Raw genomic sequence first — 72,089 nt, 5'->3', positions numbered from 1 at the left:
TGTGTGCCTGTAGACTATGTGTTAATCCAAGCTAGACAAGGGCAATAAACCATCCAGGGATGCAGAAGATTTCTCTCAAAGCAGGGGGATGAGGTTCTGAGCCTCACATCTGTTGATCCCCAAGTTCTCACCTGATGGGCCCCCTGCGGCTGTGCCTGTCTTAGGTTGTTCCTCCCTTGAGGAATCTTACCCGTCTCTGGCTAACCAGTCATCTTCCAGGGCCATACAGGGAAATGTAAAGTTGGTAAGTGAGAGAGAAGCCATATTGTTTGAAAAGGTTAGCTTTTTACTTCTTTGCAGATTTATGCCCTGTGGCTTCTATGCCCAGCACTTGTCTCGAGGTATCTTTACCACCTGGAGGAATTATGATACTCGGTAAATTCGATATGAGGCACGAATTCTATTTAAGGGTTGTAATTAGGAAGGAAGAAGAAAAGCTATAGAGGTAGCATATGGAAGAAAACATGGGAGGATTGATTATTTCTTTGACATATCTTCTTGTAGAGTACCTTAAGCATGTATAGGTTTTAAACTACTAACTAATTTGTACACACATATTAACATAATAGGAATACGGTGACATAAACATAGCAAATCTATAATTACCAGCCATCTCCAGTGAAGCCAAGAAAACCATTTAGGCACCCTAGGCATTTGTGAAAATTTGTCTATGATATGATGTATATTGTCCAACTATACTTGAACAGTCTGAGAGAAATCAGACAAATTAAAGCAGCCCATTTCTGGGATCTGTTCACCTCCCATATGTCCTTTTAACCGTAGATAGTCTATAGTCATAAGATTTTGGAGTGCTACACCTTGCACCCCTCCCAACTCCTGGTTGAGTTCCAACAGTACAGATCCACTCAAATTCGTTGTCTCACTGTATGCACATGCCAGCCTAGACATCTCCCTCCTCATTCCAATGGCAAGTCCAGGAAACGGTGGGGTGGACGCAGCCACGACCGCAGCATCGCCCGGATCCCTGTTGAGGCTTTTTGATGATCATCCCCCGGCACGAGTCCTCCAGAGAGTGCTGATGCCGGAAGCTCCTCCTCATATCGTATCTTAGTTCATTTTCTGGGTATCCAAGCTAGGCCTTGATCTTCTGCATAGAAACAAACAGACCCTTTGCCCACACTTTGACATGCCCTCTATACCACGGTGCATAACTCATTGGAGGTCAGCACACAGGGACTGCTTTTTTTTTTTTTATTATTAAGAGAAAGGAATATTATCAGAAAAGAGTGCCTCCATAGCTGATCATCTGACACCCTTTAAGTGATCAACATAAAGGATATTTAAAGCATGCGTTGATCTTTGATTTACCAATAGTTTTATCCTATCTTCTGCTGGTTTTTGTAAAATTTCTCATATTTGTCACATGTAAGTGTATTAAAAATCCTTTGGGTTAATCCTTAAGTAGCTTCACTTGGCACATTTAGGCAGCAGTGGTACTGGTAACCATTTAGAAAAGATATCCAATCAATTTTCTCTCTAATTTACAATACCAGATTCTAGACCATATGGTCCTAACACGTTGTCAAGATGAAAGAATCATATCTTACCAAAGTCCAAAGTTTCCTCATTATTGGTAATGGCCTGACACCATCATAAAAGTTAGTATAGTAGGCTTTGTCCTTTTTAAGCCATCACTGTACTTTAAGCTCCTCTGGATGTTTACTACTGGATTGCTTGATAATCTGCTATCTAGCAGTTAGCTAGGCTTCCTCCGTTATCTGGCTAGTTTACAACTAACAAGGCTACCTTCTGCTCATCTTCATTAAAAAAAAACTAGTATTTCATCTCACTCATCAGCAATCTCCAGAGTTTTCATATTTATAAACCTGCCAAAATAACGGCCAATCTCCCTGCATTGGCTCTGTGTTTAGGCGGTTTGCAGACATTATCAGTGAGCCATCAGTCACCATGTCACTCCTCATTCCTAGCTGTTGTGTTCTTTCCAGGTCATATTACCCAGGGCACCTTTAAAATATACAATGGGGAAAAAAGGAGAGTAACATGAGCAGATCTGGTGGATTACAAAGGACCAGAGAAAGTAGACCCTTGATATTCTCCTTACTGTTATCACAAAATATTCTCCTCTAGCCTCTGAATTTATCCCGAAGAAAAAGAGAAAAGAGAAACTTCCTTAGGGTAGGCATAGACCAAAGCTGTCAGTCAGTTCTGGATAGTGAAATCCCTTTAATTAAGGTTTAAACTCTTTGAACTTTTAAACTAAGATGTAAACATTGGAGCAATTCCCTTGGACTAAGAGTGTTTTACCTTCTACTACCCAATAAAAAAATAGCATCATCTCATTGAATAATAGCTAATGATTATGTACCATTTCATTTGATCCAGATAAAAATTTAATAATAAGGACTCAAAACATATTTGAGCCCTTACTAGGACCAGGCATTATTGTGAAGATATGACAATCATCTAAATTCTTTTGGCATCTCTGTGAATTATCACTGTTTCGCAGATGAGGAAACTGAGGTTACAAGAGATTAAATAAACTACTCAAATTCTAAAACAGGACTGTCTAAGTACAAGGCTCAAATCCTTTTAAGCCCCCTCATGGCCCTTCTAGTTTCTGTATAACATGCTTTAAAGAGCAAGAAAGCATAGAATCTGGAGCTGGAGTAAATGGCCCTTATCTGATATATGTTTTTCATATGATGTTCAGTACATTAGCAGGCATTAGTCCTTTGTAGTTTGGGTGCACAGTTGCTCTGAAATCCTTCCTTCCAACTATCAAAATGTTGTTTCAAACACTCCTTATGGGAGACCCAATGGGCACAAGAATGGAAATATTAAACATCTAACTTAGGAATTGGTAAATTTAAAGGTAATTAGGTACATTTGGGGAAAAGTTGGAATGGCAGTCAAACAACTTAGAGTAACAATTCAGTACAGTATACCTGAGGAATCTGAGAAAATGGTTATAAACTGTAGTACAAAACATATTTAGCCTGTCACCCATTTTATCATTCAACAAATAATATTACGTGCCTATTAAATGCAGATCATTAGCTAAGCCTTGGGAAAAATGGATTTTAAAAATAAACATAGGATTAAGTAAGCTAAATAATTGTTTTTTCACTTTTCAAGTGATTTTTTCACTTTTGCCACTGATTTATGTAGAAGTGATGAAATATTGATCAGCACTTGTGAATTTTTAACTAATACCACTTAACCAGGGCTCCTAAATCAACTTTATCAAATTCTATGAAAAAAACGATCTCAATGGTTTTTTAATTGACTCTCCCCACTGATTTAAAATATTACCTTTATTACATACTAAATATCCATATATACTTGGATTTTTCTCTTTTGATCTGTTTATTCCTGTACAAGCCTCACAATTTATAGCTTAATGATTCAACATTTGGTGAGGTTTCATTACTCATATAAGGATCTTTAAAACTTTCTTTTCTTACATATTTTAAATAGTTAAAATTAGGGGTCATTTAATGTATTTCTATGTCCATTTAAAACCATATTTATAATTTATAGTATGCAAGATACTGTCTTAAGACCATAGAGGATATAAAAATGAAAATGGTAGAATTCTTGCTCTCAGGGAGTTAACCTGTTATATGAAAGTTAAAATCTGATTCTAGGAATATGAAAGAGGCAAGCTAGAACAAGCACCAATGTTCCATAGAGTTAAATATTTATTAGCACCTGAAAGGAAAGGAGCGACACATAGCAGCAATTCACCAGAGAGTTCCGCTTTATTAGGGAAAGGTGCTGGGTTATATAGGAAGGGGCATGGGGTGATTGTGGTGTCACTTCTACGGGGCTGGTGTCTGTTGGCTAGGTGCTGGGATTGGGAGGGGGGCGAGAGGTGATTGGGCTTCAGGTGGCACCGGCGGGAACTGAGGAACCTGAAGAGAAGCCGGAAGTTTGCCATCTTACTGGTGGGGACCCTTCATTCCCCCCTTTCTCCTCTATGGGTTTGTGAACGTTGCTTTCTCTCTGACTGCTTCTTGCTGAACAGGGGCGGAGAAGGGAGTGAGGGCTTGAGGACAGGGAGGAAAGGGTTGATAGGACTCCCCACAGTAAGGATGAGTAGATGTGGACTTCTTCAGGTTGGAAATCAATGAAGGTTCTTTGTAACTATAGGTCGAGGACCTGTTGATTCTAATGGTGCTAAGAGGATATGGGTGTCAGGAGCCAGGCGTCTGCAGCCATTGTTTCCAGGAACAGTTTCCAGCGGAGAGAGGGGTCCATCTCAGCGTGTGGTGAGGAGGTCACGTGAGGGTGATGGATCTTCTGTGGCCAGAAGCTGGTAGTTCCTGAGTAAAAACAGGTTGAAAGCTTGATTAGAGATTTTTCTGACTTGGGATTTGGTGAACTTTATTATACAGGGTAAGAAGAGACAGGCGAGAAGAATGATTATTATGGGGCCTGCGATGGGCCAGAGCCAGGTGAGGAGGGGGTTTGTTAGTATTGACGAGAATGGGTTGGAATTGGAAGCAGAGTGGAGACTGGAGGCAAGGTCAGTGAGTTTGGTAATGTCAGTTTCTACAATGCCGGATTCGTTGATGTAATAGCAGCACTCTTGGAGGAAGACGCAGGTGCCGCCCTTCTCGGCTGTAAGCAGATCTAGGGCCCGCTGGTTTTGAAGGGTGACCTTAGCTAGCGAAGTGACCTGTCTTTGGAGAGAGGCTAGGGAATCAGCAGTGGATGTCAGGGCTCCCTCAAATTTGGCGTCAAGATCTCTAACTGCCCATAGAGAGTGACCCAAGGCTTCTCCCAAAAACCCTGCTCCAATGGCTGAGGTGATCTAAGAGATACTGACCATGATGGGAAGGAAAGCAGCTCTTTTTGTGCACGAAGGCAAGGGAGGTTGGGGCTCAAGGAATTCTGCCATGCTGTAAAGTGTAAACTGTGGGATTAGGGTGACGAGAATGCAGGGTGTATCAGAGTTGAGAGGCAGTGAGTTGAAAAGACTGCTATTACACTAAAAGAAGTGTCTCGGTTGCGTAAAAGTCTTAGAGCCGGAGGTAGGGCTGTAGATAGAGAGGCAGTGAAGTGCGCTGGAGGGGGGTGGAGTTGGGCCTACACAGTGGTGGATGGTGAGATTATCTGCATATTCTGGTTCCCATAGGGGTATGTCTGCCAGGGGGCAGAGGGGTTGTCTTTCTGCCTGGAAGGAGTAGTTGGAAATATTAAGGGGCACGGCAGCCAGCAGTGGGCGCTGTAGTGATGCGCACAAGAAACAATTGGCTGTGTTAAGGGTGTGGTTGAGAAAGATGGTGGTGTCCTGAATGAGCTGTAACGAAGAGTAGGAGAAATGGGAAGAGGGGCGGGGATAAGAAGATGAAGAGGCGCAGTCAAGAGTTTGGATAATGACTTTTTCGGAATGTCTGCTATCTGATGCAACTTGAGAGATCTGGGAATGAGAGGGAACATACTTTTGAGAGATATGAAGGGTACTGTGGGGGGGGTCGAGGACCCCCCCCCATAGTAAACTGAGGCTGTGACTCTGGCAGCTCATCGAAAGTCCCAGGGATCTGGGATTGATAAAGAGAATGAGCCATTGGGATATTTCATGAAACGGTTGGAGGAGTAATACTGTGGGTACTGGAAGTTACTCATGTAGTGAATGGCGCAAGACTAGTAGGGACATCTCCTGTAGGTGTCTGGCCATCGCCTGCAATAGGCTTGTTTTTGGTCATAGAGGAAGCAGAGGTAGGCAGAATAAGGGGAGCTGCTAGTGAACACTTGGGTGGAGGGAGGAAAGTGGAGGAATAAAGGCTCAGAGCAGCTTTTCAGAGGGCAGTCTGGTGTGGCAATGAGGGCAGTAACTTTTGTTTGATGCTGTGTGTAAGTCTCTCTGACTTTGAATCGCCATACAAAGGAGGCTGGGGTGGTGGGGAAGACAATAGGAATGAGGAATAAAAGCGAGAGAGCAGTAAAGGAGGAAAAAGTCATGATTCGGGTATGGATGGCAAAGGGGTGAATGGGATTTCGGAGGAAAGAGGACAGTAAGGTCAGGAGTCTGGAGGGAGGGAGAGTCTGTAAACTTTTGTAGGTTAAGAGATCTTTTAGGTGATGTGGGGACAGAATGGTAAGGGACGCCCTGAATTTCAGTTTATGAGCTTCTTTCTGCAAGAGCTGTCTAGTGGCTAATGCTCGTAGGCAGGGGGCCCATCCCTGAACTGTGGGGTCTAACTGCTTGGAGAGATAAGCTACTGGGGCAAAGGATGGGCCATAATATTGGCTTAGGACTTCTAGAGCTTGACTGGACCTCTCATGAATGTATAATGAGAAGGGCTTCGACAAATCAGGGAGATGGAGAGCTGGGGCTTCTACAAGGGCTTGACGGAGCTTAATGAAGGAGTGTCCGGGTGAGGAGGATAATGGTTTTTTAGGGGGGCTCTTGCTGAGGTTGTATAGGGGTCTTGCTAACAGGGAGCAGGGAGAAGTTAGGGATCTATGCTCTAAAATATGTAGCTAGGCTTAGAAAGGAAAGGATTTCTGTCTTGGTTTTGGGAATGGGCAGGTCAGAGAGGAGCTATTTTCTGTCTAAGGTAATGGACTTTCTTTGTTGAGATAGAACGAATCTGAGGTAAGTGACAGAAGGGGAAGAGATTTGAGCTTTGACGGGGGATACTCGGTAACTTCTGGAAGCTAGAAGGTTAAGTAGGGAGGCAGTGTCAAGTTGAGACTGTTCCCACGAGGGACTGCAGAGTAGAAGATTGTCTGTGTATTGTAATAAGGTGGACTCAGAGTGATCATGATGAAACTGTTTGAGGTCCTGAGCTAGGACCTGTCTAAAAATATGGGGACTATCTCGGAAGCTTTGTGGCAAAACTGTCCAAGTGAGTTGTTCAGAATATCTTGTGTATGGGTCTGTCCAGGTGAAGATGAAAAAATCTTGGGAACAGGGTTCTAGAGGGATAGAAAAATGGGTCCTTGAGATGTAGGACTGAGAAGTGGGATGCTGAGGCAGGGATCTGTGATAAAAGGCTGTATGGATTTGGAACTAAGGGATGGATAGGGACAACGGCTATGTTGATGAGGCGAAGGTCTTGGACGAGGCGGAAAGATCCGTTGGTTTTTTTAACAGCTAATATGGGGGTATTAAATGGGGAGTGAGTGGGTCTGAGGTAATTTTTATTTAAGAGATTTTGAATGATGGGTTGGAGGCCTATGATGGCTGAAGTGGTTAGGGCGTATTGGGCCTGACAGATATACTGAGAGGGGTCACGTAATTTGATAGAGGCAGGGGGACAGAGGGCCATGGAGAGGCTTGTAATGTGTTAAACTTTGGGATTTACAGGATGTATGAGGGCGGAACCGGAGCTTTCATTGGGTAGAGGGGGGTCGTCGGCTAAGAGGGCCATCAGAAAGGGAGTACTGGGGGCTGAGGGAGTGGATATAGTTATGGAAACATGGAGGAGGGAAAGGATGTCTCGTCTTAGTAAAGGGATGGGACACTGGGGCATAACCAGGAAGGAGTGGGAGAAAGGTATGGGATTGTCTAGGATTGTGCATAAAAAGGGGGGGGTTTGAATGGGAAAATCTGTTTACCTCCTACCCTGACTATAGGAGTAATGGCTGGCGTGGTAGGGCCCTGGTATTCTCGCAAGACTGAGAATGTGTCTCCTGTATCTAGGAGGAAGGAGATGGGGCAACCGTCTACTGTTAAAGTAACCCTGGGCTCCTGTTTGGTGATGGAAATGGTTGGGCGAGAAGCCCCCGGGCCCCGTCAATCTTCTTCTGCCAGCCCCACTACGGCGGGCTTAGGATGGGGGTTGTTCGTCCAGCCTCCCCTTCGGTTGGTTGGGCAATCAGACCCCCAGTGGCCCTTTTTGTGGCATCTGGGGCATGGGGTGGTAGGAGATCTGGGGGAGGGGCATACCCTTGACCAATGTCCCTCTTTTCCGCACTTGAAACAATCTCCTGGGCGGGGGGGCTTGTTTGTAGAGGGGCGCCCAGGTTGTGGTTTTATCAGCTGGTCCAACATCTGGAAATTGGCCTGATCAGCCTTTTGTTTACCGCATTCTTTCTCCTCCTCCCGGTTATGGAAGACTTTAAAGGCTACTGTTAGGATCTCAGTCCGTGGGGTAGCGGGGCCCTGTTCTAACTTTTTGAGTTTAGCTTTAATGTCGGGGTAGCTTTGAGCTAGGAAGTATGTCATAAGGACATGTCTTCCTTCAGGTGTTTCTGGGTCCAGGCTGGTATACTGTAATAGGGCTTGAGTGAGTCTGTCTAAGAACTCAGAGGGGGTTTCATCTCTCTTTTGAATTATGTCTTGGAGCTTTTGAAAATTGACTATTTACGAGCTGCCTTTTACAGACCTGCTATTAAGCAGGAGGCAAAAATATCTCGAGAGCAGAGACCCATGGCAGTGTTATAATCCCAGTGTGGGTCTTGTTCGGGGACAGCAGTGGGGCCAGGGGGATAGGTGGGGTCAGTCCTGTGGGTTTCGGTAGCGTGCATTTGGGCGAAGTCCCAAACTCGTCTACGCTCTTCAGGGAGGAGAGTATTGGCCAGGAGCATGAAAATGTCATGATGTGTGAGGCTGTAAGACTGGAGGGTCCATTGAAACTCCCTGATGTATGTCGTGGGATCAGTGGAAAAGGAACCTAGGCGTTTCTCTAGTTTGGCTAAATCTCCTAAGGAGAAAAGGATATGAACGTGCACGATGCCTTCGGATCTTGCTACTTCCCAGAGGGGGGCGATAATTTTGGGAGGCCCTTGGGCCCGTGTCTGAGGGGGACTGAAGGTTCCTGGCTCAGTCTGTGGGGGAGTGACGTGGTCTAGCCATGCCTAGTCGAGCAGGTCCTGAAGTGCGGAAGGGGGGCAAAGAAAATAAAATCGGACCCACGTGTCACCAGCTAGCAGCCCAGCTGCTTACTTCTGCCACTCTAGTTGGGCTTGAACTCATGACTCTGAGATTAAGTGTCCCATGCTCTACTAACTGAGCTACAGCAGGGCTCCAGTTAACTGCTTATGGAATGCGTAAACAGATCTGTTCTTTGTTCTCCATTCCTGCCACATCGGCAAGTGGGGGAAGAGCATAGCTAGAAGCAGGGGCGGTGTTTCTACACATCTTCAAGGTTTCCCTATTTTCAGAGTGAGGAGTCTTGGCTCGTCTTCGAGGACAAGATATGTTTTTGTGGGCAGATAACTTCTAAGGACTGCACTGGTTGTTCTCTAGCTTGTGCTTTCCCATGCTGAGTTCAGACATGGGGGAAGGTGCTTTCCCATTCTCCCTACAAACATCTGAGAAGACAAAGGCGGTCCCTAACAGGGGAGAAACAGGTGATGAGGGCAAAAACGGAGGAGGCCCTTGGGACCTAGTTAAAGGGGGGCTGAAAGGCTCAGGCTTAATCTGCGGGGGATGAAAGCGGAGGAGGTGAGATGGGGGAGGAGATGGTGGGGAAGGAAGGGAGAAGGGCTGTTGTAAGAGAAGAACGGGAAGGGATTGAATGGGAGGCTTCTGCGGGGGCAGCGGCTTGCAGGCTAGGAGAACTTGGGAGAGGGCGGGGGGGAGGAGGAGGCGGAAAGCTTCGATATAGGGAATCTCCTTCCATTTTTTCAGGCGCTGGCAGTAGTTAAAAATATCGCGAGTGATGTTAGGATCAAGAGTTCCCCCTGCGGGCCATTGGTTGTTATTGTCTAGGGGGGTATGTCGGCCAATCTTGGGAGCAATATTTACGGAGAAGTTTTGGTTTTATATCAGGCATCAGGGAGAGGGTAGCCAGATGCTTAAGCAGGCATTCAAGAGGTGAACTTTCAGGGAGGGATGAGGAGGCTCCCATGGCTAAGGGACAGAGAAGGAGACAGACAGGGGAAGACGAACGGAGATCTTCGGACTGGAAGCAGACCACAAGGAGACAAAGGGCGTCCCCGATGATCCTTGGTGGTCTGCGGAAACTCGTATACGAGTCGGAATTTCTTAGGAAGTGAGGGTCGTCACCCAGACTTCCGTAAGAAGGCAGAGTGCCGGAGTCACGAGGTACCTAGCGCTAGGCGTTTTCGGCAGACAGAACAGATTTTGGCAGACGGAACAGAAGGAAGAGGGGGCGGGGAAAGGGAGCGTTCTCATCCACAAAGGAGTCACCTCGTTTATGGCTGTTGGAGGCGGGGGGCCTGAGAGTCTGCCGCAGCCGTGAAGGCCTGAGGCAGGTATTTATGGCTGTCAGAGTAGGGGCCTTAGGGTCCGCAGCAGCCGTGAAGGCCTGAGGCGGGGATTTATGGCTGTCGGAGGAGGGGCTTGATGGTCCGTCGCACCCGTGAAGGCCTGAGGCGGGGAGAGTTCCCTCCTCATCCCCGAGCGTCACGGCCTTGCCGGATGATCACGGTCAATGGCACTGCAATAGCTCGGGGAAGAGTGGCCCACTCCGGGGGGGAAAACTTACCTAAAGACCAGAGAGGAGTGGTGAGTGTGATGAGCCAGCGCCGGAAAGAGAGGACGACGGCAAGCTGCTGCTGGTGTCGGGGGGAAGACGGGGCCCAGTTGGGGTGTCCCGTCTCCCCGGTTTCTGCACCAATGAAAGGAAAGGAGCAACACATAGCAGCAATTCACCAGAGAGTTCCGCTTTATTAGGGAAAGGTGCTGCGTTATATAGGAAGGGGCATGAATTGATTGTGGTGTCACTTCTACGGGGCTGTTGGCTGTTGGCTAGATGTTGGGATTGGGAGGGGGGCGAGAGGTGATTGGGCTTCAGGTGGCGCTGGCGTGAACTGTGGACCCTGAAGAGAAGCCGGAAGTTTGCCATCTTACTGGTGGGGACCCTTCTGCACACATATTAAGTTAGATGTTTAATGTGCTCGATGCTGTGGCTTTATAGGCAGCCGGCCCCCTTAATGCTATCTTAAAGTTGCAAAGTGCAGAACAGGTGCAGCTTCAATTTTATGTAGCATCTCTGAAAATCTAGGTGCTTAGAGGCTTTTTCTTCTTCCTTTTTTTTTGGAGGGGGAGCAGAGTAGCAGAGCATGCATGTCCTTGAACATCTGGTATCATAGATATTTTGCCATTTCTGAATTTTCAGTTCATTTTGCACTGACATTAACTTTGATTCTCAAAGTTAATTTTTCATTTTAAGGCTGCTTTCAATTTAGTGGATGATCTGTTAGGCATGTCCATATAATATTGTTTCACAGAATACTTTCTTCTTAAAATTCTTAATGTTATTACTTTGGTAACTAAAGTTAACTCTTGTAATTATAATATTTATAACCAGCACCTCTGGATTTACAGTCAGTGATCATTTCATTCTCATATAAAATGCTCATTATATAACCAGTTATAAACATTTTACTAGTCATTTATGTGTGGCACAATCTTTATGACTTAAATCCGCAATGTGGGTGGCGCGTATTAGAATTTGTTAGGTGTCATAACAGATGTATAAAAGGGAGATGTAAATTTGACCTAGGAAAAATCCAGATAGGCTTTGTACGGGGAGAAATATTTTCTCTTCTCCCCTTCCATGTTTCTTTGGCTGGTCCAATAATTAAATTGGTGTAAGACAGATTAATAGGAGAAAAACAAGCAAAATAATGTATGGGATTCCCCAAATCAAGTCTGGGAGCCCCACAAAGACATGAAACCTCAAAGAGCACAGGTATTTGTGGTTTATAATGTTTTCTGGGCTAAGGAGAGGGGTAGAGTTTGGGGATACAAAGGGAAAGCAGGCCATTCACAGGAAAGCAGAGAAGATGTTTAGAAGACAAAGGTTGTCCTGTTATGCAGATAAGTTTCTTAGGGAAACAGGTGTCTCTAGTAAGGACTCTCTTCCCTAGTGTAAAAGCCTCCTTTCGAATGTAAATTTAGGCAGTGGACAGGGAGATTTTCCTGAATCTCCTGGGTTTTGATTGCTTCAACTCAAAATAATCCTTATGAGAAAATGACGTATTTTGGGGTGGTAAAGTCTATTCCTCTTCAGGTACATGAAGATGATTGCTTGAGTGTTGATCTCTGAATGAGTAGGATTTCAAGAAGCAGGGATAGGAGAAAGATCATTCAGGTGTTGAAGAGACCCAGTGTCATGCTAAATGCAGTAAGGGGGCTAAAACATGTTGGACACTTTATAGGGATGTTACATCTTCATAACTCATCCTCTAGACATGTTGCAAAGTGCTGGACAATTTTAATGATGTGCTGTGAGGATTTGTTCCACAGCCACATTTATGGGCCAGCCTATGGCCTCTGAAGTGGCGAGGTAGGAAAGCATAAACAGAGGACTCTATGGAGCTCAGCAAATACAACTCCTGACTGAGGGCTATTCGTATGTGAGACTGGCAGAGTTTCAGGAGCTAACTAGGCTTAAGCATTTATTTACTGAGTAACATTGTAGGCACTCAGCTAGGCAGTGGAAATGTGGCAATAGACAAGATAGACTGTGGCTTTTGCTCTCTTGAGGCTAATATAGTACAAAAGATAGATACTAAAAAGGTAAATATAGTAATTTCAAGATAACTTACATAGTGATAAATATATTTTTTAAAAAAGAGGGCTGCTGTGTTAAAGGAAGCAATGAAAGGCCTTGCTGGGAACAGTTTTTGGGTAAGATCTGAATGACAAGGAGACATGGAGAGAAATCAGTAGGCAGAAATCGCAAGCAAGGAAGAACAGAATTAGCAGCAGCATAGAGATTAAAAACAGGTAAAGAGGAAAGGGACAGAGAGGTCAACCGCAAACTAACCAGAGGGACTGTTAGGGCCCCAGAGCTGCTGCTTGATTTTTGACTTCTAGGCATAAGTAAATGTATATATCCCATCTGCCACTCTTATTCTGCTGTATGATATATCTATCTATCTATCTATCTATCTATCTATCTATCTATCTATCTATCTATCTATCTATCTGCCACTCTTATTCTGCTGTATGATCTATCTATCTATCTATCTATCTATCTATCTATCTATCTATCTATCTATCTATCTATCTATCTATCTCTATCAATCAATAGTCTTTCCAATCATTCTCCTAATGAGGGGCAACTAGGTTTTGCCAGTTTTTAGCTATTATGAACAGTACTGAAGTGTACATTCTTATGCACACTTTCTGTGTACACGTGGGGAATTTTTCTGCGTACCTGGAATTTAAATTGGTGGGTGATAAAGAATGCCTACTTCACTTTCATTTAATATGGCAATAGTTCTCCACAGCTTTAAAAAAAAATAATTTACCTTATCACTGGTAATGTATATTTGACATTATCATAATTCAAAAATATTCCAATCTAATTTATATAAAATAGTTGTTTTAATTTGCATTGCTTTATTTTCATAGGCTTACTGGCTGTTCGGATTTCCTCTTCTGGGAATTGATATTCTTTGCCCATTTTTCTATCTGGTGGTTTGGCTTTCTCACTGATTGTATTCTGAATGCAAATCCTTTTTTGATCAGGGTTATTGCAATGATCTTTTTCTATGGTTTGTCATTTAACTTCTTGAAGTTTTATATTTTAATGTTTTCAAACTTATCTGTCCTTTTCCATCATGGTGTGGGCTATATGAGTCTTGTTTAGGAAATCCTCCCTTAATTTGCAATCATAGAGATCTGATCCTGTATTTTTGTATTCATTTTTTCATTCATTCATTTGCATTATCACATAACTACTACAGCAATGGAGTATGTTGATTGCCAAAGATATAAATATGAACTAAAGCCCATAGTTTACTTTAGGATCCACTCTTTGTGTTGGTAGGATTCTCTGGGTTTTCATAAACCCATAATGTCATGTATCCACCATTACAGTAACGTGCAGCATAGTTTCACTGATGTAAAAATGCTATGCCTCATCTATTCATCCTTTTTCTTTCTGCCCAAACCCCAGGTAACTACTGATCTTTTTACTGTCTCTATTGTTCAGCCTTTTCCATAATGTCATGCAGTTGGAATCATATTACATGTAACCTTTTCAGATTGGCTGCTTTTACTTAACAATATACATTCAAGGTTCCTCCATGTTTCTTCATGGATGGGTCCCTGATTTCTTTTTATTACTAATTAAGTTTATTATATCATGTACCACAGTTTTTTGTTTTTTTAATCCACTCAACTATGGAGGGACATCTTGGTTACTTGCAAGTTTTGGCCATTATGAATAAATGTGCTATAAACATTTCTGTGCAGTTTTTTGTGTGGATGTATGTTTTCATTTTCAACTCATTTGGGTAGTCAAGGAGCATGATTACTGGTTTGCATGGTAAGACTGTGCTTAGCTTTCTAAGAATCTGCCAGACTGTCTTTCATGGTGGCTGAATTTACATGAATTCATTTTGTAGTCTTTCAAATTTGCTGTACCATTTTGCATGAATTCATGAATTTGCAGGAATTCACCCACCAGTGACAAATGAGAGTTCCTGTTTCTTCCCATCTTTATCAGTATCTGGTTTGCCCATATTTTGGATTTTAGTCATTCTCATAGGTGTGTGCAGTGCTATCTTGTTTTCAGTTGCAATTTCATAATACATATGACATTGAACATATTTTTATGCTTGTTTGTTATCTGTATATTCTTGGTGAGGTGTCTTTTCTGATTATTTGCCCATTTTTAAATTGGGTATGTCTTCCTATCATAAAGTTTTAAGAGTTCTTTGTGTATTTTGGATACAAGTGTTTTTATCGGATACATATTTTCCAAATATTTTTTCCCAGTCTGTGGTTTGGCTTTCATTCTCTTAACAGTGTTTTTCATGAAGCAGAACATTTTAATTTTAATGAAGTCCAACTCACCAAATTTTTTTTTTTTCATGGATTGTGCTTTTGGTGTTGTATCTAAAAAGTTACTGCCAAACCCCAGCACCCAGATTTTCTCCTATATTTTCTCTTAAGAATTTTATATGTTTTACATTTAGGTCTGTGGTCCATTTTGAGTTAATTTTGTGAAAAGTGTAAGGTCTGTGTCTGGATTTGTGTCTTTTTATATATGGATATCAAGTTTCAGCACCTTTATAGAAAAGATGATCTTTTCTCCATTGAATTGCCTTTGCTACTTTTTGAAAGACCAAATTACTATATTTGTGTGAATCTATGTCTGCTTTCTATTCTGTTCTATTGATTTATTTGCCTCTTCTTTGCCAATACTGCACTGTTTTCATTACTGTGGCTTTATAGTAAGTCTTGAAGTTGGGTAGTGTCTGTCTTCTGATTTTGTTGTTCTTAGTACTGTCTGGGCTATTTTGGGCCTTTTCCCTCTCCATATAAACTTTAGGATTAGTTTGTCAAAATCCATACAATAACTTTCTGTTATTTGTTTTGGATTTGCATTGAATGTATAGATCAAGTTGATAAGAACTAACATTTTCTACATAAAGTTTTGCTTGTAACACTGAGGTCTTTAAATTTTCTAGAACTTTTACACATAATGAGGAGGGATCAAAAATTTTCCCATACGAGTAATGATTGTTCCAGTACCATTTATTGAGTAGCCCATCCTTTCTTCATTAATTTTTATTGCCACCTTCATCATATTCAAAGTTCTCATATGTGTAGGTCTTTTTCTGGAATCGCTGTTTCGTTCTTCTGATCCATTTGCCCATTCCTAAACTTTATAGTAATACCTGGTAGGATGGGTTTTCCCAAATTAGTTTCTAACCCTACCCCCTCCCCCTGTCCCCCACAAAATAATAGCAGCTTTTATTGGACCCTAAGATTCTATATGAATTTTAATGTTAATTTAATAAGTTCTGGGAAAAACCCTGTTGAGATTTTAAATCTAATTGCATTATAGTTATTGGTTAGTTCAGTGAAAACTGAGATCTTTCTAACGAGTATCTTCTCTTATTTATGAATATGGTTCACTTCTCCATTAATATAATTTCATCCATAAAGTTCTTGTACCTATTTTGTTAGTTTTATTCTTAGGTAGCTAATATTTTTTCCTAATTTTTATTGGATACTTTTTTTAAAATTACAAATTTGTGCCGTTCCTGGGATGAGTTTTTTTATAATTTGCTATTAAATCATTTTATAGTTCAAAATAGTTTTAAAATTCTTAAACTGTCAACTGTTTAATAAAAAAATACATACAAATTACACACAAATACAAGATACTATCTGAAATGTGAAAGTATTGATTATTTCTCCCCAAATTGGAAGGAACGCATAGGGTTTCTAGTTGTACCATGATTTAAACAAAAATATAAGCCTAAGTCTGGAAAATGCTGAATCGACTTCCTTGGTATATCATAAAAATATATTTTCTTTTCCCTCTTTATAGTGTATGAAGTTTACTGTTTGTTGATAGTCATCTATTTTGTGACTGATAAAGGTAAGTAGGTTCATTCTCAACGAAAATGTAAACTTATCCTAAGGAGGTAATTTAAGCTTTGAATGATTAAATTACCACTAACAAACATATACACCACATACTGGGTGCTGCAGGCAAGACAGATTGTGGTCAAATTTCGGCTTATTCTCCCAATAAGTTACTTGCGGATTATCCAGTTAACAGTATTCCCTTAACAGGGAAATAGCTACTGTAAGACTTTGAGACCAGAAGTTTAAAGGTAGCCATTTTAAGGTCCACTCAGGGATACCCTGAAACAGGCAAGGAGGAACTCGAGTATTGGGCCCCAGCTAGTTTTTTCTCCTTCCCTTTCATCTTCATTCTGGACTATAACCTGTTTTTCGGGGCTTTTAGTAATTCTCAGTATAGTTAAACATCTGCCCTTAAAAATAAATCTTTTAAGTACTGTCGTTGTCTAAATACCTTAATTAAGTTTGCCCCAAATGCCATCATCTCAGTATAAAGCTAATGGGATTTTAGTGGCCCACCAACTACGTGGCGATCCAGTTAATCCAGTTTGGCCAGAGTCAGGCCAAGTTCAGAGACTGATCCAGGGGTTATTTCAGGACGTGTCCCTTGCTTCGCATAAAAACTCAGCCCTACCTCAGACCCAGACCCCAAGGCCCTCCTATTTAGGTGAGCTTTCCACGCCTTTCGGATCTCGGCAGGCTCAGGCTCATTCCGGAGGAGGAGCCCACGTTGTCCGCACTAGCAGCACTCAGGGCAGAGTGTCGGGTAACGCGGAGACGCCGCGCGGGGCACGCCGGGGGACCGGCCCATTGTGTTGGGGACTAGAAACTGGGCCGCGGCCCCTGACGCAGGCGGAGACCCCGCCCCGCGCGTGACGCCAGCGTCAGGCCAGTCCCGGCATGCCCCGCGGCCGCCGGCGGTCGGGCGCAGACGAAAGGAATTTTCCCGGTGAACATCCACGGCTCAGTTAGCTGCTGTCCAGACGTGGGTCGGCGAGGGTGCCGCCTGCAGCCGTTCTCCTAACGCTCGCCCATCGGTTTTAGCGCCCCCCAGCCCTCCCGCGAGGGCGCCCCGGGACGGAAGGGTCCACCAGCCTGTCGGCGCCCGCCGCTCTCGTGGTCGCCGTCGCCGTCGTCGTCGTGGTAGTCTCCGCCGTCGCCTGGGCCATGGCCAATTACATCCACGTCCCGCCCGGCTCCCCGGAGGTGCCCAAGCTGGACGTCACGGTTCAGGATCAGGAGGAGCAGCGCTGCCGGGAGGGGGCCCTGAGCCTCCTGCAGCACCTGCGGCCGCACTGGGACCCTCAGGAGGTGACTCTGCAGGTAACGCCCATACCTCGGCCCGGGTGGGGGGCTCTCACGATCCTTTCTATTCCCCGCTGACCCGGGGGACCAACGGGAACGTCTGCTCCCTCGGTCCTTGGGGAAGTGACCCTCTTTCCTCCATCACCCCCTAGGAAGGTCACTCCCCCTTCCTTCACAATTGCTTATTGAGGTTGTCCTGAGGGCATATTTTCTCTTTCTAGAAGCGGCCACGTACGTGACGCACCCGTTCCTCTTGCCCTTCCTCCCACTCTATCCATTCTAATTGCAAAATGAACCTTTTCTACTCCTCCTGCAAGGGGTCGTCCCTAATCGCCCCGAGCAACCTTCTCCTCTCCTACCACAAATAATGCAATAATTAATCCTTCAGATCTTGCCGTTGCCTGTCTCGGCGGTTTACTCCCATTGGTGCCTCACCCTGCGTTTTATCTTCTCAAATCCTCGTATTGGCGAGAAAACTCCATTCTAAAGGAATAACCGTGGTCATGCATTACTAGGTTGGGCTCTTAGGTAACACTACACATTTTATTTGACTCGCTACTTAATGAATTTTTTAGTCGTATTAGTAAAATTAACAATATCTAATGTTAGAATGATCCGAGGCTTGTGTATATTTTTTATTTGAGCCACTGTAGTCATATAGAGACAAAAAGTGGGAGAAAAATCCTTAAGAATATAGGCGTTTTCTAATAACTTTTTTACAGGAAGTTATGATTTAGTAGCCATAAAATGTATTTTGAATATTAATTTTTTAAAGTTTTTAACTTTTAGAGTTTCAGGAACTATCCATGAAATGAACCTCCTTTTCCCTTGCAAGCATGAAACAAAGTCAGTAATTTTAAATGCTGAGGTATTGGGTTTTGTTTCAAACCTGAGCAGTAATATAAGAACATCACTTGAAGTAGCCAAATCAAATGTCTTGTTTTGTTGACTCATTTTATTGACTTAACAGTATCAGATTCTTGCTAGAATAGCCACCTGCAAAGGTGAATAAAACATGAACAATGCCCCAAGGCCCAGAACAGTTCCAGACACACAGCTTTCATGAGTGTTTGTTTCAATTCATATTGCTTAGAAGAGTTTGGCAGATTAAAAGGACCCATGTATTTTGAAGGAATTGGTAGACAAACATTTTGAAATTTTAAGGAAATGTTAACCAGCTGTATAGAAAGAGCATAGTGAATTTAAAATGGTTTTCATATGCAATTTTAACAAATTAGTATGCTATATTTTAAAAATTAAATGAGCTGAAACGTCCAAATTGAAGCTCTCTTCATTAACTTATTTGTGGTTTATTAAGGAAGATTTTTAAGATGTGTATTCTGGCAGTCATTTGTAAATTAAACAGGTGTTACCGTCAGTGCTTCTTCCTAGTAAACTCTGGTGCTAGCAAACCATGTTACTTCTTAAGTAGAGACTTTAAAATTTGAAGCTTTGCAGACTAGTTTCTGTTGATGTATTTGTACAACATTAGTAACAGCTTCCCAGAGGTACTGTATGCCAAGTTGTGAGTTAGGTGATCTACATTTTTTATCATTTAATTCCCCAAACAACTATATTAGGTAGGTACTAGGTACCAGCCTCCTTTTTTTTTTGGGTGAAACTCTGAAATAAAGCCAGGATATAGGTAGAAAAGGGCCAAATTTGGTAACACGAAACTTTTTGATTGTTGGAAACTACTTAGGATCTAATCTTGTCTTCTATCTCTGCAGCGGTTTTTGACTTTTAAGACCTTTGGACTCATAATCCAAATTTATAATTTACTTACTTGTAAGTAAAGGTAAATACTACCATTTATTTTGCTCTAAGGATGATTATTAGTTAGAAATAAGTCCCCCATGTGCAAACAAAGCTTTTGGTCTGAAAGCTGGGACAACGACTGAGCTGAATTGGTGGGCCTTCATCCCGACTTTGGTAGATCTGACTCTGGGCCATTACAAACTCTTCCCATAATGCTTCAGGATTCCTTACTAAATCAGTGGGAATCTTTTTGAGATTTGCTTTATTTCCTTTGTATACAAATAAAAATCATACCTCAAATTTCAGAAAGGGAAATATAAGTATGTATCATATAATCAACATATTGGAAAAGTTGGGCATCTGTAATATAGCCCATTTTTTTTCCCAAGTATTTTTTCTAATATTTTTATGTGATTTTTGTGGCTTTAAACATAGCATAGAAGCTTACTCTCATAATACATATTTTACTTGGCAATTACTTCTGTCAGCTGAACTGTTGAGAACATATCAGAAAATTCAGAAGCAAGTGTAAAAAAGACAGTCAACATGATACAGAACTCAGTCTCTGCTCAAAACTTATGGATGCATGGAATACTGTATCTCATTTTAGATGGTATTTTAACAAGTTTAATTATTTGGCTTTCCTGTCCATTCAAGATTAAAAGAATAAAATGTAAAAGGGGTGGTGAGCTTTTTGGGGTATAGTATCTTAAATAGACGGGGTAGATGTAAAACAACAATACCAGTCACATTACTTTTTATTTAATCATATTTTACTCTTTGTAAAGCATTTTCACATAAATTCAACAATCCTGTGAAGTAGATGTACACTGTTACATATATTTTATAGTTAATGAAACTGAGCTTGCCACTGTAAATGGGAGATCTGGGTTGAGAACCCATCTTGAGAATTACTGCTCTTTGATCAAGAAAAGTTTGTATATTATGGGGAGCCATTTTGTGTAGAATTAATGAGAACAAAAGCTTTGGCCCATAAAAAGGTTCTGCTTTAAGTTCCCTTGGACATAAATTTGTGTTTCTTTTTTCCACATGTGATATTTTATAAAGAGATTCTTTTCAGGCCTCCTTAAAAATAAAGTTACTCCTTTTGTTACGTAATGACTCCCTCCCTGTCTTTCTTGAAGATGTGGAGTTGTTATTTATCTACATTTCTTGAGATGGTCCTGTATAAAGGAGTAAAAAAATCAAGTGAGATCTCTTAGGCCCAACAGGATAACTCTCAGGAGACTCTTAAAAATTATTTTTCCTTCTAAAAGAGTGATGAATCAGTGTTTGGAATATTCCAGTATATCATCTGTGGATCTTTCTGTATGCACTGTTGGACAGTGTTTTTTTGCAGTTTGTCACTACGTGAATTTTTGTATAACTTGGGAACTGTAGTAGATAATGGCCAAGGCTTGAAAGGTAGGCTAGAAAGACCATAATTACTATGTGACATTATGAAGCTGACATCTTTTCTTGTTATAGAGTCTCAATGTGATCACTTGCTATCCAGTACCATATATATATCAATTTAGTTTTTCAATAGTTCGTATATTAGAGTGGTCAAAGCGTGGAGTTGGGAACATCGTGCTCATGTTCTCTGCTTACTAGCTGTTAACCCTGGTCAAGTTACTTAACTTTCCTAAGCCTCAGTATCCTTGCCTGTAAAATGAATCCAATTGCTCCTACCTCAAAGGGTTGTTGGTGAGAGTGAAATAAATGCTATCTCATGATAACTACTGCTGAGCACATAATTTATGTTGGATTCCTGAATCAAAAAGCAAACAATGCATTTGTTCTTTAAATTCCCAGTCTCATGGGGAAGACCAAATAAATAAATAAATAAAATAAAATAAAGTAGTAATCACAGTACATTGGTTTTGGAATGAACATGCAAACTTTGTTTTGTTCATATGCAAAGATTACATTAGAACATTTAAGTGTACTGTTTGCTCATACTGTACTGCATATTTTTTGTGTATTTTTGAATAGTTTTGGAATCTATTTTTTAAGCATGTGTACATGACTTTGAATAATACCAGTCTTTTATGTCGATTGTGCAGCTACATAGCATAGCACTTTTTAATATCCCTTTCCTCCCCTTTGTGTTGGAGATAGTTACTGAAATATTCTTTTAAACATCCATTAACCCATTTATTTTAGTATTGATATTAAATATTTAGATTTGATATTTTAAATGAAGAATCAAAAACCAAATATATATATAGTTGCTCTACCGAAATGTGTCTTCTTTGGTGCTCTAATAATTTTCTTTCCCATTTTAAAAAAGATTAGTTTCTTCCATTAAGTGAAAGAAGTTTCTGAAAAGGCTGATATATTTATTATATTAAGTTTGTCAGAAGGATATGATATTATTATACCTCAGTCTTATAGATATATAAGGGGTCATAGTTTTTATTCAGTAGTTAGGTTTGGTTTTCTATTCCCTATTCATTCGCTCTTTGTTTTCAGTGTTTTATAATAAAGTATTTGAGTGGGTGGCAGGACCTAAGACTACATTGACTATGGCTAAGAGATAGGCTCCTGTAAAAGATGTGTATGTGTAATATTTGGTAGGCTGCCAGGTATTAACATGTGACGAAAAATTCAGGAAACCTAATGTTTTTAAGTTCATTTTCAGGTATTAGCAGTTATGTGACATGGACTAACCAAATCACTTCACCTTTCTTTGGGGCCTCACCATAATGTGGTGGAAAGAGGATGGTTTTTGAATCCTGATTACACCTGTTTTATAACCTTTGGCATGTTTTTAAATCTCTATAAAATGGATTACAATTTATCTTAGAAAATGGTATAATAGTATAAAAAGTTGTACTACTACTACTATACTACTAAGTAATTTTGCTAGTACTAATTTTATTACTTTTGCTAGTACTAATTTTATTACTTTACTAATAGAATATCCTGAGAATTAAATGAAATACATAAAATTATGCATAGCATGTTTTAGTACATGTCTCCATCTCATCTCCTAACTCTTCCTCCCCTGGTGTCCCTCCCTCATTTGTAAGTGAAAGATTGATCTGAAAGAATTGTAAGCTCCTAAAATTCAGTAATTCTGACAAGTATTTTTTGTACTGGCATAATGTTAATTTTTAGCCCTTTTGTTTGTACAACTAACTGTAGCAGAAGGTAGGTATAGGAGAATGTAGAAGGGGGAGGCTTCATAGAAGGGGGGGTACTTGAACTGAGCTTTGAAGGAAAGATATGATCAGGTAGAATGGGGAAGCATTTTTGGGCAAAGAAACTGCTTTCACAAATGAGTGTTTTGGGCAGAATGGAGTGTGAAAAGAAAAGAAGTGGGAGTGATTTTTGAGAAAAGGAGTGGTTTAGATTTGAAGATTTTGTGCCTCATTAAGGAGGTGGCATTTTGTTTTCTAGGACATAGTGGGAAACCATCGAATGTTTTTAAGCAGTTGAGTTGTGTCATGTATATTTTAGAGAAGTGGCAGGCTACACTGGGCAACATTGGGCATAAGTGATCACTTAGGACATTGGTTTTGAAACTGGTGGTTACCATTTACTAGTATGATACTTAATCAGTATAGGAGGTTGAAACCACTACCGTGTAAAAAGATGAGTTAAAATAGGATGTGATAGGATAGATAAGAGAGCCTTGCAAATAATAAGGTTAGTACTGGTTTGTGAAGCATGTTTTAGTTTTATGTAAAAGTAGGTACTTAATCAGATGATAAATATATTTATCTATATTACATTTAAAAAATGTTTGAGATAGACAACCTAGGAGAGATAAGAGGTGCTGGAAGCCAAATTAGGACAGTGGCTTTGAAGATGGAAAGTAAGGGACAGATTTGACATTTCAGAAAATAAATGTGCAGGACTGACTTTTTGCAAGTGAGGGAAGAGGGAAGCTTAAGGTTTTGTTGTTTTTGTTGGGTGACAAATATAGGGAAGTAGTAGAAGATCTATATTTAAGGGATCAGGTTATATTTCTCATGATTTTATCTTATAAGGAGCTATTTTACTCTCCAATGTAACAGACTGAATAAAATTTAATTACCCTTTAGAAATACGTGAGATATAATGAACAAACAGAAAAATGTGAAACATAAATTGTTGTACAACAAATAACTGTGTAACCCAAACCCAGGGAAAGAAAGAAAATATTACCATCAATACAGAATAGCTCCATTTCCCTTCCTGTTCCTAACCTCTCCCTCCCTCTAGTGGTAATCACAATAGCAGTTAAAAAAAAAAAGAAAGTTAACAAATAAAGAGTATTTTGAATTAGTCATTTTTCCAAGGTCAGTATCCCAAGAAAATAATACATCAAGTGCATGAATTTCTTTTTACGAGGGACTACAGGAATATAAAATAGTTTTGCTAAAGAGATGTATCATAATATTATTTTTATAATATTAATATTCAAATATTATATTATAATATTATAATATTTGAATAGGGGGAAAAATTTCCTATCTATACTTTATTAAAACAAATCAGCTTTTTGTTACCTTCTACTTCTCCCGTCCGTATTTTACATAGTTGTAATCATGCCACATGGACAATTTTGAATTCCTTTTTTCATGTAGCTTCTCAGTTTCCCATGTTTGTATAGTATTGACTATAATTTTTTATCTCTACAAACATAATATTTGATCATGTTAAAGATCATGTGAATTATTTTTTTTAAATGAAGTTTTAAAAAAATTCTGAAGAGTATAAAATAATATTAGTAAGGATCATTTTATCTAAACCTGTTGATTTTTAAGTATATCCATAGAGTAAATTCTTACAATGAAGTTAATACTGTGTGTCAATCTGGTTTGTCTAAAGAAACAGAATCTTACATAAGAGATTTCCAAGGAGAAATTTGTAGAGTAGGCAGGTAAATTGGAAACTCAGGCAGGAGTTGATGCTATTGTCTTAAAGCAGAAATTCTTCAGGAAAACCTGTTTTGCCTTAATACCCCTTTAACTGTAATGAGGCCTATTTACATGCTAGAGAATACTCTCCTTTACTTAAAGGGATTGTCATGAAAGTTATTTTAATTGATACTCCTCAGCACAATGTTGGAGATTCTTTTTCCTGAATTAGATACATTGTCTAATCCCTGATAAATTAAGAAATCTTTGCCAGTTGCATACATGAAAATTGTATTTTATTTACTATTACATTACTTTTAATTCTGTTATAGTGGAGGATGGTAGAATACAATAGTTTTTTCCACGAAACACTTAACTGATGTGTGTGTATTTCTACTTTTCTCTGCTTCCTATACCTGTCTAGTGGCCATTAGCTTAAAGAATAATTGAAACTTTTCTTTACTATTTTATTCCCTTGAAGAAGCTCATTCATCTGAATTCAGTAGTTAATCGGTGTTTCTAGACCATAAATACATATCAGTACCCTGCTTCCCTGCTTGGTATCTTAATTATCCATAAGGACTAAAGAAATTTCATAGTAGCTAAGTAGAGTTTAGTATTTTTATCAGCTCAGAGTTTGTAGTTGGAGGACAGTGTTATATGCTGAAAGAAGGTAATGGATAATGTTTTGGGGGTCTGAGGATGACCTTCAAATTCATTGAACTCACTTTAGCTTTTAAGGTGACATTAAAGTTGTAATCTCTTTTTTGATAAATAAGGATTTCTCTCTTCTGTGACAGTTAAGTGTTCTGTATTGCTACCGATAGCAACCTGTGCAGCTTCAGGCAATTCCAGTTTGTATCTATTACTCTGGCTAAAGGGTGAATTTATGTGCCTTCTGTTTTACAGTACTAAATAGGGGAAGTATTCCTATGTATAAAACATCTGTCTCATTAATACATTCTGGTAAGGGAGACAAAAGTACCTTATGTCATATCTGTCCCCAACACTCTTAATTTGCATCCAGATTTTCCCCATCAGGAGTAGCATTTCCATATCTCCATATGTAACGGTTGCTCCTTTTCAGTCTGTCAAATTGGTTTTGGGTTCAGTGCATTGGGCCCTGTGTCAAGGGAATCTCATAAAGGTTACTTCTCCAACTGTAGGCCATTTTACCCACATTCGGTACATTTGGCCTTGGGTCTCTAGCTGCTGAGGGTTGGGCTGAGATCTTGGCCTTGCAGTCAGTTTTCATCTTGATTGATCTGTTGTCTACCCCTGAACTGGTGGCAGGCTCTAAATATTATCTTTGCATCATCTCTGCATTTATAAATCTCAGAATCTGGAATAGAGTGGATTTGTTTGCGTCCCTTCAGTGCTGGGAAACCAACAGCAGCTCCTCTCAGTCCACTCAGTCTCTTAAAATCCTTCATTAAAAACTTTCACTTCAACCCCATCAATGTCTACTTTATTCATCTGGTGTATTCATCAACCCTTACTCACTGAAAACTTCTGCTCTGTTAGGACAAGTAGATATACCATCTTCCCTTATCTTTTCCCATTTTGTTTTAATCATTCTAATTTTCTTAGTATCATCCCTGAAATTGATAAAGGAAACTTGAAACAGCAAATCTGATATAACATCCTGAAGAGTTTTTTGTGTTGGTAACAGTAAAGTTACATGGGGGACCATGTAGAAGGAGCCACCTTTATTACAGTATTCACCGTGACCTGGGGGCACGGCATATTAAGGGTTTGAATATCCGGTCACTGTAAAGCCAGTCTGGTATGACTTGCATATGTAGCCTATCAGCCACATGGCTGTAGTATTTCACTTTGCATGCAAAGGAGAGACAGCATAATTCCCTTTCTCAGGATAAGTAAGCTTTATAGCCAGTTTATCTATTCTGCCCGGCTAGCAGTCTTGTTGGATTAAGTTGCTCTGTTTTAGTCACAGCCATTGAGAATTGTCGTTAGTGAGCTGTGGGTCGTGCATTAGCCCAAATATGCCATTGTCTTCAAACCATATACTGTTTTTAACTTAACTATTCTTAGGAGCCATATTAATAAAGGTTCTTTAGGGAGCTAGCTATACTGATCCACAAAATGAGATACCAACGTTATATTATATCCTCTGGTTTCGGCAGTTTCCTGATTTTGTCCCCCTGCTACCTGAATCATCTTGGTAAATGGAGGTCATCTGTTCAGCACGATTTCTCTCTTCTGTGACATTTCAAGGTTAGCAGCCTGATACTGGATTGGATCAGTTGAAATCTGGGTTGGTGCAGCATCAGGGTCCACCCTCAAACTATCTTTACCTTCTGTTCTATATCATGTGGCTAACAAAAGCCAAGGAATCCTGCATTTTGCCAGTTTCTTACTATTTTGCATTTCATTGTGGATTGGTGATTAGACTCATCTGGGGTGGATCTATCATTTCTAGGTTTCATTTTCTATTATCTCCTGTAACATGGCAATATGTCTGCTGTATCATACTATGGGTGATTTGGCAAACACCCAGACATCAGGGATTTATCATCCTCTGTCCCCTCCCTTATTCTTTTTCCCAAAAAATGCTTTAGCATTTTATAATGAATCTAAGGTCATGCTAGCAATCCCCTAAACTTGAGGGTGATCCTGATATCCCTGAAACAGATTAAGACTCATGACACAAGGTTTTTAACCTGTTTTGCCCACTGTTTGATAAATAAGGATGAATAAAGGGACTTACATAAGCCATAGTTACTCACTCTACAAATTGATCATTTCCAAAGTACTTTACAATCAGTGTATACATAAGCATTTATTGAGTAATGTCTATGTTCTAGGACATTGTTACTCAACCTTTTTTGTAATTACTCTCTGAGAAACTTAAAGACAGTTGAAATTACATTAATTTTTATCTAAGGAGAAATTAAAATACTGCAGAACAGGATTTTGTCAGGTAGGGTTTAACTTTGGAGAACCACAAACCATTGTAATATCGAAAACTTTTTTTGTCCTTCAAGAACTACTTTTGCCTCTTTGGTGGTACCGTCTCTGTTGAGAATGCATGTAACAGACTAAGAAATTTTATGTCGTTGTATGTGTGTATCTCTTTGTATACACTTTATATATGTGTATTTCTTTGTATCTCTTTCTTGCATCCTCTATATGTGTATGTATCTTCCTTGATGTATAAAATGAGTTATGTCCTGACACACTGAGTGTAAGTTGAAAATATTGTAAATAATTTGGTATCATATCCAGACCTTATGGACATTTCAAGCAATGGAGAAGAAAAATAGTATGTTTTAAGTTAGTTTGAGACCTTTCCTAGAGCCCACGGGTCTCTGACTTCTGAATTGTTTAGCAGAAAAGTTAAGGTTTGAATTGAATTGTTCCTTTCCTACATTCTTCCCTAAGAGGAGAGAGGGTTGTTAAGTGAGTGATTATTATAATCAAAGAAAAAAATAAATTATCAAGTTAGTCAACATGCATCAGAAGTTTTAGATACCAGGAGCCTGGAAGTAGAAGTGAGAGGTGAGGTAGTCCTTAAACTGAGATCTGTTGTGTGTTGCCCAAATTCATGCAAAACAGTGAGTTTCTTACATCCCTGCACCTGCAGAGCCTGAATTACAGACAAACTAACAGAACCAATTTTAAAAAGAGGGTATCAGACAGAAATTGGAGAAACAGAGCAGTGCCCAAGGGTGAGAGAGGCAGATACAGGCTAGAATGAGTACAAATCTTCCTCTACTTACAATGGGGTAACATCTCAATAAACCCATTGCAAATTGAAAATGTATTTAATACACCTAACCTCCCAAACATCATAGCTTAGCTTAGCCTCCCTTAAATGTACTCAGAACACCTACATTAGCTTACAGTTGGGCAAAATCATCTAACACACAGCCTATTTTATAAAAAAGTGTTGACAATCCCATGTAATTTATTGAATACTGTACTGAAAGTGAAAAACAGAATGGTTGTAAGTGCATTGTTTACTGTGGTAATTGTGTGACTGACTGGGAGCTGTGGTTCACTCCAATACCTAGCATCACAGGAGAGTGTATATACCATATCACTAGCCTGGAAAAGGTAAAAAAAAAAATTGAAGTAGGATTTCTACTGAAGGTGTATTGCCTTTACACCATCATAAATTAGAAAATTTGTAAGCCAAACCATTATAGGTCAGGGACCATCTGTATGTCTGTATTTATATCTATGTATCTCCTCTTAAAAATAGTAAGGTAGGAATTAAGGCCAAAGTGCCAAAGTACCTATGTATTTCTTTTCAGCTTTGAAAATCTTAGAGCTTTAGGAAATTTTCACTAGGAAATTTTCAACTCATAGGGTTACTATGAGTTGAAGGTAATGGAAAGATTTACATGGAAGTACATTCTTCCTGATCTGAATATTAACTCCTGATAAAACTAAATTTGTTGTTGATGTGTGATATATATATAATAAACAGTGCACAAGTATAAATGTAGACCCTGATGAGTTTTTCTATGAAGTGACCATGCCCATGTCATACGTATTCAAGTCAGGAAACAGATTTGGGAAAATAGTAACCCTGGAATTCTCTCTTGTGCTTCCTTGCAGTCATTACCTATCATCTCTCTCCTCAACTAAGGGTCACTCCTGTCCTGATTTCTTACATCATAGTTTTGCCTCTTTAGGAATTTTTTAAAAGAAAATTCATATGGAATATGCATACATATTTTTTTGGTCTAGTTTTATGCTCAAATTTTGAGAAATTTATATATGTATATTTAGTTCTTTCTCATGGCCGACTTACTTCATTGTAAGAATATACCTCAGTTTTTCTTCTGCTGTTGAAGGACGCTTGTGTTGTTTTCAGCTTTTGGCTGTTACAACTTATGCTGCCATGAACATACTTGTATATATCTTTTGGTGAACATAAATTTCCATTGCTGTTAGGTGAATGCTTAGAAGTAGACTTGCTGGGTTACCTGGTGTATGTATTTTCAGCTTTACTAGATACTTCCAATGTGGCCGTGCCACTTTATACCCCTACTGGCAGTATATGAGAATTTCAGTTGTTCTGTGACTTTACCCACAATTGGTATTATCTGTCTTCATTTTTAGCATTCTGGTAGGCATCAGGGGTATCTTTCTAAGGTTTTAATTTGCATTCTTGCAGCTAGTCTGTCTCTCTTCTGCGTGTGTTGGTATTTGGATGTCTTCTATTTTGAGGTGCCTAAGTCTTCTGCTAATTTTTCTGATGGATTATTTTTTTCTTTATGATTTTTAGATATTCTTTATGTATTCTAGATTTGAGTCCTTTTTAAAGAAATATGTATTACAGATTATTTTCTGCCAGTTTGTGGCTTGCATATTCCCTCTTAATAGTGCCTTTTGATGAATAGTTGTAAGGCCAGTTTTTCATTTTTTTCCCCTTATGCGTACCATGTTTTGTGTCTTGAGATCTCTTCCTGTGCCAAAGTCATGAAGATGTTCCTCTGTGTTTTCTAGAAACTTCAGTGTTTTGATATTTTACATTTTGAACAGGAATTGTTTATGGTGTAAGGGGGGAAGGGGGAGTCATGACTGATATATTTTTTTTCCATATGGCTCTCAGTTGATCACCTTTGCCATAAATAAGGTGATACCATATGTGGGTCTGTTTATGAATTCTTCTGTTCCTTGGTCTGCTTTGTCTATTACTGCACCAGTACTGCACTGTCTGAATTACACCAAAGCTTTGGTATAAGTCTTAGTATTACATATAGCTATTACAGCCCTTGGTATAGGATTCCAATTTTGTTCTTCTATAAGATTCCCTTGAATATTGGCTTTTTAAGTTGTCGTATAAATTATAGACTCAGCTTTTCAATTTCCGCAGAACAAGTTGGTTTGGATTTTGATTGCTATTTTGAGAAGTGAATTCATCAACAATGTTAAGTCTTAATATCCATAAATGTGGTATATCCCATTTATTTAATTTCTCTCAAACTTTAGAAGTTTTCAGTGTAGAGATGTTGCACATTTCATTTACTTTTTTTCCCCTATGAATTTAATGTTTTTGATGTTACTGTAAGGAGTATCATTTAAAAAATGATGGCATATAGAAATTCAATTAGTTGCTGTGTTTTGAATTTCAAGCATTGATTCCAAGGTTTTTAATGTATATTCTTTTTTTTAAATGTATATTCTTTTTGCATTTTCTCTTTATCTATAAATAATGACAGTTTTGTTTTTTCCTGTTCTTACTTTTTCTGTTGTTGGTCTTACTGCATTGGAGGGTAGGACATCTCACACAATATTGAAGTAGAAGGTGATATTGAGTATCCTTGTTCCCAGTCTAAGGAGATCATCTCCAGTAATTTATTAGGTATGATGTTTGCTCTAGGTTTTCTTTAGATGCTGTAACACATTAAGGAACTTTTATTCTTAGTGTAGTGTTTTCAGCATGAATGAGTTTTGTATTTTATCACGTGCTTTTTGTGCATCTCATGAGTACATAATTTCCTTCATTTTTCTGTTACTGAGCTGAATTACATTAATTTAAAAAAAAATTTGAATGCTAAAAATCTTTGCATTCCTACAGTAAACCCCATCTGGTTGTGATGTGTTCTTTTTCATATATCGTTGATCAGTTGCTAATATTTGGGTTAGGATTTTTCCAGCTATGTTAATGAGAGAGAGTGGTCTATAATTTTCTTTCTTGTTATGTCCGTGACAAGTTTTGACATCTAGTTGGAATATGTTTCTTTTCCTATTTTGGGAAGAGCTGTTTATAATAATATATATCTATAGGGAAGTCTGCTTTATTGGTAATTTGTATCTTTTGTTTTCTTGAAAATTTTGCTTGGAAGTTACCAGTCTTTTCAGAGAACAAACTTTGACCATTGAGTTTTCCTATTTTATTAATAATTTTGCTTTTTTTATTTTTTTCCTAATCCTTTTCTTTTTTTTTGAGGGATAACTTGTTTTTCTAGCTACTTGAGCTAGAAGCTTAGATCACTATTTTTCTGTCTACATGTAAACACCTACAAGCTTTGATATGTCTATATTATCATGGAGTTCAAAATGTTTCCTAATTATCCATTTCTTATTTATCCCATGGATTATGTATATATGCCTTGCTTCATTTCAACCAAATATGTGAGATAATTTTTAAGTCTTTTTTCTTTGTGAAAAAACACATAAAATAAAATTTACCATCTTAACCATTTCTTTTTGGGCTGTGTGTGATTGATGTATTGTGTGTGATATGTTTCTTATCCATTATAGTTTGAGAAAATACTCGATAATCCCTTCATATTTATTGAGGCTTTCTTTAAAAAATCAGGCTTTTAGTTAATTTTGGTAAATTTTATGTAGACTTGAAAAGCAGTACATATTCTGTTGGATAGTGTTCTGTGTATATCAGTTAAATTAGATTTTTAATTCTGTTCAGATTGCTTGAATACATAATGTTTTTTCCTGTTTTAAAAAACAGCTCTTGAGAGGTACTCAACTTTCAAACAATTATTGTGGAATTTGTTTAGTCTGTCATTTTTTGCTATGTATTTTGAAGCTGTACTACTGGATGCACATAAATTATGAATCTTTTTATATGCTGTAGCAGCTTTCTTTTGCATGTCTACTGTAAAAGCAGTATATAGTTTCTCTTTTCATATTTAGTCTTTTTTTACATTATTTCATTCTGAAAAATTTCAGACATATAGAAAAGTTGAGAGAATTATATAGTGAACACCCATATACATACCACCTGGGTTGCACAATTAACATTTTGCTGCATTTGCTTTATCACTTATGATATTACTTTTTTTATATCATTTAAAAAGTAATGCATATATTCATTGTAGAAATTTTGAAAAAATATAGGTGAGCACAAAGTGGAAAATAATTGTGGCTCCACTATCCTACTGAGATAATAAGATGGTCACAGTTATTGTTTATATTCTGGACTTACCACATATGGGAAACTATTCAAATTTACATATCTTGATTGATTTGCAGTATATAAACAGGTACTTTACATATCTTGATTCATTTAAATACCACAATTTCCCTTGTGATGGTTACTGTTATCCCACTTTACAGATTATAGAAATTTGGATACATGAGTTTCAGTAACTTCTCCAAAGTCTGTGGAGAATTAGGTGATGGAGTATATGTACTTGACTCGGGTAGTCTAGTTCCGAATCTGTGCTTTTGACATACTTACTCTTTTAATTGGACTATTTAGTTCTTTTACATTTAATAGAATAATTTATATCATTGAATTTTTCTCTCTGCAGTCTATTGTTTTCTCTTTGACCTATGTATTTTATATTCCTGTTTTTCATCTATATTTATTTTTTCTTCTTTTGATATGGTCCAAATATCAAGTACTTACAGTATAATACAGAGTGGCAAATACAGTTAAGCAATTACAGTGCATATTAGTAAATGCTATGTATAGGGTTCTAGCAAGCACTGAAAAGTTTTTACACCTTACCTGAATTTAGGAATTGTCTTCGAGAAGAGATAACTCTTGTGTTAGAATTTTAAAGGAAGTTAGAAGGTAGTGAGGTGAAGAAAAAGAAGAGCAAATTTTTTGGGTAAATTGCTATCTAACTTAAGCTATCAAGGAACTTGCATGCCCTAAGTGGCTTGAATTTTTTCCTCTAAGCAGTGTGGAACCGTTTGAAGATTGCCAATCATCATATTCATATTTGTATTGTCTATAGATTATTCTGGTGGCAGTGTAAAGAATGAATTTTTTTGGAAGGCAGGAATGTGATTAAACTGACATCAGACAGACCAGTTAGGCTGTCAGATGGTGAAGGTGAAGGTGGAGATGGAGAAACAGGAGCCAATTTACAAATTACCTAAGAGGAAAACTTTTTTATCTAGGGGATGGAGAGGGAAGGCTTCAAAGATGACTGCCTGAAATTTGCCTGAATGGGTGTAAGATAAAATGAATAGGTACCATTGGATGATTTATCTCTGGTTTTAAGCAATTTTATTATATTGTGCCTTGGTGTAGTTTTCTTCCTTAGACTTGTTGAGATTCTTAGGTATTTTGAGTTCATAGCTTCTCATCAAATTTGGGTAATTTTTGACTCATTTTTTAAAAGATTTTTTTGTATTCCCTTCTTTTCCTCTGGAAACTCAAAATTTTCTATGTGGTCTCTCAGCTCATGGATGCTTTTTTCCCCCAAGCTCCCCTTTTTTTCCTTCTAGTTCTTTTTTTCCCCTTCTCTTTGTGTTGGATAGTTTCTATTGCTCTGTCTTCAGGTTTGCTAATTAGTTTTTGGTGGGGGCAGTATCTAAACTACTGTTAAATCCATCTAGTGTATTTTTTACCTCAGACATCTTGAGAGGTTTCATTTGGATGTTCTGTGTACTTCAGTGTCTCTGCTTAACTTATTACAGAATACAAAACCTTTTTTTTGGAATACATCTGTGTCAGTTCTGGTTGGTTTCAATTAGTTGATTACCCCCACCCCCATTATGGATTGTACTTTTTGGTGTTTTTTGCACACCTAATAATCTTAAGGTGAGTGTCAGACATTGTAATTTTACCTTGTTAGACACTTGGTAGTTTTTGTAGTTTTTTTGGGAATAGTTTGAATCTTTTGGGTCTTAAAGTTAAGATAATCTTATATGGGACCAGCACAGCACAGAGTCCAGGACTAATCTCTAAATCTGTAACACAGATTTTTGTTTTAATTATGCAGTATCATATTTTATGGTTTCATGATGAATTACTTTGGTGTCCTTTGTTAAAATTTAAATGTGGAGGTGCTTTTATGTATATTAACCCATTAATCCTCATAACACTATAGGTTGTAGTATACTAGTATTACACATGAGAATGAAGCTCATAGAGGTTATGTGACTTGCCTAAGGTTACTCAGCTTGTAGATGACACAGCTAGAGTCCAAACCTATATGTAGCTCATCCTATGAACTAGTACTATCCTATATACTTGCAGGTGTAGGATAAATCCTCTGAAACTAAGCTTCACAATATTTGTATTAGTTTTGCCACCCTTCCCTCCATTGAGGTGGAATTTTGTATTTCTAATATATAGCTATCTAGTATATGTCTAGTTTATTTTAATTGTTTATTTTATAAGGTTCAGCACATTGAATTATATGTAGATTTATCCAAGGATAAAAAGCCTTATCTACACATCTTTAAAGTTAGTGTTCTCCTTGAGAGACAATCAGGAAACACACCTTCTGGCTTTATTAGTTACTGCAGTAAAGAGAGAACTTGTATCAGGCAGAATGCTGGGCATCTCACTAAGTGCGGTTAGAAAGACTTACTATAGGACTTGGGTGTGATTAGTGATTTGACGGAGGCTTCGAGGAAGCAAGGCTTACCTCTGGATTGGTTGCTTTTAGGAGGGGGTAGTGGGGCAAGTCTGGTACTGTGGGCATCTTATCCTTAGCTACAAGATGGGAAAAATGAAGAGTGGCCAAAACTGTGACTACAAAACTGACTGCAGTCACTCATATTACCCAGAATAGGGGTATGTTTGGTAATTTTTGTGGTTTGGAAAAAAATTTCTTGATTTTGTCTATGTCCAGATATATTACAGAGTGGTTTTGTTTTTGATTTGATCCGTTGATGGTCACTGACTGGCCTCATCTGATGTTGATACTCTGTGAAATTGTTTATGTTCAACAGAACCTCAAGGCCTTGCTGTGTGCGCCCAGTCAGCTCCTAGCCTGTTAGGCTGTTTTCTCTTTCTTAATTACTTAATTTTTTCTTATGTAAACTAGGTTCACTGCAGGGGGAAAAAAAGGTGAGAACAAACACATAAGCCACAAGAAAAAAGTTTAAACTACCTAATGTTTTGTTGAATATTGTTGTGGACATTTTTATCCTTATTTAAACATAAAATATTTTTATAATGTGAAGTTACATTGTTCGTATATTTACTTTTTTACCCTAGGGATTTATTGTGACTATGTTTCATTCCAAGTATGTGGCTATTGTGCAATGGAGAATGTTAACATCATTGCCGTTGGAGTTTTGATCTGTGTCATCCTTTTATATGTCTATGTAGCTTTCATTAATCTTTATTCAGTAATCTTTTTTTGTGTGTGTTTTTTTGTTTTTAATTAACGTATCATTGATATACACTCTTATGAAGGTTTCACAAGAAAAACAGTGTGGTTACTATATTCACCCATATTATCAACACGTATTTTAATAAAATGATAGGCATTAAGTTTAAGTATATATGAATCTTGTTAATGACTTCCTTCAATCTTTGTGAAATCTAGGTGAAAAGCAGAATTTGTTTCTGCATACCTAAAAACAAAGATACTAAAAAATGTCTCTTTATATTAGTTCATAGAATTTACCTGTATAGGTGAGTAATAATACTACTAAGCCTTGTATATAATAAAAAAACATTATGTAAAAAGCTTGTTAGGTGTATATTAACTTTAGTAAATGCTTTTCTTCAAATTTTCATCTGAAGCTCTAAAGCCTTTTTAGATAATCATTTATTATCACAGTAATCTTACTGAAATGGAAACATTTACCCTATTTCTCAGGCATTAGTTAAATGTATATATATTTTAAAACTTGTTCGATTTTCCTGTTCTTTCCCAGTTGTCTTGGAAAAAATGTCCTTAACTTTTGCTTTCACTTTTACGTCTTGTTCCTTTCTTCCACCTGAGAGCCTTACAAAGCTCTGAATTATAATTGGATAAATAGAAGAATAGTTTTAGTATCAAATTACTATAGAGGAAAATAAAAGTTGTTGTTTTTGAATAGACTTAACTGATATTGCTAATCATCTGTTTGTTTTTTAAATACACTATTTGTGCTCAGATCTAAAAAAGGATTCAAAATAACTTAAAGCTCTTGAAAAGTTCTCCCAATCCCTTATCATATATACCATGCTAGGAGGAGGGTTATGCCCCTGTAGGCATAGGAGAGATTTTTTTTTGTGTGTGTACATATACATACATTTGCAGTGGATGCAGTACAAGGTAGAGTAGGTATCAAAAAATTGTATATAAATACTGTAGTTGAATAAGTAATACTTGGATCAAGAAAGACAATGTTGTAATAATGAAGGGCAACATATTAACCAGTTGCATTCCTTTTTGTTTAAATCTGGAATTCAAATTGTATTCAAAAGTTGTTTCATGTTAAAAAGTAGATATTTTCTTTTAATTAGTACTTACCTAGTTATTTTCAAAGTATCTCCTGTTCCATTTTGTAAAAATATGTAATTGCTTTTCTTCCCCCTGCCCCCTTTTTTTTCTTGGCAGCTTTTCACAGATGGAATCACAAATAAACTTATTGGCTGCTATGTGAGTAATACCATGGAAGATGTAGTCCTGGTGCGAATTTACGGCAATAAGACCGAGTTATTAGTTGATCGAGATGAGGAAGTGAAGAGTTTCCGAGTGTTGCAGGCTCATGGCTGTGCGCCCCAGCTCTACTGTACCTTCAATAACGGACTGTGCTATGAATTTATACAGGGAGAAGCATTGGATCCAAAGCATGTCTGCAACCCTGCTATTTTCAGGTATATTTCCTTTTCAAAAGTATTTTTCTTTTTGAAAAATAAGATTATTAATTGGACTGAGGAAATGTTTTTTAAAACTACCTTTTCTTTCTTGAGTACCTATTTGGTTAACAGAAGCTTTCTTTTGTTAGGGTCTTGTTTTTGCTAAAGAAAAAAAATCCTTTTCATCTGTCATCTTGTTGGGTTTTGCAAAAGGAAGGGCTGTAAGAGGTTTTGGATTAGTCTGCTTCATACGGTCAAGGCTTTCTCTTAATGTTTTGAAGTATTGCTTAAATCAAAGCATTAGACATTTCTTACTAAGTTTGGTTAATCAGTTGCTAATATTTTCAGAGTTCTTGCTTACTAATATTAATTCTGTTAATACTTCTTTGTTTCCCTTGAAAACTTCTTATTACTTAATTTAATGTATTACCTTTCTTACAAGAATAATGTTTTGCATATGCTTTTTTTTTCTAAACTTGGTATCTTGTAAAGTTCTCTTTCTGCTCTTGAAAAGTAGCCTATGGGCTGATTTGAAAACAGCAAGTTGATACATAGTTTAAACCAGAAGTTCTCAAACATTTTGGTCTCAAGACCCCTTTACAACTTTTAAAGGTTATTGAGAACCCAGAGAGCTTTTATGTGAGTTACAGTTATTGGTATTTGCCATGTTAGAAATTAAAACATTTTTAGAGTACAAGAATATCAGTTATATATTCTGTCAGTTGTCATCATGATATCATACCATTTCATGTAGTTTTTAGAAGACTAGTTTTTAGAAAATTAGAGAATATTGGAAAGATAAATAATATCTTAAAATGTGGTTTTGGCCTCACAAACCTCCTGAAAGGATCTTAGGTTTACAGGGGTCCTCGATCATATTTTAAGAATTGCTGAGTTAACACACTGATGAAAATGGAATGGACCTGTATCATTGACTTATTTTAAGCCTGTTTCAAATAATATCTTAACATATTTTGGGATAGAAATATACTGAAATCCTAATTTTTAGCCATCAAGGTATATTCTTTTCCCTTTCATGAGTATACTGTTTAGGATGTATAGAATGTTGAAAACTGAATAGATATATAAATTAGGCTGAAGGAAAGCTGGAATTAGATTCAAATACAAAACATACTTTCCATAAGATTGTTAGAGAAGAACTTCCTAGTAATTAAAATAGCAAGGAAAATACTAGTTTTAGACACAGTGTCTAAAAGATTTAAGAAAAATTTCTTAAGGCCAATACCATGTTTACTGGGGTAGCAAGTTTTAACTGCCTTTGTAAAACATGCATTTCAATACTTTTTACATTGATATTCCCAATCTGTCTTTAATACACCAAATTTAAACTTTCAGTTGAACTACTGGTACTATCTGCAGGTCAGAAGTTCATATTCAGAAGAATCTCACCTCCTTTTACTCTGCAGTCTCATGATGGAAACCTGATGCTGGGGAAGTTTTTTTCTTTTTCAGTGATAATGGAAAGTTATGAAATTGGAAGCCATATGAAATTCTATATTAGGCAGTATAGCTCTGTCACTAAGAGTACACTATGGAGCCAGATTGCTTCAGCTTTGTGAGCTGTGTGAATGGGCATAGTACTAAAACAATTGGTGCCTCTATTTCCTCATCTAAAAAATGGGAATAATAATGGTACCTACTCTAGGGTTGTTGTAAGGATTAACGTTGATAATATGTGTAAGAAGCTTAGAACAATACCTGTTATATGGTAAACACTGTGTGTTAGATTTCACAATTATTAAAAAAATTTTAAAGACTTCTCACACTTTATCCAGCTTCTGCAGAGCTTCTAACAACTTGGACATTAAGTAAAGAAAGTATTAAAATATTACTCAGGGAAACTGTCATGGATGTTACCAATCTACTGGCTTTATTAATGTTTTTAGGAACATATTTTTTGCGTTTTAAAATTCAAACATGGACGTTTTTTGCTCTAAGTGTTACTTATTATAGTGTTTATACATATTATTCCTTAATGTCTATGAAAGCAGCATAAGGTTGGTGTCATAGCATATAACACCCCCCACCCCCATACACATACATCCCTTGTTTGTTACAGACAATATAAACGAGTTTCGGAACTCTTTCCTACTGAAACTAGATTAACACCTCAGAGTCTTTCTCAACTAAGCAATATTAGGTTATTACTGCCCATTTGTTTTATTTTAACTTCCTTGAAGAGACCATTTCATTTAATAGTTTATTTTTTAGTTAATACTAAGAAAAATAGTAACAGGTATAATTCTGTTGATTTGTAGAAATGATACATTAAAGTGATGATGCTGGCTAATACTGATGTAGCATTTAAGTTGAGCTGGATACTGTTCTGAATACCTTTTGTATGTTAATAAATTCAACTCAAAATAATCCCAGTAGGTAGGTAATATTATAATCCCATTTTAAAGATTTGTATCTTTAATAGATAAAAATAGATGCAAGGGCTTTAAGTACTTTTTTGAAGATTGTGCTGTTAGTAAAAGTACTTCCCAAAAGAATACTAATGATGAATAACTTTACCTGTTTATTTGCTCATTGAGAAAAAAGAACATTAAAAGGAGAAAATAAGAACTTTGTTAAACCACTTAAAAATTTATTATGAACATTTGTAGAATTGAAGTAAATAGACTAAAGAAGAAAACAAATGCAGACTTTGCCCTATTGATTGATTTCTGATCATCCTGTATAAGTAAATAATCATCATTAAGCTTACTATAGAATTTCTTTTTAACAGGAAAGCTTTTCATAATTGATCTTTTTAAGGACCTTCAGGTAGGAAGATGCTATTGACACAGTATCACAAACGTGTTTGTGTTAAACCACAACTGTGTGACATTATGGGAAAGACAAAACTATAGAGACAGCAAAAAGATTGTGATTGCCAAGGGTTAAGGGGGTGGGAAGGATGAATAGATGAAACAGAATTTTTAGGGCAGTGAAAATGTCTGGGATACTTCAATGGTGTATTCACATTTCATTAAAAAAAAAAGAATACTGTCAGAGACTAGGCATCAGTATTTTCAAGTACGTATTTTATGACAGTTGGCTTGCAAAAAATGATATATTGGATTGACCTACAATTTTGAAAGAGAAGCAGAATGGGAGCTGAGAAAGGAAGCAAAAGATGAGAGGAAGGAACTCCAGTATATGGTTAGTGGACATTATGAGTTGTAATGCTTACTGTTCAACTTATTTTGTTAGTAAATTTATTTCACATTATGTAATAATTCTTTTACAGCATACTTAAGCACTTAGGAGATTTTGTTAATTACAATAAAGCACAGAAAATACAAAAAGAAAAACTGAGGCAAGGCATATTGATTTAATAAGTAGCTGAATTAGAAATAGTTTTAAAAAGGAATATGGTTTTATATGTACAACAAATAACTTTAAAAAATAACAATTGAATAAATGATGATTCTGGAGCCCCAAGACAAGAGTAGTGATGTAAATTTGGGATGATGTGCTTGTTTAGCTCTTCTCCTTTAAGAAATGAATTTCATATATATGAGGTAAAAACAGGTATTTACGTCTAGTTTAGTGGAGGACAGAATTTAAACTGTCCCTGTTCTAGTAATTTAGTCTGTGACAGACAACAATCTTGGGAATAAAATAAGGTAAATAGTATACACAGGAGAACAGAAAAGGTTTTCAAAAAAAGTACAGATAGTTTACTCTGGTACACTTGGGAATGTAGGCAGTGTTTCACTGAGGTTACATTTGAACTGGGCTTTAAAGGATGAGGCAGAACATGGAAGATGCTGGGGGAAAAGGATGATAGGTAAAGACAAGTTGCACCAAGTTAATGCTTAACTAGTAAGGATTTATAGACATTTACACCTGCTTTATTTGAAAATTTTTATAGCAATCAAATTTTATGGAGACCTTCAGATAATACTTTGAAATCCAAAAGTATTCAGGATTTCTCATCATGTATTTCTCTAAAACTTTGCTCTTGTGGGGAATCCTGGCAGAATTTTAAATAAAAGCCAAGCAACAGACATAACAGGAGAAATGAAGTATAAAATGAATTATTACACATTTATCAAAAAGCATAACTGAACAACACTGACTTCCAGTGATGAAGGTACTATAGTGTAACTGGTACATTATGGGTTGTTAGTAAAATGGTGATATTCTCTTTTGGCAATCCATAGCACAATATATCAATGTAGAGTAATTAATAAAAGAAAGTTATATGCCATGTTTCAGTCATGCCAACTCTTACATTGATATATAAAAGGTACTTCAGCACAAGAACACAAGTAAGTATTCTACTGTTGATATTTTTGAATGTTGTCTAGAACATGCAAAATGGCTGATGCAGGTCTGTGATGAAAAAATGAGCTTAATAGCTGAGCTGTAGCCACAGTAGGTTAGGCAGTAGTTTGCTTATGTGAAAATGCAAAAGGAGTGTGTAAACATGAGATAAACTCCATGGGGATGATGGGATTAGGGATTATTTTAAAATTCAAAAAGTGCCTGTAAATGGTACAATGCTGCTAATTTTTTTAAGTCTTCTAAAAGGGGAGCAGTTAAGAGTATTAGAGAAAATTTTCTGAAGCTTTGAGATTTTCAGACATGACTTTATTGTATATAGGATTTTACAGTACATTTGCTTTGATATTAGTCAATAAAACTTTACTGATGGGTAGGAAGAAGAAAGACCAATTTAGTGAAAATCAGACATCTTTAATTCTTAGATTTCTTTTTTTTACAAATAAAAATCAATGGTTTAAATAATGCTGTTACCTTAACAAAGATTTTTTAAGTGTTTTTTTTCTGTTGTATATAAAGTCTCTAATAAAAAACAATTGAAGTACTCTATAGTCTTTTTAAGAATTGCATTTTCAAATGACCATTTAAAATTTTTATTTAATTAAAAAATTTCCTTTTAATTGTAGAATACAAATAACAAAAAATTTATATGTTCATATTTTTGTGACTGACATTTCACTTAGCATGATGTCTTCAAGATTCATCCATGTTGTAGCGTGACTCATAATTTCCTTTTTAAGGTTTCTTAAATCCCATTTTATGTATATACCATATTTTGCTTAGCCATCCATGGATGGACATTTGAGTTGCTTTTATCTTTTGGCTGTTGTGAATAATGCAGTTATGAACACGCATGTACAGATACCCTTTTGAGACCCTGCTTTCAATTCTTTCTGGTGTATAACCAGAAGTGGAACTGCTGGAACATGTGGTAGTTCTTTTTTAAACTTTTGAGGAACTGACATACTGTTTTCTCTAGTGAGTGGCTGCACCATTTTTACATTTCCACCAACAGTGTACAAGATATCCCATTTCTCCATCTCTTTGCCAACACTTAAACTTTTGTTTTTGATAGTACCCTTCCTGATGGCTATATAATATGGTATCTCATGTTGTTTGATTTCCATTTGCCCTAATGATTAGTCATGTTTGGCATCTTAGACTTGTTGGCTGTTTGTAATACCTTCTTGAGGGAAATTTGAGTTCAAGTTCTTTATTTTTAATTGGATTGTTTGTTTTTGTTGAGTTGTAGGAGTACTTTATATATTCCAAACATTAACCCCTTATCACAGGTACAATTTGCAAACATTGTCTGTAATTCATTGGGTTGCCTTTTCATGCTTATGATTTTGTTCTTTGATGCAGTTTTAAATTTTGATGTAGACTAATTCATCTATTTTTACTTTTGTTGCCTGTGCTATTGGTATTATATCCAAGAAATCATTGTTAAATCCAGTGTCCTGAAGATTTTCCCCTAAGTTTTCTTGTAAGTTTTATAGTTTTAGCTTTTACATTTAGATTTTTGATCTATTTTGAGTTAATTTTTGTATATGATGTAAGGAAAGGATTCAGCTTCTTTGTTTTACATGTACATACCAGTTTTCCCAGCACCAGCTGTTGAAAAGACTGTCCTTTGTCTATTGAAGGTCTTTGCACACTTACTGAAAATCATTTGACCGTAAACTCAAGGGTTTATTTCTGGGCTGTTAAGACCATTGGTCTATATGTCTGTCATTATGTCAGTACCATACTGTTTTGATAACTGTAGCCTTGTAATAAGTCTTGGAATCAAGAAGGTGAGACCTTCAACTTTATTCTCCCCCATCTACCCCCCTCCCACCCAAGGTTGTTTTTTTGCAGGCCTTAAAATTATGTTTGCATTTTAAGATGGATTTTTCTATTGATGAACAAGATGCTGTTGTGATTTTGATAGGGATTGCATTGACTCTAAAGCTGACTTTGGGTAATAATGACAACTTAATATTATGTCTTCTAATCCATGAACATGGGATGTTTTTCCATTTATTTCTCTATTTAATTTTTTTTAGCAGTTTTGTAATTTTCAGTATACAAGTCTTTCACCTCTGGTTAAGTTTATTCCTAAGTATTTTATTCTTTTTAATGCTATTGTAAATGAATTTGTTCTTTCCTTTTTGGATTGTTCATTGATAATGTAGAACTGCAGCTGATCTTTATGTGTTGTGCAACTTTCTTGAATTCATTTATTAGGTAAAACCTTAATTTTCTTTAAGTGATTCTTCACAAATTGCATGTTTTATTCAAGCCTAATTTATCAAAAATTTAGATGAGTATGGAACTTGTAATTAGGACTTAATTTTTAAAATCCTTTAGCAAGGGCTAGATTTTATGTACATAAGTGCTGTGCTTACAATTGAACTATACTTGTTATTTCCAAGAGGATATTTGTATTATAGATTTTCTTCCTTTTCTTACTAATTTTGCTGCAGTAAAGGTAGACAAGGAGTTCTGAGACCTGTGGAAATTGAATTGAATTCTAGACTTTCATGTGTCTTTCTTGTCAAAGAACAGGTAGTATTTGAAATGCATGGTCACTTTTTATATAGTAAGGCATTTATTTTATTAGAACCCTTATTATGTCATATTTTTAAAAAAACAAAGATAGATTTTAATCCATCTATAATAAACCTGATAGTGGGAGAATCCCTTGGTCTTAGGGTAAATTTTTTAAAATGCACTGTGTCTGTTGCCAAGATAATGACTAATTAATCAAATATGTTAAGTACCTCCTCTAAGTGCTGAGTGCAGACAATAGAAGAAAAACGTATGAATCTTTGCCCCTTGTAGGAAAACTTAGTGGTAGTATTTATCAGTAGTATTGATAAAGCAATCTCAGTTACTAAGTATTATTTGCTTTTATTTTATTTTGAATTGTAGAGGAAAATAAGACAAAACATTCTAAATAACATGGAATATTTTTACTTATTATATAAACATGATACTATCATTAAATACTAATTTTGCCCTTCATATAATTTCATTTTAATCACCTATAGATAGGGCAAATGTGTCTTGTAAATTACTTTGCAAGATATTAATCTTTAGCTCTTTAAGTTTTGGTATAGTTTTTTTGCAGATACTAATTTTGCTGTAGTCTGATGATTGTTAATATTTTAGTTTTCTATTTGAGTAGATACATATCACCCATGAAGAAATGTTCTAAAAACTTCCTATAAAAATAAATCTCATTATTTCAGAAACTTGTTCAAAGGAGAAAATTTTATTTGATAGATTTTGATAAAAATTATTTTCATTGGAAAATTTTCCTTCTGTCTTTCCATAGTTTACATTTATTTAATACTTAGAGAAGGAAATTGGTGTGATAAGATCTACAGGATCTTCATACATGAATGTGAATATGAACTTAAACTTTAAATGATTGAATTTTTATGTAAATTTTTTCTGGTATTTGGAAGCATATGTTAGGTTTGAAGGAGGACTTAAAAGATTATGAACTAGTCCAATAATTTTGTTTTCCTTGCAAGGAATTTGAAACTCAGAGAAATTAAATGATTTGCTAATAAATTCAGGCTGCAAATACAATGGCAAAGTCAGAATGAAACCTAACAGTCTGTATAGTGTTATAAGGATATTTTATTGTGGAAAGGGCTTAGCTTTTGCATTACATAATCACTTCAAATCCTGGTTCCTCCCTGACTACCCACCCTTCTGCCTTTCTGTCCAGGCACTAAAGTTAGTAGATGCTCTCTCTTCCAGCAGCTCTCTGTGTTCATCAGGTTCCATTAATCTGTAAGAGCCCCTTGGACTGGTGGCCATTCTCATTTTTGAAGTATTTGCCATATAATTGTTATTCCAGTCAATCCATCTTAATAACATAATCAGATAGTTTTTGAGAGTACATTTTATATCTTGCAAATCAGGGTTTCGTAAAACTATATAAAATGATGTTATTCATTTATTTTGAAAAAAATCACAGTAAACAAAGTTTTTTGGTGTTAAATACCTATTCTACTATGTGACCCTTCTCCTGAATCACCATTCTCATTTGTTCAGTAAACATTTCTAGGACATAATGTTCTTTGACATAGATTGCCCCTTGAGTTTTATGTAACATGGATTTTGCCTTTCTTCAAGCTTGTTGTCCCAACTCCCCTTCTTAAAAATTTAAAACCAGTTCTTACTGGCCTCAAATATGTCTGTCACACATACATATATATACACACATAAATATGTACATGTACATGTTAATATACACTGTACATGTATGTATTTGTACTCTCCTTTGTTTTGGTTTTGTCATCACCTGGATTTTTCAGTGAAGTTTCCTGGTACCTGAAGTACCCTATGTTCATTTGGGCTTAACCTTCTTTGCATATATGTGAGATTGGCATAAGATTTCTTTTTGTGGTATTCTTGTAGACATACGAGTATATGGTCTTAGGGAAGGTCAAGCAGTGATAGTTTATAAAGAACTGTTTGCTAATTTGTTTGAGAAGTGTGAACCAAGGCACATATACTGAATAAGATTACAGATTTTAGTATTTTGGTGTAATGCTTTAGGACTATTGATTGAGGATGATAAATTTAAAAATTCAAACTGACTTGAAGGAATTTATTGGTACATATAATAGAATGCTGAGTTCAAGCATAGATTGATCCACGTGGTTCTAACAGTGTCATTGGGAGTATCATTCTCTTCTGTTTTATTCTGTTAGCTTTATTTTCTGGCAGACTTTCCTTAAGAGTGGTAATTACAATTATCAGCATTTGCAGGCTTATCTAATCAGCTTGTGGGGAAGGCAGGGTGAGTGCCTTTTTTTCTCATAGCTTCAATAGAAGTACCGGGATCAAATCCTTCTGTGCTACCTTGGATAATAGACCCTGGACCAGTCATTGTGGCCTGAAGTATGGAGTGCTCAGAGAAGTCTGTGCCATATCTTCACTCCTAAAGTTAGTGGTGCAGGTGGGATAGGAAGTTAGGATGGACATCAGCTTTGTATGAGCACATGAACTACAGGTGAAGGGGGTGGAAGGTTCTCAAAAGGAAAATCATGACTCTTTCGTTACTAGAAACTAGCTAGATAAGAATATTCACTAAAGAATAAGAATATAATAAAACTTGATCACAGGTTGGTAAAGGATTACTACAATGCTAGATTCACTGTGTACCTTAGTTGAGTGTTCTCAAGTACTTTTGCATATTGAAGACCTCTGGGAAGCTGTTAAATATCTTGATGCCTTGGCTATACCCCACATCAATTAAATCAGAATTCCTGAGGGTAGAATCCCAGCTGCTGTATTTTGTTTTGTTTTGTTTTTGAGTTTCCAAAGTTTGATTTCAGTACAGAGCCAACCTGTAGAATTAGAGCATTTTATGAATGCCCCATAAACTTGATAGTGGATTAAGATTACCTGGAGAATTTGTTAAAACATGCGGAGTGCTGGGCTCCCCCCAGAGATTATGATTCAGTAGCTCTGAGGTGAGACCTCAGACATTCATTCCTAGGTAATGCTATGTTAAATAGGTACTAGTACTTTACTTCAGGGAGCATTACTTTAGATTGTTAGCATCTTGAAGATTTACCAGTTTTAAATAATTTAATTTGTAGATTATTATTAAGTCATTTTCTATCTACTAGTCTGTTGGCTGTTTAGTAACTTATTTCTTATTTCTGTTTGTTGTGCTTATTTTATTCCCCCACTAGTATTTGCTGTACTAGGTTCTACAGATACAAAGGGGAAGGACACAAGTATACACAACTTCAAATTGTTGTGTTCTGTTGTTGCATTAAGAAGATTGGTTCTGACATCATAAAATCCTAATGTTTGTTCAGAGAATTTGTCTTTAACACATTTATAGAAATTAACTGATAAAACCCATTTATCTTCCTGGTTACCTAGTTACTTTTTGACTTTGGTCCATTTCTGCCCTTTAACCTCAGTGACTTCAAAGGCTCAAAATTGAAATGACTCAGAGCAATTAAATGTTTCTCCATTTAGTATCTAATGTGTGTCTTGAAATAATTATAACTGTATTATTCTGTTGGTCCAAAACATCTGTGCAATTAAAATAGGCCACCAACTTCCAAACACTTAGCTCCCTTTGGGCACAGTATTTATTAAATTGCCGTATTTATTGGAGATATTTGTTTCTACTGATGCTTTGTTTCTTTGCCTGTCCCGTGAGAGCTGCCTTGCCAAATTATTTTGAATCTTATCTATGATAAAAATGAAATCATGTTATAAAATAAATATAGACAATTTATTTTAGCTTGCCTATGGGTAGACATGAACTGTGTAACATTTTCTTTATATGCTTTTTTGTTTTTAAACAGGCTGATAGCACGCCAGCTTGCTAAAATCCATGCTATCCATGCACACAATGGCTGGATCCCCAAATCTAACCTATGGCTAAAGATGGGGAAATATTTCTCTCTTATTCCCACAGGATTTGCAGATGAAGACATTAATAAAAGGTAAACTGTACATTTAAAATATGTTTTATGTTGTTTTCTCTATACATAGGGTTTCAAAGATAATTACAAGGTTTCTATATAAAATCTGGTGTATCCCTTTGCATTTAGTAAAGCATTGATTCATTTGATTCAGATGGCACTACAGAAATAACTGCCTCCCCCAGCTAACTGAAAGATCACCATGAAGGGGTGCATTTTTCCATAAGATGAGTTGGCCATAGAGACCTTTTTTAAAAAAATTCTTTTTTTTTCAAGGCTGTTTTGAATAGGTCTAAAGGGCTACATTGGGGCCAGTGTTATAATATTGGAGTGTGAAAAAGTTCGGGCTGTCTTAATTTACTGTGACTATTTAAATTCTAGATAATGAGGCTGAAAATTCAATTTTGGAGTCTTACTCAGCTTTTGTAAGGCTGACTCCCTAGGTTCAAACTAAGGTATTTTATTATTTTCTCTATTAAAAAATGTATAGGTCAGTATTTAGGCTCTAAATTATGTGAACATATTTTTGCATAATATGATTAATACTAGTACAAAAATTGGAAATTTTGTTTTTCCTTTATATCTAAAATGTACATGAATATTGCAGCTTGTGTTTAGGAAGTTTTCATTTTAAGAGAAACAGAGGCTAGCAGGACCTATAGATTTTTTTCTTGTTTCCTTTTATTTTTTAAAAGAATTCATTAGGGAAAAAAATAGCTGTGTTGTTCTGAGTTGGATTATTTCAAACATTAATTTGATTCACTGTGATGTGTTTCTATTTGCAGCTCTTCTGTCAAACTTTGAATTTGATAGGGACATTACACCCCTTTAACTAGGGAAGGCAAACATACGGAAGTGTGTCTAGTGTGCTGGATATTTAGGAAGCAATAGAATAAAGACAGAAAATCGTCTTTTGAAATGGCTACTTTATTGAGAGATTTTGGGGAAAAAACACTTGAAAATAATGAAGTAGCTGGTAGTGGTGAATGCAAGATTATCTTGACTTTTTTAAGATAATGCAGAGTTGAAAGGCAGCACGGTGTTGTATTTGTTAAGAGCACAAGACGAGCCCGGGGATCAAATCTCAGTTCTGTCAGGTAACAGTTTTGCTGTGTTACCTGTTTCATCTCCTGTCAAATGGAAATAATAAAAGAGTGATATATTTACCTTTTAGGGTTTTTGTGAAGATTGAGTTTAGTATTTATAAAGTACTTAAAACAGGGTTTAATTTAAAAGCCCATGCCCTAATAGAAAATACCTAACTAGAACATTAAAAGCAGTTAAAATGCTAGTTATTTTTCATATTTTCTTCCACTCTTTTTTGTGTGTACATGATTGTAATTATCACATTCATAGTCTTTTGAATCCCATTACTTCTCTTCAACTCTGTACTTTTTAAAGTAGATTCTTGAACAGTTACAGCATTTTGAAAAGAACATGTAAGCATTCCTTTTGGAAGATGTGCATAGAAGAGAATGCAGTAGAGGGAAAGGTTCAGGGAGCAACCACTTGAATAGGCAGAATCACTCAAGTAAATTCAGTCCTACAGAATCTTTATTATATTGTCAAATGGAAAACTAAGGGGTTGAGAGACTGTAGAGAAAGAATGAAGAAAACTTGGCTTAAAGTATTAAGGGGTGAAGAGGAAGAATAAACTAACAGCAATTTTGTGAGCCTGATGTTGATATTGAACAATTGGTGGTAGCCCTATATTTTTATTTCACCTTTATCAAATTAACACTAACCTAGCCTAATAAATAGTACAGAAGGGTGTAGGATAAAAAGCTGTGACCTCTGGTTCTGCTTTGCACACTACTTCCCACCCTTCTCAGTCTTAATATTCTTGAGACAATTTATCTAATAGATAATGTGAGTATTCTGTGATGATTATCATGAGAATCATAATGATTATATATAATTGTAATATAATAATGAATTGGTTTATCAATAGTAAATATCTGAAATGTGAACGTAGCTGATATATACTGTATTTACCCTTCTAAGCTTGAAATAGATGTTCTAGTTCTTTAAGACTGTCTTTGTAACTTTAAATAATAAACCAATAAACTAATACACTTATACTTCCTATTGAATACTTTGTGTCTTCATTTCCCCATCTATGAAGTGGAGATAAATGTAAGACATTTTTACAAGCAAAATAAAAGTACTTACTGAATATTAGCTATTAGCTGTATGTATTACATTCACCCCCAAATTTTGTAGTGATATATTTTTTACTTTTCTGCCCTTTATTTTAACTGGCTCAGCTTCTTTTTATTCATGTTTAAGTTCATTGTAAAGGTTTTTCTTTATTCCAACTTTTGGAATAATTTGGCTTGTTTTAATTTTGGAGCTGATGAAATTAAATGGAAAGACTTTACTAAAAAAAGATTTTAATCCTTAATCAAACTTGAAAAAAAATGTCAGTATAAACAAGATATAACTCTTCTTTTAATACTGAAAGGTTCCTAAGTGATATCCCAAGCTCCCAGATTCTTCAGGAAGAGATGACTTGGATGAAGGAGATTCTTTCCAACCTTGGCTCACCTGTTGTGCTTTGCCATAACGACCTATTGTGTAAGAATATAATCTACAATGAGAAACAAGGTAGGTGTTTGACCTTAGCAGTAGTAAAGTTGATTTCTTTGATGTTCTTAATGGTCTTTTGATCTTTGTTTCAATAAATAAATTTAATTCAGATGCAGGGATTTAAAAAATGTGTGAAGTCTTTAAAGATTTTCTTTTAGATTATCAAGTCATGGTAACTGCTCAATTAGGAATATATATTGCCTCTGTATTTGTATAAATATGTTTCTTAGAATTGGCTTATTAGAAACAGTTTGTGGTTCCTGCTAAGAGTTTTAAATAAAAAATTATGAAATGACTTTGTTTATAAATTTAACTGTAAAACCTATTTGTTAAATTCATGGTTTGAAAATGCACCTGCTTGTAATGGTTGTTATTGAAAAACCACCTGACATTGCACTGCTTTATAGAATTTTCTCAGTGTTGGGAAGGACAACAGTATTATAAATAAATATGTCTCCTGGTTTCCTGTTACCTCTTTATTATGTTGATTTGTTAGATATTTTGATGCTAAGGAGTCACAGATGAAGGAAATGTTACTTGTAGTCGCTGAAATTTTTATGTACTAAATTAATCAAGAAGCTCTGATAAATAGTTTTAACATTTTTTGAGGTAGACAGTGATACTTTTTGGGTTAAATGTTTTCTGTGATCATTCATTCAGATTCATTATGTTTTCATACTTAAACACTTGGTTGTATTATATTATTGGATAAAGTGGTTTGAGGTTTGGTTGCTAAATGATAGATGCCCTTAAATAATAACTTGAAATCTAAAACACAGTTTTGGTTGAAGGACTAGTATTAATTCAAAAAGTTTGTTTGAAACTATATGAAGCTATTTATTATGTTTTATAGGAAACCAGTTTGAAGTTAGTCATTATAGTTGCAGGATTACTTCAAATGAAATGTGGTGTTGTGAAGATACTAAAGCCAAAGAATTCTGATTAAATGGTCATAAAATATTAAATTACTATTTATGACCATTCTTACTAGATTATAAGTCAAGACTGTTTTATTGCAAAGGTTGTTAATATTTGTAACTGATTTTAACTTAAAGAAAACCAACCAAAGAACACTGTCAAGAGTGGTAGACAGAAGTACATATTTTCAAGAACATGTTTGAGTGCCTTTTATATTTGATATTATGATGAGGATTGGATATTCTACTTAAAAAAATATACTGGGCTGCTCATCTCATCTCTGGAGCATGCCTGCATTCCCTCCTTGAGTGTGTACTTTGCTTTATTGAACTACTTTTTGCTTGTAAAAGAAAAAAAAATACTGAACTAACATTTTTATTTTGAATGTCTTGAAGTCTTTGTGTGGAAACATTTCTTTAAAGTTTCAAGTATACCCTAAAACATGAAGTACTTGACAGTGTCCTTTATTATTGTCAATTTATTATATATAGTTGTCATAGTATATATTTATCACATTGTATACTGGTAACCAAATCTCAATGCCATTTGTGAGACAAGTATTAGTTATGAGTTAAAGTAATGTATTAGCTTTTAAATCAATGAAAGACCTAATAACACATTTTATATAATGGAATTTCAGTGAGGGACTTCATCTTATGTTTGAAGTGGACACTCAGCTTTATTTTTAATTGCAAGTTAATCAAAGAGAATCTGTTATTTCCTTTGGAATATAATTTTAACTTCATATTTTTATTTTGTAAGTTTCTTTTGCATATTCATTTCACAGAACAAACTTGTTTATAAAACTAAAATACAAGGGACCAAAAAAATCAGATTACTTTGTCTTAGATATTAAAAAACTCATTTTTTCTTCTCTTTTTTTTAAACCAGTTGCCTTTCTAAACTATTGATCAGTAATATGGGAAGTTCTCATAATTTCACATAAAATCTTTATGCTTCAATTTGGCTTTAAGAGCTCAAGGTTGTCATTTGTTTATTTTACAAAGTTACCTAAATCATACTTCTGCATTTAATTTTTCTTCCCTACACAGAAGAGTAATTTCACAGTTAGCAAATGAAACTGTTTTGATATATTATTTAGAGTTTGCCCTTCTTTGTAAAATTCTATTATGAGCCATTTGTTTTTGTCTTTGTGATTATGTTTGTGTGTTACTTATGTAGATGTTCTGTTATTTTTCATTGCTAATGGTTTTATAGTGTCAGGAAGGCTAGTCTGGACTCTGTGGCATCCATTTAAAAACAAATCAACTCCTGTGTGATTAGTTGCTACATACACATTGAGAAAAAGGTAGTTTGGAATGTTGAGGTAAAATCTAACTCACGAATGCTTGGCCAGGAAGCTTGTTCTGTTTATTATTAATCTTACTCTGTTCCAAATTAAGAGCTAATGGTTTTAAAGTACAATAACTATATGACATATTTGCCTTTAGAAAAAAGAAGATACTATGACTCATACTTAAAAAATTAAAAGTCTATAAATTTAGTAAATTTAATAAGTAGACTAGCATAGCATTAGTGCTTTTAGCTGCAATCTCAAGGAGGATGATTAAAATTAGAAATAAAGACTGCATAGTTCTTTACCTTCTTAGTGGGTTACCTTGTTAAAGCATCTAAAAGTTAAGTGTGAAGTCCTTTGGGATTAAAATAATCTCTACATAGAATAAGTGATTAAGTTGCATATTATTACACACACGTTTGATTTGTTATCACTTTTTAAGTTATTCATGTGATTTGAGCTCAGGACTTCATCATTTTGTATCTGCTAAATAAATAAATGTAGAAAAAAATATGTATATACACATAAAGATGAAAGCCTAGGGACTGGCCTTGATGTGATGAATCATGGAGCTCAGTATCTATCTCTACTATGTTTCAGACCCTTAATTTCTCAGAAGTGCACATTTTAGTTAAACTCCATGAGTTTGTATTGGATCATCTTGAAGTCTCCACATGTATTTTTCAACTGTAATAATTTAGACTTTGTATATTGTTACTAGATTAAAAATCTCAAAGTAACTCCTAAAAGCAGATGTATCAAATCCTAGTTACAACCAAAAGAAGTCAGAAAGAATATGCAGACTTTGGAACCAAGCACACTTGGGTTTACACCTCTGCTCAGTCACAACAGTAGTGGTATTAGATGAATCATTTTCTTTTTTTTTTAATTAAAATACTGACATACAATCTTTTACTGGTTTTAAGTATACAACACAGTAGATTAACAGTTACCTATATTATTAAATCCATTTTACCTTTTTATTAAGAGGTAATTTATATATCATCTTTGCATCACAATCACCTATGGTACTTGGAAAAATTGCAGGTTTCTGTGTTCCATCGAAGACCAACTAAGGAAGAATTTTTTTATATATGGGCTTAGGAATCTGCGTGTTTAAGAGTTCCAGGTAGTGCTTGTACTGTTGGTAGTCTAGAAATTTAATTTACTTTATTTGTAACTTAGAGATTGTATCTAGTTCAGATGGTTCCTGACAAGATTTTCGGTGTGCGTATGAAGTATATAGTACCGAACTATTTAGGTCTGAGTTGCAGTTATTATACCACGATAGGAGTTGGCAAACTTTTTCTTTAAGGGGCTAGATAGTCCATATTTTAGGCTTTGCATACCATATTATCAACTCTGTTGCAACTGTTCAGCTCTGTGTTGCACATAGCCATTAGTAACAAATAAATATGTGTGGCTGTATTCCAGAAACACTTTTACAAAAACAGACTGTAGGCTGGATTTGGCTTGAGCACACATAATTTGCCACCCCTCTATTATGTTTACAGGATGCTTTTTACAAAATATGTATGATTTTGGTTAAGTGAAAATGGTTACTATAAGCCATAGGTTAACTATTCTCTATAACTAGGGGAATTACAGCCTACAGATGTGAGGTGACAGTTTAGTCTTTTTTTTCATTAAGAGTTACTTACAGATTCTCTCTTAACTGTATTGTAACTTGAATGATTAGAGTGCATGTGTATATAAGTACACACACACGTGTATAGAAGTACACACACACACACACACTCACTCATTCACTCACTCACTCACTCACTCACTCACTCACTCACTCACTCACTCACTCACACTGAGCACCCTGCAGATGTTAGGGATTTTCACTTGTGAATGTTACATAACATTGTCGGCTTCACAGGCAGGCTGCCTCTACTTGTTCTCACCTGTGTCAGTTGACAGGAATGAGAATTATGGCAGAAGAGTGAGCTGCCTTTCTGAGGTTGATGGTAACTGTCAAGATTTTGGAAAGTTAGTGCCCCGAGTTAGGTGGTAAACAGCGGCCCATTCCTTGCCTTCAGTGCGATGACATCTTAAAAAGGTAGAAAAGAATACTTAACAGTATGATGATAGAATTTGTTACATGATAAGAAAACCAAAAGCAGTGGTTCTTGCTCTGAACTGTAAGATAAGACTTACTTTGTCATCTCTTAAATTAATAATTAATTCAAAAAGCATTTTATACTAAGAGCAATTTATAATACTGCTTATTAACTGACTTCAAATCTAATATCTTAATTTCAAATTAATTTTTTAGTTGCTGACAGGTTAGAAGTAATTGCTAAAGCTTTTGAGTTTGTTGTCTCCTGTCTTGATGCTCTGTCAGAATGTTCATTGGTGGCTGTTTCCTTCTTCTCCCTCTCCCCATTTCTTCATTAAAGCTTTGATCAGTAATATGGGAGGTTCAGTATGGGCTAATACATAACTTTACATTTCAGTAATGGCAGTCATTGATTATACTCTCAACAAAATAAAAGAAGCTGATTTGCAGCTATTTAAGGGAATAAAAATGGGTGAGAGTAAAAAAGAAAGCTTTTTTTCTGGGAATATTCAGTAAAAACAGGTTTTTCTTTAGAGTTTTATACAATATAAATGGAAAATGGGTGAGTCACCATTCTTAGTCACTTGATAGACTAAATCATAACCACCTTTATTCATGAAAAGGCATTGTTGTGGTTGTTCTGTTGATGTTTTAATGACAGAGTTTTTCTGTGTTAGTTTTATTTTAAAATTTAAGTAAATACAAATTTATTTTCCAGGTTGGAGTTTTTATGAAGTATAGTCTTAACCTTGTTTAAACTTGTATTCCAGATCACTTTTTAGCATAAAATAAAGTATCCCTAAATCAGATAATAAAAAATTTAAATGGACAATAAAATCCTACTAAAATAATGACTTTAGTGTTTTTTTTACTCATACATGCAGTCCCACTGTATGTTCAGTTACATACTTGAATAACAATGTCAGATATGGCCCACTTAGTTCATGATCATTGCCCCCCTCTCCCCATTTAAATGTGTGTTATCTTTGTGTCTCAGGATTCTCTGCAAAACCCGTTTGTTCCACTGACATTTTAATGCCTTCTCTGTGCCTAGGGATTGCTCTATGGATTGTATGATGAAAGATGAAAGGGGCCTATTGCCCTTTTAGGAAGTCAGATGCCATGTAGTGGAAGAGTCAGATCGGAAAACATACTTCACTCAGGATGAGTGCTGTGGTACAGGTGCATAAGCAGCACTACTGGATGCCAGAGGGAGGGATGAAGGGAAGTTTTCCACAACAGAATGCCGACCTTTTTCTGTGAAAAAGTATTTTGCTGCTGGTAGTGTGATCATGGTCACTTTTTCTGTTCTTTCTGCCTTACCTGACACTGCCGAGTAAGTAGAGAGAATTAGAAAGATTGGCAGGTTCTCATATTGTTTATTTTGCTTTTTATTTTTATCCCTTTCTCCTTAACAATAACAAAGGAATCCAAATGCATGTATCATGTGAATTACATAACCTTAATTAATAGACTTTTTATTTCTTGGTTTTAAAATTTGGCCGACTACTTTCAGCTATATTGGGATTTGAAAAATTTATTTAACCCAGTATGTGGATCTTATTACTATGAAGATATGGAATAAATATAGTAATAAAAAGAAAAATGTAGCTTTTGGAAATTCAGATTATAGTTACATTCATTATGTGCTCATCAGTGTGCTAATTATATATAATAAAGATAAATAATACATATTCTTATTTTAAAGCAGTGCTTTACTTTTTAGATTTGAGGATCCCTTGAGATTTTGGAAAATTGAGAATCACCTTAGGGAATTCACACACATATAAAATTCTGTACAAAATGTTAGGGAGTACTTTCTTTCCTACCTTTGAAACCTCAATTACAAATTGTCTTAAAAAATTAAGATAATCAGACTGTATGTGGGTGTTCCTCTAAATAATTGGAAATTCCAGAAATCAGAGGTCAAATTTTTAGAAGAAAAGTTCAGCATATTTTCTGTTAATAGGAAAGCAGTTTCCAGTAATTTGATTTTTCTGGCACCTGAAATAATGGAAGTAGGCCTCTTTAATTTCACTTTGTTGCAGAATAAGATTAAATTTAAGGTTGAGTTCCACTTTGTTTGCAATAGTTTGAAAAAGAATAGTTAATGCAGATTTTTTTTTAATTTTTTCCTTTTAAGCTTTGTGTCTTGTAAAATGTGAGTTTGCCAAATTCTCTTCGTCTGCTACAGATTAGGTATGCCATTGCCGCTGCCATGTGGCGGCGCTCCCCGTGCTTCTGGAGGTTTATCGCATCACTTGTTCACATGCACGGAGCCTGGTAACAGCCTCATCTGTATCTTGTTAGCTTCATTTTCTTGTTTTTTAAATTTCATTATTTATAAACTCAACATAGCATTTAAAAATAAAGGATAGTTTTAATGAATTAATGCTACTACAAAAAGTCATTGCTAAAATTTTCATACTGAAACAGCTTTTAACTTTTTGTGTAAATGATCTATGCTTTATTTAAATTGTATTTACAAGCAGGTATGTTTTACCTGCCATTTTAAGTATATTTGCCAAATTCTAAATATAATTTTGGAAATTGAAATGGAAGCTTCTGTTTATTTGGCAAAAGTAAGCTTCAGGACGGGGCTGTGTATTTTTATTGGCATGTAACAGTTAACATGAGCTCTACAAGAATTTGTGTTTGAAGAGCTAAAGCAGTCAACAGCTGCAGTGTAAACAATTGCATATGAAAACTGGTTGGCTCAGTTGTACAACTTTGTAAATCTTAATCTCTATTTCTTTAAGGGCTGCCTGGATAGGTATATCCTAAATCATTGTGTTTAGTCTCTTATCTATTGACAGTTTTGTTTAGAGAACACATCTTGATCTTCTTAAACTATCGTTTTTTTCCTCTTCCTACTTTGTAATGTTTATTGTAAAGAATTTAAAATATAAGGGAAAAAAGGTCACTTGTCTATCACCTGTAATGAAACCAATTGAAACATTTTGTTTTGGTTTTATTTCCATTTATCTTTTTTTCCCCTATGCATTAAGTGTTCTTTTCTCTCTCTTCAGGAATAGTATTTTAATAATTTGGATCACTACTTGTTTACTATTTATACATATAACATTTGTAATTTTGGTCATTAGGTAATTTCTGAAAATGAAAATTTATTCATGGCTGCAAAGTATTTTATCATGATGGTGGTCTTCACCCTCTAATTCCCAATGATACCTAGAAAAAAAATTTATAATATGTTCTGGCTTCCAATTCTGTAGTTCAGTAAAGTGATTTTGTTAAAAAATTAAAACATGTTCCTACTTCCTGTTCTACAGCTTAATGAAGGGATTTGGTTAGCTTTAAGACTTTCTATGGGTTAGATTTTTGTTAATTCAAGAATGTAATACTTATGGATGAATTTTAGCAATTTATTATAGTCACATTTTAAAACCTCATATATGTCAATATGCATGTAGATTTTGGTAACTGGGTTTTGATACTTTGATGATGCTCATTTTACTCTAGACTTGACTATTATACAAGTTTAGAATTATATGTTAAATGCAATTTAATTTTTTTTGGCTTGAGTATAGAATACTTTTGCTATGACTTTTTGTCATATAATTTGGTTTTTCTAAGTTTGAATATGATCAACATACATCCCCAAATTAAACATACATATCTGTATGAAGACATTATGTTCAAAATCTCATTTATTTGGGAAATGCCAGTATGTACAGACCAGGAATTTGTTTTGTTGCTTGAGATGTTTAAAGACAGTGTAACTAGGCACATGCTATGTGTTTTCTCAATATAAGCAATTTAGAAACTATTCTTACAGCCATCTCTGTTCATGTATCCATGGTAACTGTTCACCTCTGTAAGCCTTTGAGTATGTGATCCTTGGTGTAGACAGTGACTCTTTTTTTTTTTTTTTAACTGTGTGTCTATCTCTCTTTAAAACTTTTTCTTTTGTCTCTCTTTTAAAAAATAGGACTGTAAATCTGAGCCAAACCCTCTATAATACTCTACTCAAAAATGGAAAGTTCTGAAGCAGGAGTATGTCTGTGGGGCAGGTAGAACAGGATTGTTTGTGGAGAATTCTAACAAAATATGCATGTATGTATTTAGCTTTAGTTGGAATAGGATCTATTTAGCTTATGTAAAATTTCTCAAATTGAGAAACATTTAAAAGCAACTATTCCTTTGTTCTTTTTAAAAGAGAAGGACCTTAATGCTACTCAGGTATGCTATTGGAAACCTTAGTTATGTAGCATAGCAGGGAAATGTAAGAGTTTGGTAGCAACTAACTTCTTAATCAGGCATATTAAGTGGATAAGCAAGTATTATAACTGCAGAGTTCACAGAATTCATATCCTTCAGACCCTATATTTCATTTTCAATTGTAGAGTATCTTGTCCATTTGCTGTTGGAATATCATAGATTAAGTTTTTTGTTAAAATTGCAAAGATTACTAAACAGTTCCCAAAAAAAGTGTTTGTTTCTAATTAAACTTGAATTTTTAAGTAACTGATGCCCCCATGTGGTGAAAGACATTTTGCTTTTGTTGGAACTTAGAGAATGACTGTTTTGGCTTTGCTTAAATGTAGTGGGCATTAATGTTCACTAAGAAGCTGTTGACCAAGATATATAATTTGAATTTTGTAAAGCTCATTGCCATAAAATTCACAGCCTTACCCTGTGTTGTCTCAGAAGTGCATGTAACCAAGCACGTACAATGAGACAGAATATTGGAAGCTATTTAATTACAAATAGCATAGGGTTTTGCTGATCTTATATATGATTTCTTATGTCTTTGTTTTTGTGTCTCACATAGGTGATGTACAGTTCATTGATTATGAATATTCTGGATACAACTACCTGGCATATGATATCGGAAATCATTTCAATGAATTTGCAGGTAAAATCCAGGGCTTAACTATTGGATTGGCATATATAACTTATGGTGTCTAAAATTTTCTTTCTTTAAAGAATATCAGCTGGGAGCAGGAGCAACATTTTTAAACTTCTTGACCTTTTTTAAAAACCTGCTCTTCTTTATTACTGGAGGAAAGAGAAGTTGACATTTTCCTTAATTTCTTAAAGAAAATCAGAAGAATAATGAGTGTAGTTTCTGTTTAAACTGACATAGTGCAAAGTGCTTCATAAATCTCATCTCATCTTTTCCTCCACAACAAACCTGTAAGTTAGGTAATACTCCCAGTTTTTAGATGAGAAAAGTAACCAAGGTCACAGTGAAATACGGAGAACTAAAATTTGAAACCAGTTTTCTAATACTTAAAAACCTTTGCTGTTTCCATCACGTACTTTGGCTTTTGGGTAGTTCATAATAGAAATTTTATTTGATCTTTGCTATGAATGATTGAAAAGCTGCTCACTTTCAGTCCTATAATTTGTTATCACTGTCGATTATATGTTTTGTTTTTTTTAATGTAAATAGAATTAATTTGGAACGCATTTTGTGACTCTGTTTAAAAACATGGAATGTTCTAAAACTAAAGATTAGGAAATTCTCCTGGATGTTTTATACCTAATAGGAATTTTTCATTGCTAAATTTGTGTATATTCATGCATTTGGGTATTTTCAACACTTCAAGTTATGAGACTGGAAAAAAGTTGCATAAAATTTTAATTCACATGTTTCCAGTATTTTCCATCCACCAAGCTTATCATTCATATACATGCTATATTCCCACATAATGTGCTGTACATATTTTCACGTGTCTATAGGAAGGGATAGCAGTTGTGATATAATGAGATACCACCCACGATGTTAGTAACATGTATAGTCACTGGTGTGGGTATGAAAGAGGAAACTCCAGTGATCTTAATATGATTTTGTATAGAAAAAAATTGAGCTAAAACTTGAAAGCTAACTAGAATTTGGATGTGTAGATAGAAAGGAGGGCATTGCAGGAAGGAGGAAGAAAACTTGAAGGTGAGTGGACCTATTTTTGTAGGATGTAAAATTCATGAAGGAGAACAGAGGGTTATAAGACCAGAGAACCGTAAGTGCTAGGCAAAATAGTATGAACACTATCCTCTGTGTTAGTATCTTTTAAACTGCAGATCATGAAATCAGATTTGTGGGGTAGTTGTTTTTAAGCAAGCAATGGAAAAAATATAAAAGAAATAGAAAATACCAGAGTTATAAGGTGTAATTAGGGTAAATGGTAAATATTGCTTTGTGAAACTTACTTTCAGCTATGTGAATAAGGTTTCAATATAAAATATATTTCTTACCCAAAGAATAGTGGTCAAAAAAATTTCAATGCACAGTTTAGGATATGCTCGAAATACTAGTGTGCACAAGAATCTCCAGATTGCTTATTAAAATAAAGATTTGGGCCTGCTGATGGAGGTGGTCAAGCTTCACACATGGAGGAGAAATTGAAGCAATGATAATTGATTATAGTGATCAACTATGTTGTGCATTACAATTTAATTTGGAATACATTATGATCATTTGGTTTATTTAATAAATGCAATTAACATCTAGATTTTCGGCAAAAATGGGAACAATTTTTTTAAAAAAACGTGTAGATGGTAAGGATTATTAAAATATACAGAAGAGAAACTGTTTTTAAAATTTTCATTGTACTTTTTTCCCCACTTCAGGTGTGAGTGATGTAGATTATAGTCTCTATCCAAATAGAGAACTACAGGGCCAGTGGCTGCGTTCTTACCTTGAAGCTTACAAAGAATATAAGGGCTTTGGGACAGAAGTTACTGAAAAGGAGGTAGAAATACTCTTCATTCAAGTAAATCAGTTTGCATTGGTAAGTTTAAATGTAAACCACTAATGAAAGATTCTTTAAAAACCTTCAGATTTTCATCATCTTATAAAACATTTTGAGTTTTATGGATTTTTGTTCAAAATGATGATGAAACAATTGTGTACAATTCCCCCATTATAACGCTTTTTTTTTTTGAGAGGGCATCTCTCATATTTATTGATCAAATGGTTGTTAACAACAATAAAATTCAGTATAGGGGGGTCAATGCTCAATGTACAATCATTAATCCATCTCAAGTCTAATTCTCGTCAGTCTCCAATCTTCTGAAGCATAACGAACAAGTTCTTACATGGTGAACGAATTCCTACATAGTGAATAAATTCTTACATGGTGAACAGTACAAGGGCATTCATCACAGAAACTTTCGGTTTTGATCACGCATTATGACCTATAAACAATCAGGTCAAATATGAATATTCGTTTGATTTTTGTACTTGATTTATATGTTGATCCCACATTTCTCCCTTTATTATTATTATTATTTTTATTTTTAATAAAATGCTGAATTGGTAGGTAGATGCAAGATAAAGGTAGAAAACATAGTTTAGTGCTGTAAGAGGGCAAATGTAGATGATCAGATGATCAGGTGTGTGCCTATGGACTAAGTATTAATCCAGGCTAGACAAGGGCAGCAGATTTCTCTCAAAGCAGGGGGGGTGAGGTTCTAAGCCTCACCTCTGTTGATCCCCAAATTCTCACCTGATGGCCCCCCTGCGACTGTGCCTGTCTTAGGTTGTTCCTCCCTTGAGGAATCTTACCCGTCTCTGGCTAACCAGTCATCTTCCGGGGCCATACAGGGAAATGTAAAGTTGGTAAGTGAGAGAGAAGCCATATTGTTTGCAAAGGTTAGCTTTTTACTTCTTTGCAGATTTATGCCCTGTGGCTTCTATGCCCAGCACTTGTCTCGAGGTATCTTTACCACCTGGAGGAATTATGATACTCGGTAAATTCGATATGAGGCACGAATTCTATTTAAGGGTTGTAATTAGGAAGAAAGAAGAAAAGCTACAGATGTAGCATATGGAAGGAAACATGGGAGGATTGATTATTTCTTTGACATATCTTCTTGTAGAGTACCTTAAGCATGTATAGGTTTTAAACTACTAACTAATTTGCACACACATATTAACATAATAGGAATACGCATTATAACGCTTTTATCTGTTGCAATATGTTATTCTGGTTGAGGAATATGAGGAAAGTCTTGTTTCACAGATGTGCTGGAAAAGAGTATTTTGTCTTTTCAGGTAATTGTGGCTAATCTTTTTTGTTACTTCACTAAAACTCAAGCGATAGTTTCTTAAGCTAGTTGCAGTGTGTAATCTGAACACATAAGTTTTGTACTGTGTTACATTAAAATCATTGGATTATCTTGCACTTGAATGGCTCTTTTACCATTGTATGCTTTTTGTGATTTAATGTCTTTCATTAGTTATTTGGAAAATACCGATTCATTGAGTTGCATGGATTTTCCAGATGTTGATACACCTTGCTATACTATATGAAAAGACACTCATGGGGATCACCACCAGTATCATCAGAAAAGTTTAAGTACTGTATTGAGAAGCTGGTAAATAAACTCAGAGTCAAATAATTTTCCAAAGTTCTAATTTTAGATTGATTACTCAAAGTCTACCATTGGCAACAAATACTGTCAGTTATTTTCATTGAAATGACAAGTTTTCTGTTTTTTAAGAAATGTCTGCCAAGTACCCAAGTCTAATAGCTTGTTCGTATGTCAGTTCTTTCAATGAAAAAGCCTGCAAATTCAGCTCACAACTGAGTCATATTAGTGTTTTTTCTGGAGACATTCTCATGCTTTGGGTAGCAGCAAGACATGCTTTATGTGTACCTTCTGTATTGCCCCACAGAGTATTAGAAAAACATGTACTCAAAGGTAGACTGAGTAAAATTAATAGTTTTAATGGCTTCATAAAGGACATTCTTTAGTGACAGTGGCTTTTTACTGTGTGTGATGATGATGTGAGTGTAAGTGTTGGTGCCATTGCCGGGATTATGCTAAGGTAACAGTAGCAGCTGTCACCCACCGTGGCATTTGAACCATCAGTGCAAATGCTGACCTTGTCAAAAAGGCAAGTAACATGTTAGTATTACTATGGAAATAGACTTTGGTAACCACTGGAAATAGATTATGATAACCACTGATTTAGGCTTTCAAAAGAAGGGAGGCATCTCATAATTCACTTCTGAGTACCTGAGATACTTCAGTAGGTAAAAAGACGACCATTTTTGAAAATTTAAATTTTTATTCTAATTTATATAATAGTAATTAGTAATAATAATAATAATAATATTTTATTGAATGTTTGTTATATACCAAGGTATAGATACTATTATTACCAGTCCCAATAAGTGTTTTTCCACAACACCAAGCAACTCTCCTGTTCGCAGCAGACAGGCTGGGTTTCTTACAAATTTAAATCAATTCTGAACTATGTACCTGGAGATAGTGTCAGATCCCACAAGTTAAGGGTTCAGTCCCCCAGGACTGCTCATCCTCTCCCTACTTCAGTTGCCAATCACAAGTTAGGTTGTTACCTATTCTTACCTGTTGGCTTACATAAATTGAAATTTTACACAGCTCTCTCCTTGGGTTCAATTAATTTGCTTAGAGTCACTCCCAGGACTCAGAGAAACATTTTCGTGTGTTTACCAGTTTGTTGTAAAGGATATGATGAAGGACATGGAAGAAGAGCTGGAAGAAGAGGTACATAGAATGAGGTCCAGAAGGGTCCTAAGCGCAGGAACTTCTCGTCCTGCGGAGTTTAGGGTGTGCCATTCTCCCAGCCTGTGGGTGTGTTCTGACTGACCAGCCTGGAAGCTCTCTGCACCCCCCTCCTTTTGGGTTTTATAGAGGCGTCATTACATGGACAAGATTGATTGAATCATTGGCCATCATTGACTGAACGGGTCTCCTGCCTCTCTCCCCTCCCTGGAGGTCTGTGGGGATGGAGCTGGACGTTCCAACCTCCTAATCACATGGTTGGTTACACTGGCCAGCATTCTGGGGGCTTTCCAAAAAGTGGCTCATTAGCATGAACCCAGGTGTGATTGAAAGGGGCTTGTTAGGAGCAAGAAGACACTAACACTGCTCTCGCCTCTGTGGCTTTGGAACTATTTCAGGAACCAGTGATGAAGGAACGAATAACAAAAGATGCTGCCATTGCTCTTATGATTAGGAAATTCCAAGATTTGGGGGAACTGTTAGGCAGGAATAATGGATAAAGACCAAATACATATTTTATTATAAGTCATAATATGATGTGCATTTTATGGATGAGGAAAAAAAGGTTCACAGGGGTTAATAAAGTTGTTCATAGCCGTACAGCCAGTAATTTTTACGATTTGACTCCAGAGCCCCACTTGCTTTTGTATTTTTAAATTAACCATTAGGCTTCATGCACTTGTGCCTTTAGCTGTTCACTCTTCACTACAGTGTTTATTCTTTTCTGTACCTGTATTTGGAGTTAAATATCCTGCTAGTGATATTTTTTGAAGAAGATAAAACCAAAGTGCAAAAAGTATTCCTTAGAGATTTTTTTATAGCAACATACTTGTAAAAATGGAGATCTTTAGAGGGTAAAAAGTGCTTTTTTGCATATGTGATTTCCACTAGTCTTTAAAACAATCCTCTGTGGAATATAGGATGGCTGATCTCATCTTTTCAGTGATGAGACTAAAACTCAGACACTAAAAATTTGTGACTTATTAAAGGTTGCAAAGGCAGTTAGTGGCAGAGCCTGGTGACAGAGCCTGGGTTTGAAGCCCTACAACTCAAAATTCAAATTAAGAATTCTTTCTTGTACACTGTGGTGCTTTTCCACCAAATTAGGTTGGGTTTCTTTTCTTTTACATACCAAGGTCACAGCTGTTGAGTAATTTTTTCTTAGAGAACTTTTGTTGTCATTACTATAGTGAATTTAGCTGAGACAAAATCCTCGTCATTAAGACTTTTTTCCCCCTAGTTGTATTTCTAGTTAGAAAAGAGTATTTCTTGGGAAGTGAAGTCTTACCAGTGTTGTCAGATTCTTAAAATAATACCATGTTTAAATTTAACTGAAGATAGATTATAAAGCACACATACCCAGTTATTTTACACCTTGTAATTACATGGTCATCTGTTTTCCCTTGAACTTCTAAGAGTTAGACCCTGTTTTCTCTTGACTAAAGTCGTGTTACTTTATGTTGTGGTTGGTTATGCAAAATTGTTAGGTCAGCAAAATTTTCAGATGTTTATTCACCCGTAGGACATTCTTCAAATTTAAATACATTTTTGTGTTTGAGATTTGTGTTTTCCTTTTTGTTTACATTTTTATGTCAAGAAACAAAATCCTTTGATCATGTATTTTATCAGAAGGCCTGTTAGCAATTGTAACCATTAAAAACACTTAACTAACATCTCTTAGTGCTGATGCTGAACTCTGCCTACACAGAGCAGGTTATAGGACTTGGACTCTATGTTTTAAGTGATTACAGTTTATCCTAATAAACCTCTTTTGGTGTTGGCAAAAGTGATTTATAGCCATTCAGATCACTGAACTTCAGTATTACCTATGTTTAAGATATTTTATAAGTATCGTGCAATAACCTGTTGTGCCACTGGATTTATGCTGTTTTAGATATTTTATTATAAAAAGCATCATGAAAGTTGTCCATGAGTTGATGAAAAAGGAGGAAATTAACAATTTGATGTGCATTTGTCATAATTCTTGATTTTTCTTCCCTCCTTTATAGGCTTCTCATTTCTTCTGGGGATTGTGGGCTTTGATTCAGGCCAAATACTCTACTATTGAGTTTGATTTCCTTGGGTAAGTTTCAATTTTACTGTATGCATTACACTTGTCTCAATTTTTTGGACCAACATTTAGAGCTCATAGAGGATGTTGCAGGGATTATTTTCCGTCAAATGTTACAAAGGTCGCATACATTTAATAATTAGTCTGCAGGGAAATCTGGTATATTAAATGTTTGCAATATGAGAAAAGTGTCCAATAGGTGGTGCAATAAACTAAAAATATGTCCTTTGGAAATCTTAAAACTAAAGAAAAATTCAGCTGAAGGGTGAGTAGAAATAAAGGAAGGATTAAGTCAGCTTTGACTAATTCTGTTATTATTCTCTTTTCTTACTAGGTATGCAATTGTTCGTTTTAACCAGTACTTTAAAATGAAGCCTGAGGTTACTGCATTAAAAGTGCCTGAGTAAAGAAGAGATTTAATTATTCTGAAGTAGCTGAACAATGCTTGTGAATCTCAAGAAACTCTGAAAAGCCAATATTTGTTAAAGTTCTGTTCTTTAATTTGGTTATTTCTCCTTATAAATTAGGCCTCTAAACAACCGATTTAATTTTTAAATACACTGAGTGATGTCAAGAAGTATAATTACTGCTATCAGTATGTGGTGGATTAGAAATTTGTTAAATCTGCAAAAAGGTATAAAGATGTCAGCTTAATCCTTTCTTTGGCAATTTAATCCATGTTATATGTGAATTATTTATTGTAAGTTTAACATGGTTCTGTGACTGCTTTCCTCTGTTTCATCTGTTTGTTGAGTGTAAGCAATGAAAATTTCCAGAGAAAACTTTTAAGTTTTACTTTAGTAAGATTAATTTTAGTTAACATTCTAACTTTCAGTGTGAATTTTATATCTTGATACACTGTAAGTAAAATCAATCATTCACTCTTGAAATGCCAGACACTGATATATAGATAATAGAATGTGCATAGAAAAATATGTTTAGGAGGGTGAAATACATTTACTGTATATGCTAGTGGTGCATCTTATTGAATTGAATATTGTGAAGTGGTTTTTTTTTTTTTTGAAATATATCTTAGATTTAAATTCCCTCTCCCTACGTAGTCTGGCGATATAAATATTAATGCTTACATATAATACTAGAATAGAAATGATTTTGTTACCAAAATCTGCATTAAATAATCTGTTCATATTCATATACTAAATATTGCCATTTAAGTTACTAGTTTTAAAATTTTTATTATATCAAATTGTTTCTAACCCAAAATTTTGCTTTACTTATTGAGATGTTCTATGTTTTTGTTTGTTGTTAAATAGTAGTTAGTAGAACAATTACTAATATTTGAAGCAAAGAATGTTTGTCATACTTGGGAACAAGGAAATGTCATTTAGATTAATGTTTTTTACCTCTCCAGATTCATTCCTTACATCTTGATTTTGTTTTAGTTTGGCTCCATGTCCTTAGAGTGATAACAAATGATTATTTGATAGCTATAGGTTCAGAGAAATAAGATGAGGCAGTTAAAAGAATTAAATAAGGAACATTTAGGGTGTTGATCTTGCACACTTGAAATCTGACATAACAAAATGTGAATTAAGCAGAGTTACTCATTGCAGGGCTTCTGTTTGTTTTGATTTCACTTGATGTTGTTTAAGCATATTTTTCCTTTTGTTTGGGAGTCAGAGATGGCAATTATTATACAGAAGGAAGTTCGATTTTTGGGATGAGTAGGCCTCAAGTTTTGAAGACTGCTGTGTGGAGTTGAGCGCTCAAGGTTAACTCTACTTAGAAAATTAGTCTGACAAGCTTTGCACTTTGGTCACATAAGTGCCCATGTACAAAGTTGGCTTAATGGACCTGCATATTTCAGAATATGCAACTACAAATTTATCCTCTGAGCAATCTTCTGGGGAGTCTGATGTATTATTCCAAATGATTTATATTCTCAGATAAGTGCTTTAAAATACTTGGATTATCTCAAGATGTTTAAAGCTAATAAAGTAAGTAGAAACACTTAAAGGCCATTTTAAATGGTAAATTCTAGTTATATAAATAGAACCTTAAAATCTCTTCGTGTCTGTAACAGTGTTAGACCACCGTTTGTTTTCTACCTCCCCAATGTTACAAATGTTCACTTCTGTTTTTATAAACCATATTACTGTAGGATTAATAGAATTTTACCTAACTGATAAATGAATGGAACCAATTAAACAATTGATACCTTTTTATATAATGTTAGTGTGAACTGGAAAATTGTTTTTGGTGGAATTTTCATCTGTGATAGGAACATTCTCTTAGAATGATGAAGGATAGATAATACTTTGATTTTTTTTTTTCCGACTTCTTAAACTGCAACAGTATATATTTTGGAGAACTAGGGGAGAGAAGATCATTTTTCTACCTTACTCCATATTCTTTAAATTGGTTTGAATAGCAATTCACTGAGCCTTTACTGGTAGACCGTGCATAACTTAGTGTGATCCTATTGTGAGCATTTCCGAGAGATTAATACAGAAGTGAATGTAAAAGGGAATGATGCTCTTACTTAAGTCCTAGACATATGCAGAGAATCTTGGGAACAAAATGAAATACTTAAATATTTCCCCCACTTCTGGGCTAGATTTTGGGTGGTATGATGCTCCCACTTCCTATACAGGTTTTTGGGATCATGTTGCAGACTAATTATAAGATTTAAAATTGCTTCCCTTTTAATAGTGCATTTAAAGGATTCTAAAGAGAAAACATCCGTCTAAAACTTGTCCTGTGGCTTGTTGAGATGTCTGTTGCCTTTTTTAAGTTAAGCTAAGGAATTTGAATGCCTTACCTAATAACTAGTAGTAAGCTTATTTTATAAATATGAAAATGGTTGTTAGAGAAGTGGCATTCATGTAGACTCATTGTTAATCAATAGACCATAGTGGCCTGGATGCTTGAACAAGCAAAATTCCACTTTTTTTTCTTTACTTACTTTTTTTCCTTATATACTTGTATGATCTTACCTGACTAGTAATATGTGATTTTTTTTTTCCCTCCTGACCCCATGCCCATACTACCATTAGATGTGGTAGTAAATCATACTGTTCACATGATCATTTGAGATCAATATGAGCACAAAACTCATCAACTAGGTCTGCCTGGAATGTATATAAGACAGTGTAAATAAAAATTTGTAAAATAGTGTGAATTGTATCTTGCATATGAGATTGTGTACGGTTTTGCAGTCTCTTCCCTTTTGTTGAAATTTTCTGTAAGGAAATGATCAGCTCGTTGGTTTTAGACTGGAAATAGCCAACAATTCTGGATGCACAGTGGGATAACAAGAGGAACTGGAAATAGGGTTTATGAGTTTTTGTAACTACACTTATTTATTTAGCTTCTCGGTGCCTAATATTACTTTTCTTTATTCTTTAGTTGGTCATTAGTTTTTGGGGGTTAGATTCCTGCAAACAGTGAATCGGTATACTGTTAGAATTCCATTCTTTGAGTCATGATTCTAAGCTAAAGCAAATTAAAAATATAATTTGGTGATTGCAAACTGAAGTATTATCCTTTCATATTTTCAAGGTTGCTTTTTTCTACAAAAATCCTTGAAATTTTATATATCTCAATGTGAATATAAATCTCATTGAAAAGAGATAGGATAAATAGTAGCTCTTAGTTCAACTTAAGCATATCTCAGTTGGCTTCTCTAAATAAAAAGTTCATTATGGGATTGTAAAAGAAAAGATATAAGTACTCTTGTTGACTTCCACTTCCATTTCTGTTGGACTAAAAATATTTTTCTTAACTTCATAAACATAGTACTGTATTGCCCAGATGTAGAGGAAAAAAGTTCCCCAAACATTCTCAATTAAAAGTTAAAAACCTCTACTTAAGAAAGTGTATTCTTTTTTTAACAGTATACAAAGCCTCTGTACCATTTTGGAATTCTTTTGTAATATAAATGAGAATAGTATCATTTGATTTTTTGCTTTAAATTGCTTTTAATAAGCATTTTATACTGCATTCCAAAGTAATATAGACTTAAGCTTTTAATATTAAGCAGTCATTCAGTTGATGGACAAAGTTACCAATGCTTTATGCTAGGAGGAGAGTTACTGGCAACAACTTGCACTACTTGACACAAAGGGCAAGCGCTAGTAATTGTGCATAGAGGAAAATGAATTACGAGTATGTGGTACAGCAGCTTTACCTTTTTCAAAATTGATTTGCTCTGATCTTTCTTTGTTGGTTAGATTTTAGAATGTCCTTTGGCTGGAAACTTAGTTGCATATTAAGGCAATCTACTTTGTCCCCTTTTTAAAAGAAAGACATTAGTTTTATTGACCAGCTATTTTTCCCTATTACATAACACTTGTGTGATTATGGTGTTATGTCTTGGGTTTGATATCTTTGGACAGAAAGGTACATTATTTTAAATGAATTTTTTCCCCACCTTTGATGCTTAAGTGTAAATGTAAAATGTTTATTTGCTATGAAATTAAAATGCATGGGTTTGCATTACTTGAATACTTGAAAACTGATATTAATAAGATGTATTACATAATGAATTTACTTTCTGAACACAGTTTTTAACACTAAAAATTTTCATTTCTAGATTTTAATTTGAAATGGAGTGTAGATTTCAGTTATTTGAGTGGAAAAAAAATAATGATCATAGTCACAGAAAAATACCCTTTTGTGTCTGAATTATCCAAAGTCCAACTTGTTGGTAGGTTTGTCTCCCAAAATCTGCTTTCTCTTCTTTCCTATACTTAATGCCCTTACTAGCTACTGATACTATCAAACAGCAGGTTGAAATGAAATTTGTTTTCTTTATGAATCCTGTAGCTTTTCTAGTTATAAAAAAAAAGTTCTGTAAAATACTCTTAGTTCTGAAATGTAGGCATAGTTTTTGTTTACATCTTACCCATCAATGGTATAAATATCATTAACCATTTTAAGAAATCACAAGATGCTTATAAAAACTGAAAACATTACATATTGTATGTGAAATAGTGATGGGTAAGAAAAAGCTGGCTAATTTGTTGAATTGTTCCATTAATTTCAAAACTCTTAAAGAAGGAACTTTCAGAGATAGGTTGAGACCTAATGGTATCCATGTAGACTAGCTCCTGTGATCTTGAAAAGACCCCAAAAAGGGAGTGGAGTAGATCAAAGTATTTACTTGCCATGTTTGTGGTGTGCTGTTACTTAAATTTAGGCAGTGACACACTCAAATTTTTATTGCCCAATATTCTGAAGAAGTTTCTTGTAATTTATCTGTACCTAAGGGAACTATAAATTAGTGGAGTCTGCAAAGAGGAAATTTTCTGACTGTACTGTATTTAGGAGCCAGCTGTGTGAATTTCCCTGATAAGAAGTATTTGAATTTGAAATAAACTATTGTTATTAAGGAAGAAGACGGCATTATTCCCTGTTCTTAAGTGATAATCTCCTTACTCATTTTCAGAAGAAAAACATAATTGTCATTGCATTAGCTGTCTGCTGAATTGGGAAATTGTGGCATAAAGCTTAAATCTGTGTTTATCACATGTGAACCACAGTAGTATAATGCTGCTTTGTATATACTGTAAGTGCTACAAATAGTCTCAGCACTGAAATTGTATTGATACCTCTCAAATGAATGCAACTTTTTGATGTAGGTGTTTTGATATGCCTCAAAGTATCTGGGTGTCTGAGAATTTGTTAACTGTTTGAAAATGAAGATACTTCCTGTTTTTTTTCATACTTTCATGTTTAAAATTTAGTTTTTACATTTTTGCTACTGTTAATTTAAGTAAAATTTATTCTGTGGATAAAGTGGGGTTGCCAGTGAAGTAAATTAAGAACAGCCTCATTCATGTAGCTTAAGTAAAAATACATTTTTGCTGTATGTTCATAAACTTTTAATGAAGCTTTTTGTATTTCTGTTTAAATATAAGTGATGTTTAGGCTTTATTTCTGTTTAAGGCCTTTTACCATTGATTAAATGAAGGAATGTATCTTTTTGAGAAGATTTATATTCTGTAAATAAAAATTGGTTGTAACAATAAAGTTGGGATCTAACTGCAGTGTAACCATAAATCTTGTTATTTCATCTTTTGTGGTTTTCCGCTTTTTGGGAAAAGAAGACTTTTCAAGGTTAGTGTATGATTATTTGTATATTTGAAGTCATTCTTTAAATTCCTAATTCTTTGGTTTAATGTTAAAAAGTTTTGAAAGAAGTTTACTTTTGAAAATTCGGTTGAGATGCAGTGGAATGTTATACACATTATGAACAAATTCTGTTTACTTAGTTTAAA

The 72,089-nt window shown here is 35.5% G+C and overlaps 1 protein-coding gene across 1 annotated transcript; it reads left to right on the top strand.

Moving 5' to 3' along the window:
- The first annotated feature begins 17,129 nt into the window (after positions 1-17,129).
- ETNK1 (ethanolamine kinase 1) lies at positions 17,130-71,858 on the top strand. The gene is made up of 8 exons (XM_017669086.3): positions 17,130-17,563; positions 36,396-36,655; positions 47,269-47,409; positions 49,853-49,995; positions 59,050-59,133; positions 60,852-61,012; positions 65,786-65,859; positions 66,182-71,858. The coding sequence occupies exons 1-8, from the start codon at positions 17,408-17,410 to the stop codon at positions 66,252-66,254; spliced, it is 1,092 nt and encodes a 363-aa protein (XP_017524575.2). The 5' UTR covers positions 17,130-17,407; the 3' UTR covers positions 66,255-71,858.
- Positions 71,859-72,089: the final 231 nt, after the last annotated feature.

Source organism: Manis javanica, chromosome 15 (assembly GCF_040802235.1).
Source record: "Manis javanica isolate MJ-LG chromosome 15, MJ_LKY, whole genome shotgun sequence".
NCBI lineage: Eukaryota > Metazoa > Chordata > Mammalia > Pholidota > Manidae > Manis > Manis javanica.
This window is presented reverse-complemented; position numbering and strand designations above follow the sequence as displayed.

Coding starts and splice junctions, on each gene's coding strand:
- ETNK1 (XM_017669086.3), top strand. CDS start 17,408: ATGGCCAATTACATCCACGTCCCGCCCGGCTCCCCGGAGGTGCCCAAG. Junction 47,410..49,852: donor GATGAAGACATTAATAAAAG/GTAAACTGTACA, acceptor TAATACTGAAAG/GTTCCTAAGTGATATCCCAA. Junction 59,134..60,851: donor TCATTTCAATGAATTTGCAG/GTAAAATCCAGG, acceptor TCCCCACTTCAG/GTGTGAGTGATGTAGATTAT.